General features: G+C 43.4%; 1 protein-coding gene across 1 annotated transcript; it reads right to left on the bottom strand.

Annotated features, from left to right (window-relative positions):
• Positions 1 to 2,914: 2,914 nt before the first annotated feature.
• Positions 2,915 to 49,118, bottom strand: PIWIL4 (piwi like RNA-mediated gene silencing 4; the record flags this gene model as incomplete). The annotated part of the gene is made up of 20 exons (XM_080816369.1): positions 2,915 to 3,460; positions 4,167 to 4,314; positions 4,425 to 4,550; positions 6,104 to 6,257; positions 7,648 to 7,718; positions 10,323 to 10,426; positions 11,405 to 11,605; positions 16,253 to 16,325; positions 18,915 to 19,099; positions 21,795 to 21,906; positions 24,200 to 24,317; positions 27,592 to 27,715; positions 32,212 to 32,323; positions 34,392 to 34,589; positions 35,762 to 35,842; positions 37,426 to 37,547; positions 42,702 to 42,916; positions 44,767 to 44,898; positions 47,742 to 47,820; positions 49,008 to 49,118. 20 exons carry the CDS (start codon positions 49,116 to 49,118, stop codon positions 3,344 to 3,346), a joined length of 2,583 nt encoding a protein of 860 aa, XP_080672495.1. The 3' UTR covers positions 2,915 to 3,343.
• Between the last annotated feature and the right edge of the window lie 11,830 nt (positions 49,119 to 60,948).

The raw sequence follows: 60,948 nt of genomic DNA, 5'->3' as shown, positions 1-60,948 counted from the left end.
TAAAACAGCAAACAAAGGCAAACAAAGAGTCAAACCAAGAAATAAACTCTTAACCATAGAGAACAGATGGTTCCCAAAGGAGAGGTTGGTGGGGGGGAAGGATGAAATAGGTGAAGGAGAGTAAGAGTACACTTGTCAGGATGAGCACTGAGTTAATGCATAGAATTATTGAATCATGACTGAAATCAATATAACACTATGTTAACTAGATTAGAATTAAAAATTTTTTAAAAGACTCATGTTACAAAAATGTTTTAATAAAATATGAAAATACTCATGCCATATCATATGTGAAAGATAAGCATAGAAAACTATTATATTTTTATAATATAATATAAATATATTTACAGTATAATATATAATATATATAATATATAATATAGTAGCATATTAGCATAGTATAAAATAGCACAATATAGTTAAATATGTGGAAGATGAGCATAGAAAACTATTATATTTTTATAATATAAATATATTTTACAGTATAATATATGATATAATATATATAATATATATTAGCATATTATAGTTAAATAGTTAAAGCACTAAATGAAAAGTATATATCAGGGGCGCCTGGGTGGCTCAGTGGTTTAGAGCCTCTGCTTTCGGCTCAGGTCATGATCCCAGGGTCCTGGGATTGAGCCCCACATCAGGCTCTCTGCCCGGCAGGGAGCCTGCTTCCTCCTCTCTCTCTGCCTGCGTCTGTGCCTACTTGTGATCTCCATCAAATAAATAAATAAAATTAAAAAAAAGAAGAAAAGCATATATCAAAGCATTGACAGTATATACTTCTGGGGAGTATTTGTACTGATGTTGTTGGTTTTCTACTTCATTATACTTTTTTGTAACTTCCAAATATTCCATAATATACATCTAGTATTTTTATAATGTTTAAATCAAAGATTAAGAAAGCTTTCTCAATAAATTGGAAGGAACTTCACTCAGCCACAAACTGAATCATAAATCACCCGCAGAAATTTAAAATATTCAGATGGTCAGGCGGCCCATCAGACTGATTAAATCACTATTTCTGGAGATGGGCCTAGACACTTGTATTCTTTAAAAAAGCTTTTACACGTGGGAATTTCTATTGTTTCCAAGGTTGAGCTGCCCTGATTTATTACCAACCCCTTCTCTTATTACAGATTGGGTAACTGAGTCTCAGAGCGGGGAGATTATCAGATTCCAAATTCCACGGCTCAAAGTGTCCAAAACAGAGCACAAATGAAGATTTTCCTAATCCCGTGTTGCCCTCTTGGCCATTACTTGACCATTCTCCCACTTATCCCTGGCACCACGTGGACAAAGGGGCCAGGCTGTGCCCATATGACGGTTCTTGTCTGCCCCCTGGTGGGCTAACACAGTACGCGGAGCCACGGTCTTGGGCAGTACTTCACATGGAAAAGAGGAAGGAGCTCTCCAGGCTTCTGTACTGCTAATCTGAATGCCCCCTGTTGATTTATATAAGCCGGCGGCTAGGTCGATGGCATTTTACAAAATCCCCGCACTCGGAAAGAAGGAAACAACAGCATCAAAACAAAAACACAACCACTCTGGACCAGTACAGTGCCTTGCCTCCAAAGACTTTTATGTAACTCCAACTTGAAATCACATGAGACGCTTCCTCATCCAAGAACTCAGGGAGAAATTTTTAAGTTCTTATAGAATCTGTTATTAAGGCAGTAGGCTGTGGTTCATCTCAGATTTTGGAGTCCAACATACCTGAGGACAAATTCTAGCTCTACAATTTATGGATTTTAAAAGCTTTGGTGAGCCCCATGGTTATCTTCAGTCTTCAGTTTTATCCCCTGTAAAATGGCCTGTTGGATAAACTGTTACGGATAGTAAAGGTCTATGTAAAGCCTTCGGCTCTGGGCCTGCAGTGTCCTAACCTCCACCATCAAGCCCTGCAAAGGGTGAGTACCGCTATCACTGAAACTGACCCATAGTGGGCACCTTTTGACCAGTCCTGGGGAGAACTCCCAAGGAGGAAACAGTGTTCTCAGGGCCATCTCATGGGCTCTCACACCTAAGAGAGAACCTGCCGCCCTCCTCACACCCCTGCATGAAAGTATTGTTTCCAGAGTCCTGTTCTCATACCTGGGACATTCTCATGTATAAAGGACAAGAAGATAAGAAGCCAGCGAAGGAGACAGAGGGAGACTGAGGGACTGACACAGTAGAAGAGAAACTGGGAGAGCATGTCCTCCTAGAGGCCACTGGAGTGTCGAGGGTGGAGGAAATAACCAACCAGGTCAAATGCTGGGATCCCTTAGGAAGGCAAGGCCTGAGAACCGGCAATCTGGTTTGAGAAAGCAGAGGTAAAAGCCTTGTTGCCCTAGTGGGTGTGGTGAATTCTGACTGGAGTAAGGAATTTGGTAGACCAGGCATCGACTACTCTCTGAGAAGTTTTTCTACAAAGAAGAGCAAAGAAATGGGGTGGTCACTGGAGGAGGAAGAAGTTTGGTCTTCAAGATGGGAGGAGTAACAGCATAGGGGCGATGATGCCGGGAGTGATCCAGTGTGAGGGAGGAATGGCTGCCGCAGGAGGGAGAGGGAGAATTCCCAGAGCAGGAGAGGGATTTGGTACCCGCAGGAGCAGTGACAGGGTTCATTTACGATGATGGGGGGGGGTCCACACACAGCTGCCCTGCAGTGGGTGCAGGGGACGGGGCCTGGGCCAGCCCTCTTCTTTTGGAATCCGTTTTCTCAGTGCGGTGGGAGGCAAGGTCATCAATGAGAGCACCTGCTTATAAATGAGATCAAGCACCTTCAGGAGAGCAGGAGGTATTCTCCAGTTCCGAGACATCGCTCAGAGGGTGGTGGTGTGGTTAGTGGGTAAGTCTGTGCTGAAAACCAATCATGGGGTCTGCATGTAACTTCAACTGAAATTCAAACAACAGTAAACACATATGCAATGCTCTGAATTTTATTTTCTAATAACTATTTGAACCACTCTACAAAACGTTCTACAATATTATTTAACAAAACGTGGGCAAAATTTAAGGTGGGAATTAGATCCCATTTCCCTACCATCAAAAACACCTTGCAAGCACTTATTTTCTTAGAGGATGTTCAGTTTGTGGAATTCCTTGCGGATGATGGCACATTTTAATTCCATTTACCAGCACGGGGATTTTCCACGAGCATAAAACTCTTCAAAATAAAACACTACGCATTTCTTTTGAACCACCTCAGATTAAGCTGTGTTGGGTGTTTTTCCAAAAGTTGAAACTTAGCTCAATCTCCTTTCCCCAGCCACAGCCTCGCACCCGCGGCAGGTCTGTACAAAATCTACCCACTCCTCAGATGGTGCATCTTGGGATGCGCATAGTTTCCGTCATCACAGGTAGAAGAGAGAGTTGGCTAATTCCAGACTTGGTTCTTTGTGAATGCTCTGTGCTACCAGAAAGGTCAGCTTGTGCGCGTACTGACAGGGGGCTGGGATGCTGATTAAGCCCTGAGGAGAAAACATATTGACAGCAATTACGAGGTTTGCCTGTTCTTTAGAGTAATCTGTGTTCCTGAGTTTTATCCTCTGCTAATTCCATACACAGCAGAATGCATTCACAAGTAAACCACCTAAACTCAACCAACAAAGGGCAACCGCATCACAGGGAGCACAGACTCACCAGGCGAGATGGGGTTGGGGGCCCGTCTGGCTCCACAGAGCTGGGAGCTGGGAGCCATCACACTTAGCACTCATCTAAGTTTCCTGTGACTTGAGGCTCCAAGGGGCTCAGAGCAAACCTTGGCCTTGGACTTAGACAGCGGCCCTCGGCTTTGTGCACGGAAACACAGAACAGATGCATCCTTACGTTCCCACCACACACGGTGTCTGAGTTGGCTTCAATTTCCTCAACCGCAACTTGGAAATAACACCCTGATTTCCTCCCTAGTGCACTTAAGACAATGCACAGAATAAGGTCCTCCGGGAATGATTAATACTAGTGCTAGAAGTAATAATAATAATGTTAACAGTTATTGCTGCTTCGTTTCTATGACAGACTGGGTTTCTCCTACTGTGGACTCAGGACTCATTCATTCATTCACGCATGCATGCATTCATTCATTCCTCCTTTGGGAAGTCTGGCGTCATGCTGGGTGAGCTGGGTGACGACCCCAGGCGGGAACGCCACGTGTCAGTGTCCCACAGCATCACTCACCGGCCAGTTGTAGTAGAGGTGGCACAGTTTGAAGGTGAGTCTCTGCATGTGGTCGGGCTTCAAGCCGTTGTCGTCATAGATGACATTATAGTGGGTGGGGGTAACCGTTCCCTGGCGGGCTGCCTGACTGATCAGGTAGAAGTCGTACCTGAGCGGAAAACGGGCAGGAGTGTGAGAAAGAGGGCCAACCGAGGAGGCCCAACGTGAAGACCAGGCAGTGAACACTCCGCGGAAAACTGGCTTTCGAACAGCACTTGCCATTCAGGACGTGTGGCCTCAGAGTCCACCACGGTGCCGAGCGGCGGGTTCTGCACCGACCGGTTCATTTCGGTGAAGAATCGGGGCGCGCCCTTCTTCCTGACCACGATCACCGACAGCTTGGCACTTGGAACCAGAAAGGCAGAAAGGGAGATGCAGAGAGCCAAAACCAAGCCCGCAGATTTCTAGTCATCTTTTTTGGTAATTTCTAGATAAATTCATCCATTCATTAGAAAAACACTGCCAAATGAAGAAAGTAAAAATTATCCCCAACATCAACTCCCCCCCAAGATACACAGTTTTCAAAATTAGAGGTTGTTCTTCCTTGTGGCAAGAGTGTGCTATGTCCAGTCACTCGGCTGGTTTCTATCCCTTGAAGGGGACAGGGGGGAATGGTTAGTAAGGCAATGAGCTTCAACTAGTACCTCTAAAGGAAGACTTTCCAGAATTTTCCATGGAGACAAGATTTCCTTTTTCCATTAGCAATAAGCCCCTTATTTCACCTTCACCCTTCCTCTCAATTCCTGAATAGCAAAGAGATCCACAGGTTCCTCTTATTCCTCAAATCATCGTTCCTGAATCCCACAAGACACACACCTGGGGAGGATAGATGGATGGACCGAATGTACATTTGGGCCAGATGTTGAATGACTAGGAATTAAAGTCCAGATTCAGTAAAGTCAAGGCCATATCCAAATACTGGCCATCATTCCCAAAGGAACCACTGGGATGCAAAAATTATGCGGAAATTTCACTTTAATCATTTTATTTGAAAAATATATTGTTTTCAATGTAGAAACTTTTCAGAGTTGATGTCATACTGAAAGAGAATTCCTTAGCATGGTCAACTGCTGAATGTACTCCCACTGGCCCTCAACTGCGGTTGGGAGCAGACACAGTCCCCTGAGGTCAGTGGGGAGGGAGGGACTTGGGCTGTGAGGGTCTGGACGCAGCGGCAGGTGATACTGCCCCCGCCCCAAGCCATTATACGCCCCCACCCCCGGCTGCCCGATCCTGATGCGGCCGGGTCTCAGCTCCTCCAGGGCTGACGCCTGCACCTTTGGTGTTGATGGTGTTCCAGACAGATGAACACAGGGCTCTGCTTGGAGGAAGGTGCTCCCCAAATATTTTAAGAAGCCAATTTGAGATTATCATCCTCCCCTGTTTGTCAGTTCTAATATTTTCCTTGCACCTGCCACTTGACATACTCACTACCACACCCCTGAATCCAGAAGGCTGGCGACGGGGTGAGGCGGCCCATCCGGCTCTGCCCTCCACTGCTGTCCGCACCTCCCACCCACCTTGGCCGCATACCAGGGCCCGCACTTGAAAGGGCCTGAGCCCTGGCTGATTTGGGCCTTGAATTTCAAACCACAGCATGTTTAGTCCCGTGGCTTATCAATATGTGGTGAAGTGTCTTCCCCCGACCTGGCTGGATCCCCGCGTCAGCCGCGCTGAGGACACCTGCCTTCCTCCGGGTGCCCCCACCCCCACTCCACAGAAGAGCATCCCAACAATGCTCCAAGCTGCGGGAGATCTAACCATCGGCTGTACTCACGTGATGCAGGCACAGAGCCAACCTTCACTTCGTGGAAGTAAAGAAGATGCTGGCATCTATGTATTTAACACTTCTAATGTGCTATCACTGCGAGTGTGGGGAAGGCACAGTGATTGCCTACCTGGTATTGGAACTTGCCTCTGTCACACTGCTCAGCAGCTGTGGAACCTCGTATTCAAGCAGGGTCTGAAGCTGGCCGTCCCCCACCCCGTCCCGGTACACGACCACCCGTGCGGGCAGGCCACGGTTGTGCCTGTGCCATCTGTTGAGTGCTCCTGCGGAACGAGTAGTTGGTGAGAAGAGAATGGCTCATCCAGCACCAACAAAGAGTAACATCTCCCTAGAGCTCAGGGTTTTAGAGAAGGGTGTTACTACAGACCACTGTAAAAGAGGGTAATTCCTAGACCTGAGTTGTATCTGCAATAATATAAATAATATAAAAGCGGGTAACTTTAGGGAAACATTCGGCATCTCTGCTCTTGGAGGACTCATAATTGTTTCTATGTCATAACATATTCTTGAACTTAGCGTGCCTCTTTTGTGACATTTTAATATTCAAGCAATAAATGAAGTCATGCAATAAACAAATTCCCAAAACCAAATGAATACTAATTTGGCTTCTTCAAGTCTTTAATTGCTATCGATAGATACAGGCTGGATAACTCCATGTCATTTCCTTCTCCAATGAGTGTAAATATGAAGATATAAGGAAAGGATGTGGCCGCTCCTCTGAGAGCATCTCTTACTGTGGACTCACCCAATTCAATTCTAAGTTGCACTGACAATGTGAACTCTGAGAACATCTCCACTCACTCCAACGAGAAACTGTCCCAAGAGCAGAGACCAGATAGTAAACTTCTATCAACAGAAACTTTTCATAACTACTAAAAAAAAAACAAGTTTTGAAGTGAGGGCAAAGTAACATAATACTTATTTTCATGTATACATTGGGCAATTGCTTCAGAAGAATTTATTTTCCAGGAAATTTCAGTTCAACAGAAGATGATCATATAGGTAAGGCCATAACCAACACATATCACCAAATTCACTTTTTTTAGGAAACACTACAACGTGCCCCCGCCCCCAGAGTTTATGGATGGGAAAAGTACATCAGGAGAGGAAGTGAATTGTACAAGCCACACTGCGTGCGAGGTAGTGCCAAGGCCAGGCACCGACCAGGGCTGGAGAGGAGACGGAAGCCCCAGACACTGTTCCCATCACATCCCACTACACAGAAGGCACCCTTCCCTGCCTGCCCTCTTCCCCATCTTCTCCTGCTATGCCACCCTTCATCTGCCAGCATCCTATTCTATCCCTGCCCCAAAGGCTTCCTTCCTGTTTCTACACCTCACAGCACTCTGTCACAATCCTTGTTTCTCTGGAGTAGGTTCCTTTAGTATTTGCCCTGCTTGCCAGAGCCACCAGCAGCTAAAAACTGCCCTTCCTCTTGGCTTTCTGTTTATCACACACAGAGGACAGGTGCAGCTTCGTTAACATCTGTGAGCATGAGTCAGGACAGAGCACTGGAAATCTCTAACCAGGTGACGGTCTACTTGGGCAGGCTTAGGGCATCTGCTTCCCCCGTCTGGTCTGCTACGGGCACGCGGACTCTGGGTCGGAAAGAACAGTGCTCGGAGCCCACCCACACCGCGATACTTTGAGTACCAGTCATGAAAACTTTCAAGCAATCTGCAACATCCGTCGTCGTTCTCTGGAGGATACAGCGAGAGAACCACCTAAAGTGAGAAGAACACAAAAGTGAAGTTCAGATTCAAAATGTCTGCCCTAGACATGCATTAGGATTAAGTGAAGAAAAGGAAAACAACCAGAGTGTCCGTTGGTGGGAGAACGGATAAAGATGCGCGTGTGAGCCCGCACGCACACGCATACCCAGAACACTATTCAGACACAGCAGAGAGTAAAGTCTTGCCATTTGTGACAACATGGATGGGTCCTGAGGACATTACACGAAGTGAAGTATGTCGGGCAGAGAAAGACAAGGACTGTACGTTCTCACTTATATGTGAAATTAAGAAAAAAAAAAGCTTCTAGATAGTTCGGAGGCAACGGGGGGCTGCCAGACGCAGGGGGTGGAAGTGGGGGCACTGGGTGAAGGAGATCGAAGGATACAAACTTCCTGATACAAAATAAGGAAGTCCTGGGGACGTAATGCGCAGCTTGGTGAGCACAGTTAATAATACTGTTATTACTGTATATTTATTATTTTTTTTTAGATTTTATTTATTTATTTGACAGACAGATCACAAGTAGACAGAGAGGCAGGCAGAGAGAGAGGAGGAAGCAGGCTCCCCGCTGAGCAGAGAGCCCGATTCGGGGCTCGATCCCAGGACGCCGGGATCACGACCTGAGCCGAAGGCAGCGGCTTTAACCCACTGAGCCACCCAGGCGCCCAGGCGCCCCTATTACTGTATATTTAAAAGTTGCTAAAAGAGTAGATCTTGAAAGTCCTCATCACAAGAAAAATGAATGTTATGACTATGTAATGATATTAACCAGACTCACTGTGGTGATCGTTTTGTAATACGTACAAATATCAAATCATTATGCTCAATACTGAAACTGATGTAATGTATGTCATTATGCCTCAATCGAAATAAAAAGAAACAGACATTGTGAGTAAAACTTAATGCTCATGATTTTGTATATACTACACGAGTACAAGTATATTAAGAACCCCCCTTCCCCAAAAGAAATTTGTTGGTAAGAGAAACGGAAGCATGGTACTGGCATCAGATACAGTTGGGTTCAAATCCTGGCTGGCACACTCACCAGCCATATGAACCTAAGCCTCGGTCTCCTCGTCTGTACAAAGGAAACATACAAGGCAGTAAGGTAGTTACTACCTCATAAGGTTGTAAAAATTAACTTAGATAATCTATAAAAAGGACTTAGCACGGTACTTGGCACAAAATAAGCAATAATAAATATAAACCACTACATTATTGTTACAAAGGAATTTATTAGTTTAGCAGATCTACTTTCAAAATACTCAAAGATTTCTCAGGCATAAATGTCAACTCCTATCAATAAGCCTTTTGGACTTGACATCTGAACATGATTAACTTATTTAAATTTCAGAAGAAGTTCTCTTGCTAAAGTTATTAATTAAATAAAAGCACTTGAAAAATGGAAGTCATGGCTTAGTGGTAAGTATGCATTGATATTATTATTATATAACCAATAATGACACAATGAGGAATGAGGCTAACAAATGGGAAATCCTTTATCTGCTTCATTAACGAAGTGACAAACAGGATCTCATACAAGCTGGAAGGAATCTGGAGTCCCACTGCTACTTTTCCTGTTTCTCGCCATCCCAAGTACATACTTGACCACAAATTTAATGGAGTAAACCAAATAGCTTACATCCGGGAATAAAATACGTCACGGTTCCTACAGCCTCAAAACACTCCATTTCGTTGCAAATAGTAAAACGATTCTAAGAACTACAGTTACTTAAGTACCATGACTCAATATTTAATCGTTACCGCCGAACCTGTTTCTGTTTCCAACAGCTGCATGAACAACTACACCAACCGTCCGCAAGTGTCAGTAACAAGCAGCACGTGCTGCGTGTACTGAGCCTGTGGTTTAAGCACTTTATCTCACGTTATTTCCACATACTCCCTATGAAACAGGCATTGCCAACATTCCCACTTTACAGGTGACTACAAGTGAGGCACAGCAAGCTTAAATAGCCAGACGTCAAACACAGAATAAGTACATGGCAGATCAGTATACAAATCCAAACAATGTGAAGCCAGAACTTAGCTGCTTGACGTAATGTACGTGAGGTTTCTAGTACAGGACCTGAAACAGGGCAGATGTACAGATACGTAAGAATTTCCATCATCCTTCACTTTGGGAATATGATAGGTATGTGAGTGACAGCTTGTCCTGATGTTTGCATAAATACGGTTTTTTCATAAGACTACCTATTAATATTATCAAACACATTTTTATCTGTAAGTATAATTTATGACTAAAGTGTTCATATTTTTAAAAATGAGTGAAGAGGCACCTGGTGGCTCAGTGGGTTAAGCCTCTGCCTTCAGCTCGGGTCATGATGCCAGAGTCCTGGGATTGAGCCCTGCATCCAGCTCTCTGCTCGGCAGGGAACCTGCTTCCCCCTCCCTCTCTGCCTTCCTCTCTGCCTACTTGTGATCCCTCTCTCTCTGTCAAATAAATAAGCAAAACCTTTAAAAATAAATAAATAAATAAAATAAAATGAGTGAAGAACACAAACTGTTTCCTGCTCTATGGTTTTTAGCTAAACCAAACAATAATTAGAGAATATGCTGGGGTAATTGTAAAAGCACCTGGTGATTCCGGGGTTAATACTGGCCACAAATCCAACCACCACCATTCCCTTGTTGAACTCATCTTTGCAGACATCAATACCGACCACCATCAGGGACTTTAACTGCAAAAGTAAATTTTCATGATTTAATGGAATGGGGCATTATTTCCCCAAACGATGATTTAATAAGTTTTTTTTTTTAAAACTGTCCCTAGTTATTAAATTATTTAAGTGAAGCTGCATGCCAGCGAGACCAAGGGCCAGAGGAAGCAGCCTATTAAAACAGAAACCAAAGAGACTTAAAGACGGAGGGATGGCTGTGGTATACACTTTGCTTCAGAGTCTCACTGCAGTGGCTACCACCCTTTGGGGAGATGGACAAGTGCCCGTGGTGACCCAAGAGGCTCAAGGTGAGTGGTCCGTCATTTATCCGGGCCTCTGGGCTGCAGGGATCTCAAGAAGTGCATTCCCCATTCTTTAGCTGTCTGGGGGACCCCCCACCTCGCTCCTTGGCTCTGCAGCCCCCAGGAGGCGGCTGGGGCTCTCCGCATACATCCTGCTTGCAGAAACCGGAAGGCAATGGACAACATTCCTTCACTTCTCATCCCCTCCCCTCCTTCCACAGTGGCCAACAGTTAGGGAAAGAGAAGAGGACTTTCTCAGTTCCCACCACAGTCCAAGATCAGAGGTCTGCCGGCCGCCTGAGTCCTGGGGAGCCTCCTCCAGGGTGTGGAGCTCCTCTGATGGCCAGAAGCTGCTGAAAGCTGATAAAAGCAGAGACCCTGGATTACAGATTTCCTGTAGCAGCAGCAGGGCGGCTCAAGATCGAGACCCTCCAAGTCTCTGCCAGCCCAGCTTCTCAGTCATGAGACGTGCTACCAACAGCTCACCCAAAGCTCCCGGACAACAGGAACCGCACCTCACCTTCTAGATGGGGTCCTGAGTCATGCCGGAGCCCAGTGCCCACAGACAGATGACAGACCCAACAACCACAACAAACACTTCTGGGATCATGGGAAAATACCTCCCACTTGATGTCATTGTTAAATTAAGGAAAGCATTGAGGGATTGCTAAAAGGAGAAGAGTGATAGACTGCTCACAGGGATCTCCACAGCCCACAGCTCGCCTCCAAGTTTGCAGGCCATTTGCATCACGATCTTGGTGGCAATGCTCATCACCATTCCCTGTCTGTTCAAGGTCCGCGTGAGGGCGCACTGGCTTGGCACGGGGCAGACGGAGCTCAGGTATTTTTTAATGGAATCATAGTAGCTCTTCTGATTAGAAGGCAGGATACACATTACCTAAAAGACAAAAAAAGGAAGAAAAAGTCACCTTACTTATGTTTAGAAGTAGCTTTACAAAAACTGAGGGGTGGCACGGTGGCTCAGTCAGTTAAGCGTCTGACTCTTGATTTTGGCTCAGGTCATGATCTCAAGGTCATGAGATCGAGCCCCACGTCAGGCTCCCCCGCACTTCGAGCATGTGTGCTCTGATAAACAAACAAACAAACAAAAACGAGCAGGTGGATTCTCCAAATATCTTGCCCTTAAGTTCTGAAGAAGCAAACGCTAACATATCTAAAGTTGTCTCAAATGGCCCTTAACCACTGACAATGGGTCAACGCTGCTTCAAAAGCCCTTTTCATCAGCCACCTGCTCCACAGTCCCGCTCCAAAGCTCCCCATCCCTCTGGGCTTTCACTGCCTCACATCTCTTCAGATTTGATTCTGTTAGGCTCCCCAATTCCCTCCTAACCTAGCTCCTTCTCCAGCTTCCTCCCCCCCCATTGTCGGCCCCTTCCTGTGGTTCTCCAGCTCTCACCCCCTCCCTCTGCTCCCTCAGCCTCACCCACGCATAGGCCAGGCAGAGGATTAGCTTGCACAGTAGTCTTTTCCCCCACTAGGTACTAGACAACCAAAACAAAAGAAACAAACAACAATATTTTGTTGTTGCTGTTGTTTACTGTGACCTGAGAGTAGGGATATGGGGGGAGGGAAAATAAGAAGAAAGAAGCTTCAGGTCCCCAGGTATTTTTAAATGCTGCCATCTCTGTCATTGCCCCTATTTCTTATCAGGTGCTTCTCTCCAAAGGGCCTCTCCTGACGTACCTGCATCTCCCTTCCATCTTGTACTCCTTACCTTCAAAACCGCCATATTATAGAAAACATGGGCACTGTCGTGATTAGCAGAGGCCAAATAAAGTGATTTTTCACCCATAGATCTGTTCAAAATATCATCATGTCAAGGGCTAAAATTATTTACACTTAATTACATAAAATAGGGAAATACATTTGTCAGCACAATCCTCTCAGAGGAGTCTTCCTTCCTTCCATCCTATGAATTTGGGACCAAGCAAGGTAGGGGACAGAACAAGACAGTGGTCCAGCAGGGACGGGGACCAAAAGAAGGTAGGAGACAAGTGAGATTGGCTGCCTACAGAGGATGGAGGCACAAGCGATACTTGAACAGGAGGAGCTGTGCTTCCCCCCAGAGAAGGGAGGTACAAATACGGATGTGGGGGACACACCCTGTGCTGCTGGGTTGGAACTGAAGGTGTGAACACGTGTTTAACATGTACATAGACACACATAGGGGTATGTGTGTATGTATCTACAGTCGACCCTTGAACAACACGGGTTTAAACTGTCCACGTCTGTGTCTATGCAGATTTTTCGATAAGTATAGTCCAGTACCATAAATGTAGCTCCTCTTCCTTACGATTTTAATAACATTTTCTTTTCTCCAGCTTACTTTATTGTAAGAATACAATATGGTATATATAAAATATATGGTATATATACCATTATGGTATATATGGTATATATAAAATATGGTATATATAAAATACAAAATACATGTTAATAGACTATGTTATAAGGCTTCCAGTCAACAGTCAACTAAGGAATTAAATTTGGTGGGAGTCAAGTTGTATGGAGAATTTTGGCTGTGCAGGGATCTGTACCCCTAAGCCTCACACTGTTCAAGGGTCAACTGTATCTGAGTACATATATGTAGACCCATGCTACACATACTCCTAGTTTTACCCACTGAGAAAACTGGGGAGCAGTGACACCCCAGTAACAAATGAGCACATCCAGTTGCTCAGATTTTGATTTCTAAATACTGTTCTCTACCAAAAGGCATCATAGCTCACTGGAGAAATATCTAATTCCACAGCGGGGCAGCAGAATTTCAAGATTAATTTGGAATACCTTATTGTGCTAGACAGTAAGGAAATGTCCCCCAAAAGATGGGGATATGTCAAAAAGACACAGAAGCCAATCTGAATGGGTCTTTCACTAACAAAATCAGGAACGATTTCAGCATCAAAATAGATAACAGTAGTAATAGACTGTAAGCTGGTAATAAAATAGGAAACTATGAATCCATAAGGATTTAAATAAATGAACAAAGAAATGGGGACAAAAGAAAGCTCTTCATTGTAACATAATGCTATCTACTAAATATAGAAGGAAATACAATGCTACATACTAAATGTATAAAATTAGAAAGCCACCATTTGGCAAACACCACAGTAATAATGGGTTCAGATTAAGAATTATCAATGGATTCTGAAACTAGAAGGTAAAAGTTTGATGAGAAACAGGATATTTACATACTCTCAAAGTATCTTGCTGCAAAACAAAAACAAAAGCACCTGATTAATTACAAAGAGAACTGTAGACGTACAAGAGAGAAACCTGGCAGATAGCACCTTAATTAATGGGGTACCTCCCAGTAGGACATATTAAGAAGACAGGATCGTTGCTTGATACTCCTGCCAAAAGTGCATAACCTGAATTGAATTATAAGGAAACATCAGAAAAAAACAAATTGAGGGACATTATATAAAGTAACTGATCTATACTCTTCAAAGTTGGAAGGTCATCAAAACTATGGAACTATTTCATGAAAATAGAGCTACCTTACAACCCAGCAATCGCACTACTGAGTGTTTACCCTAAAGATACGAATGTAGTGATCCAAAGGGGCACGTGAACCTGAATATTTATAGCAGCAATGTCCACAATAGCCAAACTATAGAAAGAACCCAGATGTCCATCAACAGATGAATGGATAAAGAAGATGTGGTATATATATACAATGGAATACTATGCAGCCATCAAAAGAAATGAAATCTTACCATTTGTGATGACATGGATGGAACTAGAGGGTATCATGCTTAGCGAAATAAGTCAATCAGAGAAAGACAATTATCATACGATCTCCCTGATATAAGGAAGTTGAGAGGCAACGTGGGAGGTTTGGGGGGTAGGAAAGGAATAAATGAAACAAGATGGGATCGGGAGGGAGACAAACCGTAAAAGACTCTTAATCTCATAAAACAAAATGAGGGTTGCTGAGGGGAGGGGGGTCGGGAGAGGGTGGTGGGGTTATGGACATTAGGGAGGGTATGTGCTATGATGAGTGCTGTGAAGTGTGTAAACCTGGTGATTCATAGACCTGTACCCCTGGGGCTATAATACATTATATGTTAACAAAAAAAATTTTTTTTAAACTATGGAACTATTTCAGATTGAAGGAGGGTCTAAAGAGACAACACGACCAAGTGCAATGCATCAGATCCTTTTACTAGAGAGGACATATTTTGAGGACAGAAATGCGAATGGAGTCTGTGGATTAGCTGGTCTTACTGTTTCCTCATTTTGATGGTTGTCCTATGGTTCTGTAGGAGAGTGTCCTTGCTTGTAGAGAAGATGCACTGAAGTATTCAAGGGAAATGGGGCATCAAATCTGTAACCTACTCTCAAATGGTTCAGGAAAAAAGAGCACAGACAGATAGATAGATACAGAAAGGAAGGAAACAATAAAACAAATAGGATAAAATGTCAACAATTGGAGGATCTGGGTGACCGGTATATGGCAGTTCTTTGTAGTATTCTTATTATCTGTTTTTATTTTATTTTTAAGGAAAAGAAATGCTCTTAGGGTTAGAATTCCTTTTGTTCACTACATCATCCTTATGGGCCTTTTTTGTGTCTGACTAGAAGAGAAACAGACATGGCCAAGCTGCTCTGTGGGAAATGCAGAGAGGGATGCTGGGAGCCTGGACGCATACATTGAACAGGTAAGACACTGTGGTGCAGTGAGAAGTGGGGCCTGGGAGAAGAGGAAGCATTTCCAAGAAATAGGGATGGCTGAGAGATTTTTCAGAATAAGGATGCCAATTTTAACTTGTCTGCAGTGTTGGGGTATGCTCTAATAATGCCTTGGTCCCAAACCCTCCGCCAAGTCAACTACACCCGTGCACACGCGCAGTGCTCTGGGAAATGAGGCCGCTGTGGGAGCTGACGCAGTGCACGGGGAATGGCGCTCGTGAAAGAGGCGAGAATCCAGCGGCAGCAGCCATAGGTGACATGGGAAAATCTAAGCCCTCCAAGAACCCACTGAAACACTGGGAGCCCCAGCATTTATGGGATACGATGGGAGTCACTTTATCTTAAATCTTAAATAAATATGTAGACATCCAAGAGGATAAGATAGAGGTACAAACAAGTATTTAAAAATTAACATTGGGGCGCCTGGGTGGCTAAGTCGTTGAGCGTCTGTCTTCAGCTCAGGTCATGATCCCAGAGTCCTGGGAACTAAAGGCCCCACATCAGGCTCCCTGCTTGCCGGGAAGCCTGCTTTTCCCTCTCTCACTCCCCCTGCTTGTGTTCCCTCTCTCTGTGTCTCTTCCTGTCAAACAAATAAACAAAATCTTTTAAAAAAATTAAAATTAACATTAACATTAGAAATATGAAAAGGAAATAAAATACTGATTAAAATACTAAGATTAATACTTTCTTGGGTTCTTGGGGAAATGCACAGCCATTTGCAAACATATTATAGGAGAATGTGCTCACATTCCTTCTTCCAAGGAAAGACTATTAGATATAAAGAAAAAATAAAAATTACACATCAAAATAAAAATTATCCTATACTTACCAACTGAACATTAGGATCAACGTGTCTCTGTAGAGCACTAAGGAATGCAGCTGGATTTTCTTGTACTTTGATGCTACATAAAAAGATTAATTTTGAGGATATATAATTCCCTTTTTAGTAACACATAATCATATAGAGTTAAAAGTAATTCAGATTTTTATAATCCCACTACAAGATAACACCAAAACACTTACTAATCATTTTTTATTAGCTTAGAAATAGTCTGGTGGAAACTGCGAATTTCTCAGTTGTATATATCCCTACAATTAATAATTCCATAGTCCAAAATGAGGTTGAACGTGAGGTTTTGAAATCACGAGTCTCAATACTAAGCATATGAAACTGGTTCGAGTTAAACTGGGATTAAGGTTTCTTTAATACTGAATCCCCACAAGAACCTTAAAAGTCTCAAAAATCATCAAATGAATGAGACCAGGCTATTCAGCTTATCCGAATGGTTCCGACTAAAAGATTATTTTTTTCCTCCGTGACCGCTCGTTTGGAGCCTGGACTATTTAGCCTGTACCAGTCAGTCAGCAAGTACGTATCTGTTCTGTGCTCACATTATGTTAGGAGCCAGACGCCGTAGAAGTAATTCCCACACAGAGGACTTCACAGATTCTCTGTGTAGAATCAGCTTCTGAGAGGCGGACAGGCTGGATGGTCCTAATGCCCAGCGGCCTTTTCAGCCTTGCCCAGCAGGTGGCAGGACCCCGGTTCCCTGCTCACTGATTCTAACTGAGCGCGGGGGATGGCCCGCAGCTCTGTTAAAACAACTAAACATTCCTGACTTTTCCAAATCAATCTCTTGCACACGCAGTCTCAGCCTCCATCTACTATCCATTCTTTCCAAACTCATAAGGCAAATGTTTCAGATAGGAGGACCTAGGCATATAAATCCAACAACCAAGGGGCCCCTGGGTGGCTCAGTCATCTAAACACCCAGCTCTTGATTTCCTTTCAGGTCATGACCTCAGAGTCGTGAGATCGAGCCCCACATTGGGCTCCAGGCTAGGCAAGGACCCTACTTAAGAATCTCTCTCTCTCCCTCCCCACTCTCCCTCTCTAAAATAAATAAATAAATAAAAATAAAACACAAATGGGAAAGTTAAAAGAATGAAATAAAATATGGGCTTTCAGGGCCCCTGGGTGGCTCAGTCATTAAGCGTCTATCTTTGGCTCAGGTCGTGATCCCAGGCTCCTGGCATCTAGCCCCACATCCGGCTCACTCCTCGGCGGGAGGCCTGCTTCTCCCTCTCCACTCCCCTTGCGTGTGTTTCCTCTCTCTCTGTGTCTCTCTCTGTCAAATAAATAAATAAAATCTTTTAAAAAATAAAATAAAATTAAATTTTAAAAAGGGCTTTCAAATAAAACAGGCTAAGAAAAGAACACGGCACAAGCTTGTGCATGGAATTCATATAAGAAAGAGCTCGCACCATCACCCCAGGGTCTGTGATTGGGGCTTCTTTAATTCATCTTTTCCTGCTTTTTTAGCTCCTGGGTTAAAAGAAATTAGAGCAGGTGAAACTGAAACCAGACGATTTGTTAACAGATGTGATAAGAGGACCATTCTAACTACAGTGTAAAATGAGACTTTGGGGACATTGATGGTTTTCAACAATGCCTGTACTGCTGATGCAATTAATTAGTAACCACTTGTTTAAAGAATAACTTCCCACCTTGTCAATTAGGACATTTGCCCCTTCACTATTGCAGCAATAAAAAGAAGTATGTATTCCTCTTTATGAAGCATATGAAGCTCAATAAAATGAGGCATGACCAATTCAATTGCTTTCCTAAAAGCAAACAAGATCCAATTCTGAGTAACTGGATATGTAGGGATCCCTTACTAAACTGAGAGCAATTCCTTCATCTTTCTCATCCCCAGCAAATGGCATAGCATCTAGTATTCAGCAGACACTCAATCAATGTTCAAAGAATAATGTCCTTGGTTTTATCAGAGAACTATCTAAATAATCTTGGGCTACAGTAACAGAATCAGAAAAGCCTATTTCAGATCTATTTTTACATTAAATTTTTTTAGGGTGTATTTATTTAAGAGAGAGTGGTTGAGGTAGAAGGGCAGAGGGATAGAGAGAGAAACTCAAGCAGGCTCCATGCCCAGTGCAGAGCCTGATGCAAGGCTAGATCTCATGACCCTGAAATGACGACCTGAGCTGAAAGTCAGATGCTTAATCAACTATACTACCCAGGCGCCCCTCTTTCTTATGTTAAATTTTAAGACATAAAATCAAATAAGTCAGGAAATGCAACTTTTATATCTTTCAATATCCTGTTTCCTCTTAAGTTTTATAAATAACTGATATGAAATAATTAAGGGGGAAAAAAGTTAATGGATTTATTAAGGACTTATGGCCCAACTAGTACTGAAAAGATCTTGGGGGTAATGAGACTATTTCCTAAAGCACTGTGAAAGCAGTTGTATAAAGACCAACATAAAATATGTTTTAACTGTATAAAACTTCAGTCACTACAAAATCTATCTACTCATAACTATTTTGTTAGTACAAGAAAACTATTTTCTTGGTATTAGGAAACTTTACTGAGCTAAAGCTTTTGTAGCTACATCAGCCATCCTTTCTGATCTTTAAACCAAATTAACAGATGAAAACAGCTGGGACAATTTTCCGTGTATTCTCACGTTTTGGGGTAGTCCACATTAAATCCCATGGAACTTCCAACTCTTCTCAAGCAGTGTAGAAAATCCTCGGTCACTTTTTCATCTCTGTTGCTGCATATAATCAACCATTTATTCAAAGACTGTGCACTTAAAATCTTGCAATTTCGCATATCCTTGGACCACTCAGCAGCAGACCCAGGCTGACACTGAGAAAAATAATGATCATGAAAGGTTTGAGCACATTTATTCAGAGAGCAGCTAAACAAAAGTAGTGCAAAGATGGTCCACATTCATCATAAGAGACCTGTTTAGTACAGTTTGCTATTCACAGACTTAAAACACTGATCCAAGCACTGCACATCTGGACAGAGTACATGGGCTTCCTGGAAGGGGAGGCATCTGAGCATCACCGCAGGCCAGCCAGTCCCTGGCTGCAGACAGTTGGGTAAGTCGCTTTACCTCGTGCTGCTGCTGTGTGCAAAGAAAGGTGTCTGGTTCAAAGATCTCCAGGTTCCCTTCCAGCTCTAAGATCGATGGTCTTTAATATGAATGCTGCAGGCCAGTGGGCTGTCTGACTCGGTCTCCTGACGCAGAAAGCTATCTGAAGGGGAAAATGCTGACTACTCATACTCCAGGGCATCCAACTACAGCTCACAAACGCTACGGGGAAGTTAAGAACATGCATCACGCCAGGAGTAGCTACGTCTAGGAGCAAAGATGAGGCCAGGGCACAAGCTCCTTTCTCACTCTTGGACAGTTCCTGCCCCAAGGGACCAGGAAAACTATGCTCCCTGCACTGAAAAGGGGAGACTTTAGACGGGTTACCAGCCTTCTGCTGATATCCACAGACTGGAACTGAACGGAATATCCTTGGTCCCGTGGGCTGGGAAGAGCCACTGTTAGAGTTGAAGAGGACCACACTGTAATGGAGTCCCTGGCGATTCGGCCTGGCTATCTCCCGAGAGCTTGTCAGAAACACTGAGTCCTGGGGCCCATCCCAGCCCCACTGAATCGGAATCTGCATGTTAACATGTTCCCAGTCACTCGTCAGCACATGAGCCCCTAAGGAAGTATTACGATCCCCTTGTTCCACAGACTCCCCAGCTATGGCTGAGAGACATTATGGAGGCAGTTGGTGCCAGTGACAGATTTACACTGGTCTTCCTGAGGCTGCAATCAGGAAGGCTGTACTTCCCACCAAACTCTGAAATCCAACCACAGGCACCCTCATAATGCCCCGCCATTAGGTGGCCAGGCCGGGACTCAGTTCCAGGAGGTGACCTTAGCAAAAGAAGGACAAGGGTAGCCTGCCATCGCTGGTTCTCTCTGGAGTCGCGGTTCATTCTTTCCATTACTACCAGCACGAGGAGAGCCACGGCCCTCTCACCTCACTCCTACTTGTTATGGGCTGGCGGAAGACCCAGGACAACTGCCCCCAAACACTCTGAGGCCTGTGAATCTTTGTCTACTAAGTTCCTAGAACCCAAGTTCAGAAAACCAAGCAGCCCAGGACACCGACAACGCTCACCAGCCAGGACCACCGCTAGGGGGCGCCTTCTCCCATTTCAGTGCCCCTTCTAAGAAAAACCATTTTCCACTCTACAGAAACGCAACAAAAAAGCTCTGAGAAATATGATTTTGCTTACAGAGATGATGAGACAGACCATATTAAATATTTATAACCTGCTTCATATGTGGAACCGAAACTGACCTTCTCTTTACTGACTCCTGACCAAAATCTTTTTTTTTTTTTTTTCCTGACCAAAATCTTAATGGGGACCTACTTTTTGTACTTTACACACTTTGGTTCTGTCTTGTTTTTAAAAGTAGTTTTTCCTCAGCTTCTCAGTGAGGGTTTTGGTAACTTGGATGGATGACAGAAAAGAAATGCTGAAAAATTCCCGTGCCACCAGCACAAAACTTCCATTTCTCAGTTACATTCATTTAGACATGTCACCTGAGAAAGATGAGAAGAGGGCCTTTAAAAATAAAATATGTAACTGGCTTTAAAAATGAGCTAAACTATGGGAAAAGTAGAAAGATAATGCACCAGTTGCATAAAATAGGTTCATTTCTTCAACTGCAGCCTGAAAGAGAAGTGTCTCTTCAGGTTTCAGAAAGCCCCTTTAACTAAGTGCTGTGTGGCTACAGACGGGCTCTGGGCACATTCCTTCATGTTGATGCCAACTGAGCAGCATTTTACTTGGAGGAAAAGAACGAACCCCTGTATCAGAAAACATAGTCTAGGAGCTCCTGGGTGGCTCAGTGGGTTAAGGCCTCTGCCTTCAGCTCAGGTCATGATCTCAGGGTCCTGGGATCGAGCCACGCATGGGCTCTCTGCTCGGCAGGGAGCCTGCTTCCTCCTCTCTCTCTCTCTGCCTACTTGTGATCTCTGTCTGTCAAATAAATAAATAAAAATCTTAAAAAAAAAAAAAAAGAAAACGTAGTCTATTGGAATTACCTCTCACCAGTTAAAACATTTTCTCAGGTACTATGGAGTGAGTGTGTCTGTGTGTGTGTGTGTGTGTGTGTGTGTGTGTGTGTGTGTATGTGTGTGAGAGAGAGAGATACGAGAGTACTGTTAACACCTAATAACAGGTGGGCATATTTTAATAGTCATAGCCTAAAATACACATTTTTCTAATGCATCTTTAAATGAGAAACCAAACCACATTGACCTAAATCACAATCAGTGGGTGCTGATAAGTCCTCGTAAGTATACTCAGATTGAAAAGGAAAACAGAGGGGACTTCAAGGTTTAGGACAAAGGCATGTCCATGTGAACATGGACATAGAGAAACCAAATGACTATTATAAGCCCACTAGTCACCCCTGCATATGATCAAACACATACATATTCAAGTAAATACTTTAAAGTGCAAATAGGATCACAGTACTTACTACATGGTCTTGCATTAATATTTTTTCTGAAGGCAAAACCCGCCCGGTCAGAGACATCTGGCATCCAAAATGCAGCCCCCAGGTCTCCAGCTCAAAACGAGCATCCTTGTTTCTGTTGATAGAGTTGAGTTTTAAATCATTAATAATTTCCTAAAGAATTCTGATCATTAGAGAAATATAACTTACTGAATTGTTCAAAGACTAATTTTTTTTTAGGATTCCTGACTTCTATTTCTACTCACCATTTCCCCCCCCCTCAAACAAATGATGGGGACAACCGAATCCATTTGGGACACGCAGAGATGAAGAAGGTTTCTGGTGTGGCACCCTGGTCAGCAAAATGGGCCTGTGAGCCAGACAGACCCTGGTTTCACTCCTAGTGCTGATATTTCACAATATGTGACCTTGAGTAAGACTCGAATTTTTTAAAGCTACCGTTTCCTTATTGGTAAAATGTAGGGATAATAAGCTTAGCAACTTCCGAGGGTTGATGTTAAAGATCAAGCTGATGTGGAAACCCCTACCACAGAACCTGGCGCATGCTGTGTGCTCAAGAGAGGTGAGTCATCTCTCCCGATAATAAACATGTTGATAAAGAGGCATTATGGAGCCTCTGCATGTGGAGATGTCTTCTGTGAATATCTGAACTGGTTGGCCTAGGAGTGGATGAAAGATGACAAAGGAAGGGAACATACAGACTTGGGCTTTGGAAGGTTCATAGGATAGACGGCAGGAGGAAGATCGTGAGGAGAATATTAATGTCAGCAGTAATCACGGCTTTATATTTGTATGGTGCTTTCAGAATAACTAGTAAACCTTAATCGTAGTTGATGTGTGATCTCCTTGGATTATGATACATGGTCATCTCTAGCAAGCGCTAAGTTCCTTCAGGAGAGCAAGCATGCCGACTTTGCCTCCAGGCCTTCGACATGGCAGCCGGCACAAGGGGAGCCAGGCCCTCACTAGAGAGACGGATGAGACTCATGCTTTACCTCGCAAAGCTTCCCCTCTCTCTCTAGGGGAGCTCAAACCTCCTTACACGGGCTCTCTGCAACAGCTCATTATTTCCATCTAGTAATGCTCTGTCTGGTCTGGTCACATGGAATACTTTGAATTAATTATTTGGCTTCAGATACTATCTGCTCAATGGGTGAAGTAATCGCCAGTCAAGAAACTGGCTCCTGAAGCCGATGGGATTTCTGAAAGATGGCAAGGAGAGGCATCCGGGAGAGTAATCCACAGCCCAGAATAAGGGGAGAGAAGCATCTCCAGGAGGTGTAAGGCTGAGGGATATCCAGGATAAATGACGTGAAGTGTAGCCATAAAATGGAAAACTATGAGACCACGAGCGTAACAGAAACACACATTTACCCTACAGAAATGTTCAAGAAAAAGCACATTATAAAACACGATGTACAGTACTTTGCCATTTTCCTAAAAAGAACATGATTATATGCATTTGAAAATATCAGAGACAATATACACCATTCAGTTATGATTCATTCATGCATGAGATAAATGTTTACTGAGTGTGCACACACATGCATTCTTTTTTGTTTGCAGAAATTTCCAAGTTCATCCTCCAAATTTTTTATCTTTAAAGAAAAAAAGACCATTCTACAATGTTGTCCAGCAGAAATATAAAGCCATCCACATACATAATTTTTAAGTTTTCTAATAGCCGCATTAAAAAAAGTAAAAACCACCAAGTAAAACTATTTTGAAAATATATGTCCTCTAGCCCAATAAATTCAAAATGTGATCATTCCAAGATGTGGCAGTAACCGCATTCCATATGCCCTGCAGTGTCATGAGGTTACAGCACTGGACAGCAACGTTTTCGTAGGTCAGAAGGGAGAAACGGGAGCCGCTTGTTACTGGCATTCCAGGTGACAGCAAACTGTCAGAATGAGGACAGGAATGCAGCGTGAGGGTAGACGGGCTAAACCAAAGGGCACAAAGGTATTCCTAAGTTTAAAGATTGCACAGTAGAATCTTTCTAACGATCAATGTGCTGAGGCCACCATATGAAGATCTGAACATTCTCAATCTCGAATATGGGGGGGTCTGCTGTGGTTCTGTTTTCTGTTTTTATAATCTCCAACCCTTTCCTTCATTCAAATGTTTATCCAACAGAGGAGGGTCATCTGGTTGAAGCTGGATGGTACTTCGGCCCGCGTGGGCTCCAACCTCCTCCCCTCCAGCCCCGTCCAACCTCCTCCCCCCCGACCCCGTCTGTGATCCCTGAGGCATCAGGGATGAACGTCTGGCTCTGGACCTCACAACCCAAAGGTGCCTTGCCCTGAGTCAACAGCAAAGAGACATTCCGTCAAGGAATGAGACATTCTGTAGACCATCCAATTCCGTAAACCAAGCCTGAGGCAGGATACACTCTGGCCCAGTACCTCTGAATGTCGTCAGCGAGCCTGGCCAGTCGCTGCTGCCTTCCCATAGGGCTGAGACGCGTTTCTCCAGCCATGGCCTTCATCAGCTGGAAATCAGAGGTTGCCTGGCGGGTCAGCCCTATTAATGGAAGTGAAAACGAAGCGAAAATGAACAGCATGCAATGTAACCCAGCCCAGCTCTGCCAGATTTTAAGCTTTGCACCTAAATTGACTCGGATCTAGCCTACGGATAGCATTGTCCCCCCAAAATGCAAGCTCCTCATGTCATTCTAAATTTTCTAGCAACCATGTTTTGAAAAGCCAAAAACAGGGGCACCTGGGTGGCTCAGTCGGTTAAGCATCCGACTCCTGCTTTCAGCTCAGGTCATGATCCCAGGGTCGTGAGACGGAGCCCCGGCTCAGCTCTCTGAGAGTCTGCTTGAGACTCCCTTCCTCTCCCTTTGCCCCTCCCCCTGCTTGCTCTCTCTCTCTAAAATAAGTTGATCTGTTTTTCAAAAAGCCAAAAAAAAAAATGAATTCGAATAGTATATATTACTTAATTCAATATATCCAAAATGTTATCAATTCAACATGTGATCAATATTTAAAAAATTAATAAGTGATTTTCCCTATTTTCTCACATTAAGTCTTAAAAATCCAGTGTGTATTTTATACTCACAGCCTGTCTCTAGCTGGCCCTTCAGTTGCACTGGCCACATATCCAGGGCTCAGTAACCCTATATGGTCAGTGGCTATCAAATGGGACTGTGCAGATCCAGATTATCAGAACGCCATTAAGAATGAGCAGCATCCCTCCCTTCGAGAATTACATCCTTACTGATTTTTCTAATTGTGAAATAAATATATACCCATTGTAACTGATAACAAAATGTAAAAGGTGGAAAGTCCTCCTTGCTTGGTCCCGCCCTATTAATCAAATGAACATGATCAAAAGTGCTCGTATTCTACTGTAGGGTGAGAATTACCTTCTAGAACTCACGCAGAAGGAAAACAAGGATCCTTTTGGCACCACACGAACAATGTACCTGAGGAAAATCAAAGTCCTATTGCTTCCCACACTAATGAAGCTCAAAAATGCTGGAGAGAAGCTGGGATTCAGCAATTTCACTACTAGGTATTTACACCCCCCAAAAATGAAAACACTAATTCAAAAAGATATATGCACCCCTATGTTTACTGCAGTATTCTTTACAATAGCCAAGATATGGAAGCAGCCCAAGTGTCCATCAATAGATGAATGGATAAAGATGATGTGGGGTGTAGAGATATATATATATACATATATGTATATATGTGTGTGTGTATATATATACACACACACACGCATACACATATATATACATGCGTACACACACACACACAAACATACATACATACACAAATGGAATATTATCAGCCATAAAAAAGAATGAAATATTGCCATCTGTAACAACACGGATGGATCTAGACAGTAGAACGTCAAATGAATTCAGTCAGAATGAGAAAAACAACTAACATATGATTTCGCTCATATGTAGAATTTAAGAAATAAAACAAACAAAGAAAAAAAGAGACAAACAGAAGTACAGACTCCTAAATTAAAAAACAAACTGGTGGATGCCAGAGGGGAGTTGCGGGGGTGGGGGGTGAGCGAGGTGAAGGGGACTAAGAGCCCACCCATCGGATGAGCACTGAGGAATGTACAGAATCATTGAACCACCATATTGTACACCTGAAACTAATTTATGTACAGTACTGTACATAACTGTACTGGAATTAAAAAGATAAATGAATTTTAAGAAAGAATATTCAGGCACAAGGGACAGCTAACGCAAAGGCAGTGAGGTAAGAGTACACGTGGTGTTACCATTGGTAAACTAGTCCTGGATTAGAAAACTTTGACCGTGAGAGTTTATCTCTTATTAAGTTACTAGCAGCTCTAGAGTCTCTCCCAAATAAAGTAATTCGGACTGGTTCTTTGACTACTCCTTTTTAGCTCACTCTAATTAGATAACACCACTGTAAAGGTTTCTGGTTCTGGTTTCAATTAACTCCCTTGAATCCTCTCGCTCATTCTGGGATGAGAAGGATCATAAAAAAGAAATTAAGATCTGAAGTTGAACAGGTAAAAGTTTAAATCCTAAATTCTGAGGTGCCTGGGTGGCTTAGGCTGTTACCGTCTGCCTTCAGCTCAGGTCATGATCCGGCAGTCCAGGGTTCATGCCCCATATCAGGCTCCCTGCTCAGCGTGGAATCGGTTTCTCCCTCTCCCTCTGCCCCTCCTGCCATTCAGGTCTCTCTCTCCTGCTCACTCTCCCTCTCTTTTTGCCTCTCCACCTGCTCCTTCTCTCTCTCCCACTCACCCTTTCTTTCAAATAAATAAATAAATAAAATCTTATTAAAAATCCTAAATTCTGCCCATTAAAAGACATGGGACTAAGAGCAAGCTGCCAGCTTCGGCTCCCTTGACTATTAAATGGGGGCAATAAGAATTATACCTAAATCACAGGGGTTTTCATAAAGATTACGTGGAAGTTAAACAGAATAGTGTGTCTCAAAGTAATAATAATTGGGGAAGTAAAAACTTTGGGACCTGAAGGATAGATCTATGACCTTGATGGTGATGATGGTTTTTTAAGTGTACAGTTACCTCAAACTCGTCCAGTTGTATTCATTAAATATGTACAGCTTTTACTAGATTCTTTTCTTTTTCTAAGTAGGCTCCACACACAGTGTGGAGCCCAACATGGGGCTCAAACTCACAACCCCGAGAACATGACCTGAGCCAATATCAAGTCGCTTCCCCCTGAATGAGCCACCCATGCGCCCCTAAATATGTACAGCTTTCGTCATGTCAATCATTACCTCAACTAAGTGGTCTAAAATATATAAACAAAAGAGTAAAGACTGCACATAAAAAAAGAGAGGCTGGGGCCTGGGTGGCTCAGGGGGTTAAAACCTCTGCCTTCCGCTCAGGTCATGATCCCAGAGTCCTGAGATCGAGCCTCGCATTGGGCTCTCTGCTCTGCGGGGAGCCTGCTTCCTCCTCTCTCTCTGCCTGCCTCTCTGCCTACTTGTGATCTCTCTGTCAAATAAATAAATAAAATCTTAAAAAAAAAAAAAAAAGAGAGAGGCTTAGTTTCAGGAAAATCTCTGGGGGCCTATTTTATGTCGAAGTAACAAAGGGAATACATGAGCTAAAGAAAACATACAACTCTTCCTATGCCAAGCAATTCCCAAAGTGCTCTCTATCTTCCCACTTTGTCCAATACACATGGCTTCACGGGCCCCCCTGAGCGGGTCAGATGAACTCTCCCGTCCCCGAGAGCTGGGGGAGGTCCCGCCCTCCGCTGAGTATGTCCGGAGCCTGGGATCATGAGCCTGACTGACCGACAGTAAAGCGTAAACATTACCTGTTAGAAAGCAGAGCTCGGGGATCAGGTGGGCCACCTGGGCCTCAGCGCTGTCATTTCTCTTGCTTTTCAGCAGACTCACAAGCACTGGCTGGTTTAGGTCGGATAAAGTAATATCATATTGCTACAGAGTGCGAGATGAAGGAGGGAAAGTTACTTTGAAACACTGGAAAATAAGCATCCTCACTTACAACCAACAAGCTCATCCCAAAATGAACAGATGAGCAAATCTTTTTAATAAAGAAATCAAAAAATCCCTACCAATCCTTATGGTTCCCCCACTCATTTCTATTTCCTGCCGAGGACTCATCTTTCCTTTCTCAGGGTCTGTTTTATGATTTTAATTATTAGCCTTTATAATGCAACACTTTTTAAAAAGAAAAAAAAAAAAGATTTGTTCATTGCTTCATCCAGAGTCCTAATTGCCTCCAGCCACCTGCGCCCATTAAAGGCCCCCCTGGAGCTGAGTCAGTGTCAGTATTTCCACCACTGATGACCAACGTGGCTGCTCCGTGCATAACCAGCGCGCTCATTCGGAAAATATCTACACACAGATTGGAGGCGACAGTTACATTAAGTCACACTCCAGAGTTCTCCAAAGAGCAGGACCGTCCCTGATTTCCAGGACTGCCTGACGTTACTAGGGAAGCAGCTCTAAAGTCTGACGAATGGAAATCTGATCCCTGGCTCGTCGTCTTCATTGAACTGGGACACTGAGGAAGTTCTTACCTTTCCTCAGGTACGAAATGAGGGGGACGGTCGCTCAGAGGCATCTGCCGTAAACCACCAGCACGCTGTCTGGTTTATGAGTCCTCCGCAACGGTCCATTCCTATCCCTCCCCCTTTCCCTGCCTAAGCTGGAATTTCAGACATTCTCACCTTGCCAAAAGTTCATTTCCTTTCCAACGGCAAAGGTCCCAATTAACATTCGTTTTCAGTATAGCTCACTCAACGCTAATGACAGAACAACTGGAATTATAATTTACAAAATGTCTGGGCACTGTGTGATGCTGACATCAATAATTATAATTAAGGAAGCGAGAAACGAGAGTTTCTCTATTCAATAAGGACTTCTAGTCATTAAAATGAAAAACAATTTGGGAAATTGCAATTTGAAGGGCTGATTATCACTAATGCTCCAGCTAAAAAGCTTGAGGAAGTCTTCGTAGAAGGAGAATTTTTATATGTGATGTCATTAATTCAGTACACAGCTCATGTTTGTGATGTGCCAGGAGCTGCCGTGGACACAAGGATGAGAGGCACAGCCCCTACCTCACACCCAACTACACATCTACAAAGCAAAGAAGATGAGAAGCACCAATAAGGATATGCTAAGCACTTGCATTTTTCCTCATTTAATCTTAACGACACACCTAGGAGTCAAGACACTATCACCATCCCCTCCACAGATGAGGAAACCTACAAGAAATTAAACAATTTTCCCAAGGTCCCATAACTAGAAATTAGCACAGTCAGCATTTATCCCATAAGATTTGGGAATCTCTGCGTGTTACACCATTTAGTACTGGGTGCCTGGGGAGGAAGGTGTGGGTGGGGTATGGTGGTGGCAGTGAAACAATTTAAGGATAAGGCTTCATAAAGGAGGCAGAATCCAAAAGAACACCTTGAAGAAAATACAGTAGTATAAGGAGTCCCAGGTAGCAAAGCTGGGACATGTTCCAGGAAGAGGGTATTGTATTTATCTGTGACATGGCCAAGAATTCTGCCCCCCAAGCTGTGGCACAGAGTAAACTTTACTCTCTCCCTTGCCCTAATTGTCTTAGCATTTGAAAATGCTTTTCACGAGATAAAACAGGGAAATATAAAGGCTAATATCAAGAAGACCACCGTGAGAGCTGGTTACATAGTAATTTAGTGTTCCTTCCCTGAGACAGAGAGGAAAACATTCTAGAATTGGCACAGTTCCTATCTTTTTCTCCCTAATTACAATAAATATGCAGTAAACCACAACTCATTACAAAGAAAGTGAGTGGGATTTTACCACGATTCCCTTCTCAGAATGTCACAGATCCTAAAAATACCTCTGTTCAAGGAACACATTTACTCAGGCAAGAAAAAACCCAAATGTTCAACAAACTTGGTGTTTAATAAACAAACACTTATGGAGCATGTCATGCACAAGACGCTTTGGTAAGCACTATTCATCTCGGGTTAGTCAAACGCCATCCCTGTTCTACAAGGAAGACATTCTAGAAGCAATGTGTGTTGCTTGGAACAAATGCTCAGAGAACGGCTAGCTCTTTTTTTTTTTTTTTTTTTAAGATTTATTTATTTTGACAGAGATCACAAGTAGGAAGAGAGGCAGGCAGAGAGAGAGGAGGAAGCAGGCTCCCCGAGGAGCAGAGAGCCCGATATGGGGCTGGATCCCAGGACCCTGGGATCATGACCTGAGCCGAAGGCAGAGGCTTTAACCCACTGAGCCACCCAGGTGCCCCACGGCTAGCTCTTTTGTGACTGTGACAGGAAGCGGGGTCAGAGAGGACTTCACTGATGAGGTGACAGTTGATTTCAAAGCTAGGGTTTTAGCTGGTGTTGAAGGGGAAAAGCGCAGCGTGGATTTGTGTGGACATCTAGCAAACATGAGCAAAGGCTGAGAAATGCTTAGCAGCAGCGAGTGGATGAGGGGACGGCAGCATGGGGTGCATGGTGGCAAGGTGGGGAGATGTGAAGCTGAAAGATGAGAGGAGATGAAAGGGCGTGATGCTAGACAGGAAGAAGGGGAGGCTGGGAAAAGAGGGGCAGAGTCTCCTCCATGTGTCCGGAGCTCGCCACCTGCAGGTACCGGGCTGAGAGGTCTGTAGACACGCTCACCTCACTCAGTGCTCATGCCGCACCACGAAGGCAGATCAATGGCTCCCCTTTACATAGGACACTCCAAGTTCAGTGTTTTGCTCAAGGTCACAGGGCAAAGCCAGGACTACCTCACTCCACAGTTAAAGCTCTTAACCACCTTCCTGGGCAGTATTTCAGGAGGATCTCTCTGGTGGCAGTAAGGATGGTGGGTCACAGTGAAGATTGCTGGGGTGAGGACACCATAAAGGGGTGACCCAAATCCCCCAGATGGGAATCTGTGAGGTGAGGTGTCCTGCATTCCTGCAGGGGTAACAGGGCTGGGGTCGGGGGCTGGGTTCCAGGGAGAATCCAAGTGCAGAGGGGGAAGGGTTCATGTTGGTGACGAGTGAATGAGCAGGTGAGGGTAAGAAGAGGAAGGCAGCAAGAGCCTGAATTCCCAAGGAGAAATGGGAGTGGGAAAGACAACGAATTCAGCATGCACGATGCTATTCTGAGATCCCTGTGGGTCATCCATGCAAATGTGGTCTGAAATGGAGATGAGTCTGTAATTTAAGAATGAGGGCAAGGAAAAAGTAGTCCCTTTGTAAGGTCTCAAGATAAGAAGATCAGATCCCTCAGGAGGGAGCTATGGTGAGTAACAGCATTTAACATGAGGGGAAAAGGAAGGGGAAACAGCTAAGGAGGCTGAGACAAGAACAAAATCTGGTGGAGAACCACCAGGGGTGAGCCCCCCAGTCAAGGAAGGGAGCAGCTCCAGCCAGAGGGGAGGGCTCGCTGGTGTCAAGGGCCACCAAAAGCCCTTCAGAATAAGAACGGCAGCTGAATTTGACCTTCAAAGAGCTACTTCCATAGCAGCAGAGCAGATGCCAGACTACCAGGTTTCAGGGAGGAAGAACAGCAGCGGTGCTTGCAGGGAGTGAAGATGACCTTCCAAAGAAATCAGCTAAAGAGGAAAAAAAAACCTTTTCTTAAAGGTATAGAAAGGAAGAGTTCTTGCTATGTGTTTGTTCTTGTTTCCGAAAACATCTGTGAGATTTTGGAGACTGAAATATGATTATACGTCAAAGAGAAGGAGCCTCTGGAAGGAACTGTGGATGGATGGTGGGGCAGAGGTCATGGAGCTGCCGCTGAATCCAGCTCCCGAGGGAGTCGACTCCATCAGCAAATGTCAGCGTACCTGCTCCGTGCAAGGTGCTGGGCTAGCCCTGGGTATCCGGGAATAAAGAGCTCCAAGTTCAGGAGGGAAAAGAGACCCCTCACACCCTGCCCGTGACAATGTGATGCAGCCAAATGCAGGAAGGGGCCCCTGGGGAGAGCGCCGGGAGGTCCCCTAAGAGCGGACAGCTGAGCGGAGGAGGGAAGGGTGGTCAGTGATTGGCTGGCTGTGAAGGGAGTAACCGATGGAAGGAACCTCAAACAAATGGGAAACACAGCGGAACATACAAAGGAAGGGAAGTGGTAAGAGAGGAGGCTCAGGAAAGGGAGCGGCCAGATCATAAGGGGTACTGCTGGGTGGCGCCTGAGGCACTAGAGAGCCACAGAAATATTTTAAGCAGGGAATTAATATTATCGATATGCTGTGAAGGGAAATGCCCCAGACTACAGGAGGAAGGGCAACAGGAGACAGGAGGAGGGTCTGAGCCAAGCCAGGGAAGGTGGGGACGGAGGGGAAGGGACAAGTCGAAGAACGGTGTCAGAAACAGACTCAGCCTGAAGGTTCAGGAGACTTGTTTGATTTGGAAAGGACTAGGGAGACTTCTCTGAGCTAAGAGGAAGGGAGATGAGGGTAGAGTAAAAAAGTCCAACCTGTTTATAGTAATCCACGTAGGTGACCTCAGTGCCGTCCTTCTTCCGAAAAGTGTGTGTGGGCTTCACCGACCAGTCAATGTCATCGATGCGATACGTTTTGTTATTGTATCTGGGAAATGCAAGGAATCTTTCAATGTTTTCCCCAAATCATACAAGACAAAGTGGCTATTTCACTACAGTTATAATTCAAAGTATTAGACTCCTAACTTTCAGGAATTAAATAGTAATACACGAATCGTCTTTTTTTCCCCCCTAATGATCAGCTCTTATCTGAGAAGAGCATTCATTAACTCTTCAGAATACAGGAAAACCTCCACATTTCAACAAAACTGGTGAGAAAGTCATTAGACCACAGTCTTTCTCACTGAGAGACACTCTAACTTCACTATAAATTATTCTTATAAGTTCAAAGGCTGAAGCATTGCTCGAAACTTTCCCATCAGCTTCTGGTGTCATTCAGTTTTTTAGCTCCCAGATAGCTGTTCTGATAAAAAGCACCCAAACAGGGGGCAGGTTGGGTGGCTCAATCGGATAAGGGTCCACCTCTTTTTTTTTTTTTTTTTTTAAGGGTCCACCTCTTGATCTCGGCTCAGGTCATGATCTCAGGGTCGGGATCAGGCCCCGCATCAGGATCTGCGCTCAGTGGAGAGTCTGCTTGGGGATTCTCTCTCTCCATCTCCCTTTCCCCCACCCTGCCCCACTTCAGCTCTTTCTCTCTTAAATGAATAAATCAATCTAGAAAGGAAAAAAGAAAAGAAAAGGAATGAAAAGAAAAAAAAGAAAGAAAGAAAAGAAAGACACCCCAAAAGGGCTGATGAACCATGCAATCCAAGTACCCCACTTAATCTCCCATCTAGGGCTGGCCCTTAGTGGGACTGCCAAGGAGATTGGTTAAAATCCTTCTAAGCTCTCTCTCCCCTGCAGCTCTGTGTGGCATGTGGTGTCTTCATATGTTGCCCCAGCCCTGGGGCAGAAACCTCCTTGTCAGGTTTCTCTTGGGGTCTTGGTACTTTGCAAGGCTACTTTGGAACAGTGTGATACACTAATTCGCGATGATCATGACAGGAGGCTAGGAGGACAGGAGGCTAATTCAACCAGTCCCACCTCCCAGCTGTATAACCCAGAAAAACAACATTAAGTGGCAATTCCAAGCCAGATTAGGAGAAAGCTAGCATGTCCTCTTAAAAGAATGATCTTCAGACTAGCAGCAGTACACGGTGACTTTCTGGTACTCAGGAAGTAACCTAATTTGTGTTTAATTCAGTTCAATTTGCACTGTGGGCAAATTATATATAGAAGAGTCTAGGGACTGGAAAGGTCTCAGCCTTAAAGATCTCATACTCTTCCATTCTGTGAAATGTGTAAACCTGGCAATTCACAGACCTGTACCCCTGGGGATAAAAATACATTACATGTTTATTTAAAAATTGAAAAAGTAGGGGCGCCTGGGTGGCTCAGCGGGTTAAAGCCTCTGCCTTCGGCTCAGGTCATGATCCCAGGGTCCTGGGATCGAGCCCCGCATCGGGCTCTCTGCTTAGCAGGGAGCCTGCTTCCTCCTCTCTCTCTGCCTGCCTCTCTGCCTACTTGTGATTTCTGTCTGTCAAATAAATTAAAAAAAAAAAAAAAAAAAAAAAATTGAAAAAGTAAATTTAAAAAAAGTGTTAAAAAAAAAAAAAAAAAGATCTCATACTCTTCCAGATAAGAGGGGCCGTGGACCTAATGTCTTCTCCTGTGATGTGATAAAACAAAATAAAATGGCTACGAAGAGCCAGCTGTGAGCAGTGTGCCACCGGAACCGCACAGGGGAGGGAAGGGAGTATTTTAACTGAGTGGTCGGATGAAGGCTGCAGAAAAGCAGTACTGTTGGAGCTGCGTTTTGTCAGAGAAAGTCAAAATTCGGGGTTGAAAATCCAGGTAGAGCTACGGAAGCAGCCAAATGCAAACTACTCAGGGTGGGGGAGGGGTGCAGCCAGCGGTAACGCAGGACCCTGTCCTATGGTGGAGGCTCCCCAAGGCCACTCCAGTAAGTCTGCACCCCAGTCAACCCAGCAGGGCCACATCTAAACAGGTGGGTAAACTCGTCAGATCTCAGGACGCCGCGCTGATGCTATTCCTGTTCCCAGAAGGCAGAAAGAATGCATTCCCTGGGGAAAAGCTTTTTAAATGCAGGCTTTTACCTGGTGAGGACAATGAGCCCAAGCAGCTGTTTTTCACACATCTGGGTAAAGCAGGACATACCAGTTTCCTGGCAGATACCAGTCATGAATTCTAGAACAGTCTCATTCCGGAGTACTTTATAACTCACATCAGCAGTAAACAGGAGCCTGCTTTCAAACTGTGACACAGAAACAGCAAACCCAGGCCAAAGGGACAACCTTCAAATAAATAAATATTGAAAAATACGTATCTGAAATGTCATATCATGAAACAATCACCATTTTTAAGTGCTGATTTTACATTCCGACTTTCTAGATTTTACGAAACTACTTTTCTTCAGTCTGATTCTGTTCTATCCCAGCATGAAAACCTCTGGGTTCAGAAAAGCGCACAGACTCGATGGCGTAGACAGTGTCGAGACCTCATGAGAGTAAGCAATCATCTACATGGTATCATGTACAAGGACACAAGGGACACTGTATCAGAGGCTACGGCTCCCGTCCACATTTAGGGCTATCACGGACCGAAGTCCTGCCTAAGGAAAACTTAACAGAAATGACATGAAAGAAAGAGCAAATATTTTTTTAAGAACTGTTTCAGTTTATTTTGTGGACTTCCTTCACGGTGCTCCTGAGCCCGCCTTCAGGACAAACATATGCCCTGTGCCAACTCCAGCTCACAAGAGCTTCTTGTCCACTGCAGGGGACGAGTGACAAGGACGGACAGGATGCTTTACAAAGACCGCTGTGCCACACTGATTTGCCATACAGAAACCCCACCATGTCCCCCCTACCTGGCACAAGGCGAAACAGCCTGCCCCCTCGTTTTCTACCTTTCGCACTCCTTCCTGCGTTTACATATCTGTCTTTGGGCTACCAACTGCCTCTCTGTCTTTAGCTTGACCGCATATCTGGGAGAGCTAACAACCGGTTTTAGACACAGCTGATGACCTAACCTGAAACACCTACTTCCCATTTAGAGCGGAAATTCCAGTTTCATGTAGCTGACTTGTTTGTCTGACCTCAGCTTACCCAATGTCAACCACCCTGGCTGTGCTAACTTCCTGTCGGCAAGAAAATGGCTTCAACTACATGGTGTGACACCATCCTGCTTACTCTGCCTTCATGATTACTTGTCACACGCAGAAAACGCAGTTTCTGAATTCCTTCTAGGATTTATGATGATGACCTAGCATGCTAATAGAAGAAAGCAGGCTGCTAGCTTCAGACTGACGCTCTCCATTCTATAAAAAACTTGAAAATTTTAAAAATCTTTATTTTTCATAACACAGAGTCTCTCGCAGGAGGGCATAATGTGTAATATTGCATTGTAAATTACGTTCTTCACATTATAACAATTTCAGGGTAACAGAAAATATAAATAAACCTACTTGTGCTGGGGAATTTCCACGGGCTCAGAAGGCTTATAGAAGTTCCGTCCAATTTGGTACATGGCCAACTTTTTTAAGATCCTGCAAGTATACATTTTTTTTTTTTAAATCTCTGGTCAACATCAGTTAGTAATAGTACAATTCTAAGTTTGTCCCCACGCTGAATATATGATAAAAATATGTCAGAACTATAGAACTTTCATTCTTCTTGCACTGGAGGGTTTAGATGCTAAATATACCTGTGAGTGTATATATAAGAACTATGACTTCTTTCTATTTGAGAATGATAACTGAAATTCTTTTTATCTGTTTGCACTTAACTGCAATGATAAATATGTGGTCACAATATGACTGTGGTTTTAACATTCCGGTTAGCATGGAGGGGGTAAGGCAAGCCATGTTTGAAGGTTTTCTGGCCTCTTCCCTGCTTTGAGATGGGAGGCTGTTTCTTTTCTTTCTTCCTTTTTTTTTTTTTAAGATTTTATTTATTTATTTGACAGAGAGAGATCACAAGCAGGCAGAGAAAGGAGGGGAAGCAGGCTCCCTGCTGAGCAGAGAGCCCGATTCGGGGCTCGATCCCAGGACCCTGAGATCATGACCTGAGCCAGAGGCAGAGGCTTAACCCACTGAGCCACGCAGGCACCCATGGGAGGCTGTTTCTAATGAGGCTACATAGCATTGCTGCCTCTCCAGCAACTAAGCCTGGCCCCCTCTGGAACAGGACACGTCACCGATCCGAGGCTGCCCATTGCATGAGGGAAGTGTAAGTGTTTCAAGTTAGGAAACACAGGTTACAACTGCAGGATTTGGGCTATGAAATGTCATTGAGCCTCAGCCTCCAACACTGAATACCATTTAAAGCTATTTAGCAAGATGTCTGAATAGAATTAAGAAATAACATATCTGGGGGTGGGGATGGATTCCTTTTGTGTATCCCACCCAGCAAAACCCAAACTCCTCTGTCCAGAGGCCGTTATTAAGCAAAGCACTGACGCCAAAGCTTTTTGAACATATCATCTTCCTGGTCCAACCAGGAACGTGGAAAATACTGGTTTACAAGTCTCTGTGTTCCCACTTGTCATCCAGGAAATGTGCTAAAAATGAGAATTTCAGGCCCCACTCTTGAAATTCTCTTTACCAGGTCGAGTGAGGGGCCAAGAAATCCACATTTCATGGAGATCCACCCAACAACCCCCGAGATGACCCCCAAGAGGCAAGTGATCCTCACATCACTTAGAAGGATACTGGACAGTGATGTCACAACCCTCCTTCTGCCCCAGGGGTTCACATGGCAGGGGGCTGAAGCAGAAGGGAGAGCAGAGAGCAGCGGATGATGTTGGAGAAAAACAAATCTTTCATGACAAACCCAGACATCCCTGATTTTTCAGCCTGGGTGGGAGGGCAGGAGAGGGTACAGAAAAGGAAGGGAGAGAAAAGGCAGCCCCACCCCACCCTACCGCACTCCAGCCCTGCCACCACTGAGACCCCACAACCCTTGAGCTCTTTGTCCCAACTCAGAGAGTGCTGGATGACGGACGAGGCAGGAGCCAGTGAGAGGCTGTGAGGGACTGCGGGGCCCATCACCTCACAGCTACAGGAAAGAACGAGACTTGTACCGAACGGCATCGCTAGCCTCAACTAAAGTGCTGTGGGAGGCGCCTCACTTTCTGAAGATGATGCTGAAGACCTGGGTGCACACGGGGGAACTTGCTGGCAGCTCCCCTGTCAGAGTGATAGTCATCTTTACAGTGTTGCCTCTCGAAGTTTCACTGGACAGTTCGGTGACCTGGGAAAAGATGTACTTAATATGCACGCTAGATCATCCTCAAGTGTGAAGAATCAGAGACAACACAGCCGTCACAATTTAATATGTATTAACAAACAGAACTGCAGGTGTTAGCATGCAATAATCTAATCACACTGCACTTGCAGGGTTTTCCTATCTTGCTAATCCTAGAAAAGCAATGCTTCTCTCTCCTTTCTTTCTTTTTTTTTTTTTTTAAGGATTTTGTTTATTAATTTGAGAGAGCAAGCACAAGCAGGGGGAATGGCAGGCAGAGGCAGAGGGAGAAGCAGGTTCCCTACTGAGCATGGAGCCCCACCCAGGGCTGGATTCAAGAACTCCGGGATCATGACCTGAGCCGAAGGCAGTCGCTTGCTTAATCGACTGAGCCACCCAGGCATCCCTCTCCTAACTTCTCTCTCTCTCTCTCTCTTTTTTTTAAGATTTTATTTATTTATTTGACAGAGAGATCACAAGTAGGCAGAGAGGCAGGCAGAGAGAGGGGGAAGCAGGCTCCCCACTGAGCAGAGAGCCCCATGCAGGGCTTGATCCCAGGACCCTGACATCATAACCTGAGCCGAAGGCAGAGGCTTAACCCACTGAGCCACCCAGGCGCCCCACCTCTCTAACTTCTTAATGGAGAATCAAAATCAGACTTAGGATACAAAGACTTGATCCAAAGATAAAGTGTTTCTTGACCTTATTTAGCTGAGGTTGGGGAGCAGGTCACAAGTTACTTTGAGAGTCTGATAAAAGTTACAGGCATTGTCCCATGAAAACTGCATGTATGTATATACCACACGCTGTACCCAATTTCAGGTGGTTCACTGACACCCAAAAGCCTATTAGTGGACTGTCCAGCCCATCCTGGGTTCATGGATTCCAGAGGCCTCTCAAAAGTTTATTCATAAACAAAAAAGCAAAGGGGCACCCAGGTGGCTCAGTTGGTTCAGGATCTGACTCTTGATTTTGACCCAGGTCAGGATCCCAGGGTCCTGGGAAGGAGCCCCGATAGGACTCCATGCTCAGTGGGGAGTCCGCTTGAGGAATCTTTCACCTCTCCCTCTGCCCTTCCCCCCCACTTGCACATGGGGGCACGCTCTCTCTCTCTGTGTCAAGTAAATAAAATAAATCCTTTTTAAAAAAACAGAAAAGCAGAAAAGAAAGGTAAGGAGAGGGAATTTGTAAGAGGGCAAGTAAAGATGGGGAAGAAATCAGCAGACATTAAAACATACAGGGAATCTATTAACTTTTGAAAGGTCTAGAGAAATTTGTACGTTTCGTATAACCTTAAACGATGTTCTAACAATAGAATAATTGCATGAACCGGTTTCTATACCAGCTACCCAATGAAATATGAAGTTTGCCAGACCAGACAGGACTTGGTACAGGCTTTTGGAATAAAAGAGTGATCAAATCAGACAATAAAAATCAATGACTGGGGCGCCTGGGTGGCTCAGTGGGTTAAGCCTCTGTCTTCGGCTCGGGTCATGATCCCAGGGTCCTGGGATCGAGTCCCGCATCAGGCTCTCTGCTCCGAAGGGAGCCTTTCTCTCTGCCTGCCTCTCTGCCTACTTGTGATCTCTTTCTGTCAAATAAATAAATAAAAATCTTAAAAAAAAAAAAATCAATGACCAAGGACTTTTCAGGAAGGTAAGGAATCAGAAGAGGCCAGTTCATGAGCCAGTATTTTATCCCTACTTTCTGTAGCTACAGTATACTTGTAATCACTTTCAGGCTGAACCAGAAATGTAGGGCAGGAATGGCTCATTGGACACAGACAGACGGGTCCTTCCACGGGGGGGTGAAGTATTCCACTAAGGTGATTTCTTATTCAACCTGTGAGAAGTCAGAGGTGGAGAGCTGTAGGAAGAGCTCATCAACACCTGGGAGAAGTCTAGCCGGCAAAAGAGGTGAGATGCTTTCAAACCGCTGTGGGGATTTCAGGACAAAGGCTTCAGACAACAAAGGACACTGGGCTGAGGGGCTGGCGGGCAGGTGGCAGCAGAGGTCCCCCCTCACACTGCCATCCAGGAACTGCATTCCTAAGAGCCATCTAAGCAAACTCTCTGTGCTCCCTGCACCTCCCCCGCCAGACGCCAACTCCTCGTGGGTTCCTGTGTTTGTTCTTGTCCCACCCCGCCAGGCTTCCCATCCCAGGCTGCATCAGAGTGTGCTTTCACTTCTCAAGCCAGCAGCCACCTCATGGTCGTCTGGTTAGCAGGACTTAGCACTTCTACACCAACAAAGTCTTTCATCTGTTTCTGCTGCTCCAGTTACTTAACACAGGGCTTAGGAGGACATGACTGGGAATTGGACAAACCCACGTCCTCCGCCTCTTGCAGCCCGTGTGATACAGAGCAAGCCACTTCAATTCCTTAAGACCTTTCCCCATCTCTAAAATAGGAGAAGTCTCGCCTAAGTCCCAGTGTTGTGAAGATCAAATGGGATAATTCACGGATCTCGTCTTTATCCCACAGCACAGGCACGCAGGAAGGTTAAATAAATTGCAGGGCTTTGTCCCTTGGTTCAAGCCCCTTTGACTCCTGCCAAGATGACTCCAGTGGCTCTTTATTAATCTTTCCATTTTCTCCTGTCAACCGTCCAGCAGGATGTGATCAGAGTAAATGTAATCTAGCGGAGATCTCATGGAAGCTCTCTCTCAGAGGCTTCAGTGCTCCATGGAGGACGGTCCCTATCCCCCAGCAGGACATTGAAGATTCTCCCTACATTTGGAGCCACAACTTCATTCCTTCCTAGCTAAACCTGAACAATCAGAAGTTTCTAAAATATGCCCCCCACCCAGCCTCCTATCACTGCACCTTTGCTCCTCCCCATCCTCTTGTCTGGGGATCCCTCCTCTCCCCATCATCCCCTTCACTGACCCAAATCCCACCCGAGGAGCCAGTATCAGCTCCCACTGAAGTATCCTGCTGGTCAGGATCTTGCCTTTGGTCAAGCTCTGGATGAAGACCTTGGACGAGATACTTAACCTCTGAGCGAGGCTGGAGGGGTGTTGAGAGGATTAAGTGAGAGCGCACAGATAAAGAGCCTGGAAGAGCAGGTAATCTTGTACCGTATTCATTTGTAAATAACCGCGCACTGTATTTGGTCAGGAGTAACTTTCCTACTGAGTGGAAATGATTTGACACAAGCTGTGTTTTATCTGTCGTTGTTCCCTCAATGATGCCAACACCTTGAAATCACACCTCAGGCTCTCTGTAAAGGCAGAATGAATGCTAGGAGTGGCATCTAGATGTGACCAGTGAGAGCAGGCCACATGGTGGCCACAGATACACAGATGGGGTCTGCGAGACAGTGGAAGGCCAGGAAGCAGCCAACTTGGACTTCTAGAACTGCACTCTGGGGGGCTGTGATGAATGCATGAGTGCAGGGTCTCTCTCAACAAAAACAGGGATCCTACAAAGTGTGCAGAGGATGGACGGGAGTGCAGGATTAAGCCTGAGTCACTGTGAAGACCAGAATAAAAAGGTGAGCACAGTAACATGTTTGTTGTGACACTATTTCTACTATTTTTATCTCACCATCACTGGGTAGGCAGGCCATAGGGTGATAAGATATAAGACAATACTTTTTTATTGAAACCTGGGAAATAAAGTCAACAACCCTGATTTGTCTCACTACTTTTTTTTTTTTATGGTTTATTTATTTATTTGAGAGAGAGAGAATGCACAGAAAAAGAGGCAGGTTCTCGATCCCCGCACTCCGGGATCATGACCTGAGCCAAAGGCAGACTCTTAACTCACTGAGCCATCCAAGTGACCCACGATCTAACCATCTTTTTACACTCTCTTTACTCACCTGCTTCTTCATTAGATATCATCCCTAAGGTGCATACTACATGCTCATTTTGAATGAGAAACAAATAATATGTTTATTCTGAGCGTCTGTAGAGTAAAATTTCTCCATTTTGGTTAGGTACAATCGAAGAAAGCTGGACCACTCATGGTGTGTGTGGAGGGGGTATAATATTAACATATTTAATTCACTGTTACTGCAAATGTATCAACAAGAATAAGATAATCCTTAATGATAACAATACACTCGAAATACAGCATTTAAGTATGAGAGGCATCATATTAGCATGCTATCAATGTCTGGTCATAGGACAAAACCCTGAAGGATCAATAAGGACTTACGACGAATTAAAATGTTTCTAAATTTACAGATCCAGATTTTTCAAGCCTCTAAATTTTAAGCCTATGGTATGATTTTTTAATTCCATATCCAGAGAAAATAATCACTCAAGCAGCCCGTATAAATCTTAGACTCTCATAAAAAGATAAAGGCCCCAAGAGTGCTCAGAAATGCATTTCTTGAGGAAATTCACAGAGATTTATATGGAGTCTAGAAATTTAAATTTATGCCTTGGTACCATCCTGTCCAAAATGTTGAACTAAAGGATTAAGGTTTCTCAGGGATAGAAACATAAAGTTTTAATTCGATGCTCTACTTTAATTTTTTATAAAGACACTGGTTCTTTTTCCCTTGTAGTAATTTAAAACTGTCTTAGAACATATATGATAAAAGCATCAAAAACAGTATATTTTAGGACTGAAAATGCTGAACGTACAAAAACATGGATAAAGAAATATGAATCATGCGACCGCCATATCCAGTGATCACACCACTAAAAAAATCCTTAGAATTGATATCAATAACTCATATTTCATATGATGGAAGAAATGACAGCTTTCAAATTAGAGACTGATATAAAGTTATTTAGACACACAGGTACAACTGTGCAGGAGCAAAAGAACAAATTTAAGGCTCTGAAGCCATAGGCTAAATGGTGTTTGTTGAAGTCTTGCCTATTTTGGGAAAAGTTTAAAAAGGAGGCCTATTTCAAGGACACTTTGCAAAAAAAAAAAAAAAATTCATAGTAGTTAAAAAGGCAGTGTTTGTAATACAGCTCTTATTTTTTAAATACCACATCATCAGCTTCTTAATTAAGAAATCAATTACTGATGAGATCTTAATTAGGAAGTCTTTTTGCTCTCAGGCATGGGAACAGAACAGAGTAAAGGAGTGAGACACTTATTCCAACTGTAATGACAATCGACTAACCTCTTAACTATACTCGGGCGAGTGTAAGTATATACATGTGTGTAGGTGTAAAAAGTAACCATACTGTACCTTTGCTTCCAGCTTTTGTGAGAGGAAAAGGATGACACCATCAAATGCTTTTGCTCTGTTGGAAAGTGCCTTATGACTGTAAAGCAAAGCAATTCTCAGCCTTCTAGATTCTATATCTGGAACATAGGACACATGATACTGGTAGAGCTGCCAGTCCGGGGGCAGATCTAAACTAAAGAGATTTGTGACCAGTTTCACAGGTACTCCACTGGAACCTGAGAAGACAAATAAAAAACATTTTTTTCACCAAAATAAAATCACACCTTGTTAATATTAATCACACCATTTAAGATTTTTACTTGCCTGTGCATCGCTGTTGCTGTAAAGCAAGGATTCTGGTTCAGTGACACAAGACAAGCTTTCACAACCTACAGCCCAGTAACCTTATGGAATCCTACACACACACATTCAGGAATTAAAAAGGGATCGTGTGATCATGTGTAAAGCAGGCCTCGTAAGAACCTAAGAGAAGATACTGACATTCTTGTCATAGGATTTCTTCCAGAGCCTACCTTCCAGCGCTGCGTCTGTGCAACGCAAATTGGCTCAAGCCGTATTTTCAGATGCTGCTCTGAAATTACGCTGCTCTTAGATTATAAAGTCACTGTCCAGTTCTTACCATGAGCACAAACCCCAACCCCTTGGAAATCGAGACAATCAAAAATTACCCATCCTTCTGAAAATTTTGAAATAGTTCAATCAGGGAAAAGTGGAAGGCCCTCAGAGATTAAGGAGAGAACGGGGGAAGGAAAGAAATTACACATCTTTTATGCATGAAAACAGACAAGGCCTCTGGGCTTCTTTTCTGCAGACTTGGGTAAGCTTCCAGAAATTCCATCCCCTACAGAATTTTTTATTCACCTCTTCAAAGTGTATCAGACAAATTCAGAGATGGCCTCATTATAGTTGTTGTTCCGTGCTCAAGATGGCATCAGCTCCCTCTAGGACGGAATCTAGGAGGGCACAAAGGAGGTACTTCTGACTTCTCCTTGTAGGGAATCATCCAGTGTTTGTCTTATAGAAAGGAATTCTATTAGATGGGCACTATTTTGCTTCCTTTCATGAAGGAAGTGGAAACATGAGCCCCCAAGGTGGTAAAGAAAAAGAGCATCGTGTGTGTTGGTATTTCCTCAGTTTCTATGTATGGTAGATATCTGTTAGGAGCAAGTGATTCTTGTGCTATTTTAATTAAAGAAAAGCTTTCTTTTGTTCTCCTGTACCCTGGGAAAAGGTAGTATATTTTAGCTACTCATATTCATGGACAAAGAGGAGTCATCCTAGAATGTCAGATCTGGCAAGACCCTTGGATATTACCTATACCAGTGTTTGTACACTGTAATTATGACCCATTAGAGCTGAAGTTATGACAACATATGACATGACCCAACACATTTTATGAAATGACTAGAATGCAACAGAATTGACCAGAGTGCCTTGTGCATAGTAAGAGAAGCATTCTTTCATGAAACTTGGCTCCCATTTTTGGTGGTAGTGTGTGTATGCTAGATAACAATGTATCTACTCCTTAATTTTTTGCATGGCTGTAAAAAAGCTTGAAGAAAACTGATCTGCATCAGGGAGTCTTTCCCAACTTTTGGGAGGGTGTCACAAAGCCTTTCAAGAATCTAATGAAAACACCTAACTTCCTGAAAATGCATAGGCCCATAATTCTGGGTGTAATTTCAGGGGTGACTTTGAAAAATGGTTAAAAATTCCAAAAACTGACTAGATCTTTCTTTTTACAACTGAAGTCCAGAGACATTATTGTTTCCCATAGGAAAACTGTTGGAAAAGAAACAGAGCCTATCCTCCAACCCTTACCCCAAATGTAAGAAGAAAATCTTTTCAAAAAGTGACATGTTTAGGGGAAATATTCTTACTTCTATTAATAAAGGAGAGAATTAAGGCTAAAACAACTAGTGTCTAAATAATGTTTTAAATATAACAAGACACTCAGTAAATGTCTTTTCAGTCAATATATAGACTTGTTTATTTTAGATCTAGAAATCAAAATTCCTTAAGCAAGATTTGGTAACATTTAAAAAGTAACACGATTACTCCGTACCTCTTTTGCAATCTCTCACATGGGCCAATTTCTCTCTGGTACAGACACTCAGATCCTTGAAGTCCCGTCTGATTTTCCCACCTCTTTCAGTGAAAGTACATCCAGCATCACCAGAAGATACAACGTCTTGACCTAAAATGTGAAGAGAATGCCATGACATCTCATGTTACTTTCTAGTAATGCTGTTTACAACTACCATGTCGAAACTGAGTCTCTAACCGAAGCTCAGACTTTGGTGGCTTTAATGAAAACCGACCCACACTGCTGAAAATAATATAAAAAAAATAATAATATTTTTCTTCTATGTAGAAGTCTTCAGCCTAAACCTGAAAACCTTAAAGGAAGCGTGATATGTGTTGTTAGAAAGAACATACCACAAGTTAATTCTATCTCATAATGTTTAGGTCTAGTCTGATTCTCCTCTTTGTTAAGGAGAAAAAGGCCCATCCCCTCTGCCATCCTCCACACACAGGTATGGAGGGCAGCTGTCCCCCCTTCAGCTCTTGCATATCCCCCTGAACACTCACAGACAAAGACTGTCCACACCAACTTCTTTACAGATTGGGGCTGAATCTGCTACGTCTCTCAGTCATGAGAAGAGAACTCCGAGAACACTGCTGTCAGTTTTTATGCTAGTTCATTCCTTCGAAAATGAAAGCCAGCATTTCACCTTGGGGCATGTTACTTACTGTTAGGTTCTGGCAAATGTGAAAGGAAAATCTGTTTCCAAATGAACATTTTCTCTTTAAACAAGTATAGAGATGTTTTTTGTTGGGGTATGACGTGGCACTTTGAAGATAATGTGAAAATAGGAAAGTACAGAGGATTACTACAATGCAAGCGTAGTAGTAGTATTACTATGAAGTAATAGTATGACCAATCTCTAGGACTCTGACTACCCTTTGATACAGCCACCACAACCCCCTCAAATGACACTATCCCTGGCTCAAAACCGCTGCTCATACCCTTTCTGTGGAGTCTGAGTCACCCAGGAAAATCACATTTATTTAATTTTTAAAAAGGTTTAAAAATTATTCGTACTAGATTATCCATATCATTCACTGCTCTTGATTTCAAAATGTTAGGTGGTTTATAAAAAATCAATCTACCATAAGATGGTAGTTACCAGAGGGTGCCTGGTGGCTCAGTTATTAAGCGTCTGCTTCCGGCTCAGGTCATGATCCCAGGGTCCTGGGATCGAGCCCCACATCGGGCTCCCTGCTCAGTGGAGAGCATGCTTCTCCCTATCCCTCTGCCCCTCCCACTGCTCGTGCTCTCTAGCTAGCTGGCTCTTAAACAAATAAATAAAATCTTAAAAAGAGAGAGAGAGAGAGATAGTAGCTGCCAGGGGTTTGAGGGAGGACAGAATGGGGAGTTAATTTTTAATGAGTACCGGGTTTCAGTTTTATAAGATAAAAAAGTCCTAGAGATGATGGTGGTGATGGCTGCACAATGATGTGAGTGTCCTTAATGCCAAAGGAGTATGCAACCGACAATGGCTAAAATGCAAAATTTTACATTATGTATATTTTGCCACGATTTTTTTAAAGTTTTTTTTTTAAGATTTTATTTATTTATTTGATAGAGAGAGATCAGTAGGCAGAGGGGCAGGCAGAGAGAGATGGAGAAGCAGGCTCCTTGCTTGCGGAGCAGAGAGCCCGATGCGGGGCTTGATCCCAGGACCCTGAGATCATGACCTGAGCCGAAGGCAGAGGCTTAACCCACTGAGCCACCCAGGTGCCCCTTTGCCACGATTTTTAAAAATAATCAAATAAAAAATTCTATGTCTGAGCCTTGCTAGTCACAAGAACGTGCATCAGGCATGGAAAGGAAGTCCCAAGAGCAGCTGGGCAGTGGATGGCATGACCTGATGCCCCCCAGGGCAGGTGTTCTGTGCGACCAAGTACACTTCCTCGAGCTCAGAGCACAGAGGCTACTTGTGGGAGCTAGAAAATCCCTGGTGGAGAAGAGACAGCCAAGCAGATGATGGTGGAGGGACTGATGATCCACACGGTCTGGGAGACCCTAAGTACTTAGAGCTAACATCACTTAACTTCATAGTCCGAGCAAGGGAGACAGCTAACAGGTTTCCGCTGTGGCTACTGGGTGAATTATGTTTCCCCCAAATTTATGTGTTGAAGATCTAAACCCTCATATCTCAGAATGTGACTTTATTTGAGACAGAGTCTTTAATAAGGTAATTAAACCAAAATAATGTCATTAGCATGAGCCCTAATGCAATATGACCGTGTCCTTATAAGAAGAGATAAAGTCACAGACCAATACAGGGGGAAGACCATGTGAAGACACAGGGAGAAGACAGCCCTCTATGAGCCCTGGAGCGAGGCCTCAGAAGAAACCAACTCTGTGGACACCTTGATCTTGGACTTCCAGCCTTCAGAATCATGAAACACCACACTTCTATCATTTAAGCCCCCAAGTCTACAGCACTTTGTCATGGCAGCCCTAGCAAACCAGGGTACGGGGCATGCCAACCCACACCGTGATAGCGGCAACTTGCGGTAGCCCGTGGACAAGCACCCTGAGTCCCAGTCTGGATTTGCAGTGAAGACAGCTACCATCAAATGGTGGGAAAAAAGAAGAGAGCATAGCAGCTGGGGTGGTAGGTTTCTACCATCCCTTCAGGATGGGGCACGGACACTTCTATGTCGTAAAGAACTTCTGAACATTTTTCAGAATTATTCAGTGAACAGAAAAAACCAGAAGACTGGATTCCTGGCACCTGTGGATGCCCAAGTGCCAAGGAGTATCAGGAAATTCAGTGGCAGACTGTGTTTTGGGGTCCCAAAGAAACCGAACACACACAGGGGATCCTCAGAGAAGAGGTAAATGGGATGTCAGAGAAGTGAGCCTGCTGCTGTAAAGCCTAGCAGTCACTCCGGTTCCATTCAGAAGGGATGGGATGGGATGGGATGGGATGGGATGCAGGGGAGAGCAGATCAAGCTGCACTTACAACTCTGGGACATCCCGCTTGTTCCCACGAAGCTACTGGTAGAAGATGCTTCATTGTTGCCAGTATTGACAGATGTAGGCTAAAATGGGGGGGGGGGGGAGAAAAGCTTAGTTAGATTTAAGATGTTAAGTCATAAACCAAAAGGTTATCACAAAATAAGAAGTGTATCATGTCCTAAGTCTTCAATAACTAATGTTAACAAATGTCAGCTAATGTTAACTAATGTCCCTAAAATGCTAGAGATGATGAGAAGAGACTGTTCATTCTAGAAAAAAAGGATAAGGACCAGCTATAGTTTTCCCCATTTATCAAACTTTAGTTTTGACTGTGAGCCAGATAGGAGGTATAAGGGGGCAGAGCTGTGATTCTCATGCCCAGGGAGCTCATCAGAGGGAAGGTGGCGGAGATGAACACTGACCTCATGCTTCCACTGCCTCCAGGCATGGGGCCTCCAATGTAAACACATTTATAGCAAGAAAACAAACTAAGCCCAAACTGAGGACCTGGGTCACCAGCTCAGGTGATGACTCTTTGGAATAAATGGGTCCCAAATTAGTTTATGAAATAGGCCAAGGGAACCATTGATATTTCCTCTTTTCACGGTAACTACTTCTGTTCGCTCAAGAAGTATATGTTGGCCTGTGAAGAAATGTATGAAGTCAAGGGAAAACAATGACATGAAAGTAAAGGCACAACAAGCACACTTGAGAACTTCTGGTCTAAGAGACTGCTCCAAATACTGACAGGTCGGCGTAACATGCCTCAAAAGTTGCTGATTCACCGGCCAATTTAATCTAATCTTGCCTAAATGTAACCAAGAGCCCTACCCACGCCGGTTGGTCAAGAAACAGCGACTGAATCTAAACCACATCTGTGTCTGAGATTACTTATGCGGGCATAGGAATTAGTGAGACAAATCATATTAGCTCATGTGCCCTACAATGGTACAACAGTTTTTACCAAGAGACTTAAAACCGAGTTAAGTAATTAAACTCTCAGGAAGCAGAAGGAACGCGGCACTTGCCTCCAATCTTCAGTACTCTTCACCCGCCAAAAATATCTACATGACTATCTTATCCAGAGAAGCACCCCACCCCCCGGGAAGGGAAAAATATGAGAAACCCTGGAAAGACCCTAAGTCCAGCGGGAAGAAGATACCCCACTCCTTCCCAGCAGAGCTGAGGAGGTAAAAGCAGAGGAAGGCTGTGTGCATGAAGGCCACCGAGGAGAAGAGAGCGAGGCCCTGTCGGCCACGAGTCTACACACCGATGGTGATGGCAACCGTGACCGTGATGGCGCGGCACAGGTGCGACCCGCTTCCGCGGCGCTGGGGCTGCGGGCCATGCCTCTGGCCCTCACGCGGGCGCGGCCACTCATGTTCCCGACGAGCGCAGGGGGGACTCTCCAGGCAGCAAGGTCTCAAGAAGAGTATTTTCCCCTCGGAGTCCAGAGGGCGAGGCTGTGACTGGAGGTGGTGGTCGCGGCGAGTCTCCGACTCCGGGGGGCTGGAGACACTGCGGCGGCCCACGCGTGGGTGGAGGGGCGCGCACTGTCCGCCGGGATCCCGCCCGCTCCGGGGAGCACGTGACCGGGGGTGGGGCCCCGACTTCCCCTGACTCGCCGTCCCCCGCCCCCTCCAAATTAGGCATCCTCCAACACACTGGGTTTTGCCCATGTTATGCCTGTAAGGTTGCATCAGACTCGCTTTTCTCCTTTGGTCTTCTCTGCTCACTAGCGTGGCCAAGCACCCCTTCTGTGCGTAATAGCTACAGAGCTTTCCATTCTCTGAACTGTTACTTCTGTTGCCATTTTAAGAATTGGGTTTCTCATGTTTTTCTTTTGATTTGGAAGAAATTTTATCCTTTTTTTTTTTTAACGTCGTAAATATCTACTCCCAATCTATCCCCTGTTATTTTTTAACTAGGCAGTCTTTTATCTAACCCAAATCCTTAAATTTGGTGTAGTCAAACCTACCTTGTACTTTGGGGGTCTTTTCAAAAGAACATTTACCCGGCCCTAAGTTGACAAGGACATTGTATGATATTTTATTTTATTGACTTTATAAATTTACTGTTCACATATTATCTTTTATCCTTCAGGAGTTTATATATATATATATATATATATATATATATATATACTCGAGTTTAGAATATGTTTTCCTTTTCTCAGACAAGAAAAGATAGTTATGACCCCTGGTAACTGTGTCCACCCATGAAAAGGGCCACTGGTAAGAACAGTGTGTTGACTGAGGCATTCAAATCATATTAGCACCTTCACAGGTATGGGCAAGGGCGAGGAATTCACTTCACAAGCCCCTACAGAGTGAGGCTCTTTAAAGATTGTATTTATTTATTTTATTTTAAAGACAGAGAGAGCAGGGGAAGGACGGAAGGAGGAGGGAGAAAATTTCAAGCTGGCGCCACAATGAGTGCAGAGCCTGACTCTGGGTTCAATCTCATAATCCTGAGATCATGACCTGAGCTGAAACTAAGAGTTGGTCACTTAACTGAGCCACCCAGGTACCCCCAGAGTGAGGGTCTTTAAACCCTGTAGCAGTTTTTCAATAATTGTACAGATGCTCTGATTCTCTTCCTCTCAAAAGGCCAAGCCTAATTCCCTCCCATTAAGCATGGGCTTCTCTTAGTGACTTTCTTCTAACAAATAGAATGTGACAGAGATGATGGTTATGTCTTCTGTGAGTAGGTCATGGAAGCTTCCTCCTTGCTCTCTCTTAAATCACTTGCTCTGGGGGCTGTCAGCAGCCATAGCATGAGGACACTCAAGCAACCTTAGAAGGAGATTTATAGAGTGAGAAACGGAGGCCTCATGTCAGCAACCAGCACAACTTGCCAGAAAAATGAGTCTCATCAAACTTCTTGTCAGAAACCAGGCAAGCTAGAAGACAAAAGAGTCACGTTTCTGAAGTGTTCAAAGAAGAAAAACGTCAACTCAGAATTCTAAAGCCAGCAAATATATCTTCAAAATGAGGGTGAAATAAAGGCTTTCTCAGAGAAAGAGAATTCAGAGTCAGCAGATCTATACTGTAAAAAATGTAAAAGGAAATTCTTTAAGCTAAAGAAATATGAGAGTGTAGAGAAACTTGGATCTATATAAAGACATGAAGAGTGCAGCAATAAATAAATGTAAAATAAAATATCTTTTTTTGAATTTTTACTTTCTCTAAAAGATAACAATCCAAAGCCAAAAATAGTAGCAATGTGTTGTTAAATATATATATACATATATATATATAGTTACATATAGCATGTGTAAAAATAAAATGTATGCCAATAGCTAAGGATGGGAGGACTTAGGAATACATTATTATCAGGTAACACTATTCAGGAAGCACTATAACAGTATTTGAAGGTAGACTCTAATTAGTTATTGATATATTAGTAAGCCTTAGGGTATTCAATAAAGAATTATAAGGACAATTATAAATACATAATAAGTCAATTATGGAGATAAAATAGGATCATAAAAAATGTTCAATTAACCTGAGAAGGCAAAAAAAAAAAAAAAGATGGAATAGAAAACACCGAGCCAGGTGGTAGATTTTGATCCAACCGTATCAATAATTATACTAAATATAAGTGGTCTAAATGTGACAATTAAAAGACAAGCTATGCAGCATCCCTTCCTGATTAAAACTCTTCAAAGTGTGGGGATAGAAGGCACATACCTCAATATTATCAAGGCCATCTATGAAAAACCCACCGCAAATATCATTCTCAATGGAGAAAAACTGAAAGCTTTTCCGCGAAAGTCAGGAACACGGCAGGGATGTCCGTTATCACCACTGCTGTTCAACATAGTACTAGAAGTCCTAGCCTCAGTAATCAGACAACAAAAAGAAATTAAAGGCATCCAAATTGGCAAAGAAGAAGTCAAACTATCACTCTTTGCAGATGATATGATACTATATGTGGAAAACCCAAAAGGCTCCACTCCAAAACTGCTAGAACTTATACAGGAATTCAGTACAGTGTCAGGATATAAAGTCAATGCACAGAAATCACTCGCATTTCTTTACACTAACAACAAGACAGAAGAAAGAGAAATTGAGAAGTCAGTCCCATTTACAATCACACCCAAAACCATAAGATACCTAGGAATAAATCTAACCAAAGAGGCAAAGAATCTATACTCAGAAAACTATAAAGTACTCATGAAAGAAATTGAGGAAGACACAAAGAAATGGAAAAATATTCCATGCTCATGGATTGGAAGAACAAATATTGTGAAAATGTCTACCTAAAGCAATCTACACATTTAATGCAATCCCTATCAAAATCCCATCCATTTTTTTAAAGAAATAGAACAAATAATCCTAAAATTTATATGGAACCAGAAAAAACCTCGAATAGCCAAAGGAATATTGAAAAAGAAAGCCAAAGTCGGTGGCATCACAATTCCAGACTTCAAGCTCTATTACAAAGCTGTCATCATCAAGACAGTATGGTACTGGCACAAAAACAGACATATAGACCAATGGAACAGAATAGAGAGCCCAGAAATAGACCCTCAACTCTATGGTCAACTAATCTTCAACAAAGCAGGAAAGAATATCCAATGGAAAAAAGACAGCCTCTTCAACAAATGGTGCTGGGAAAATTGGACAGCCACATGCAGAAAAATGAAATTGGACTATTTCCTTACACCACACACGAAAATAGACTCAAAATGGATGAAGGACCTCAATCTGAGAAAGGAATCCATCAGAATCCTTGAGGAGAATGCAGGCAGCAACCTCTTTGACCTCAAGCGCAGCAACTTCTTCCTAGGAACATTGCCAAAGGCAACAGAAGCAAGGGCAAAAATGAACTATTGGGATTTCATCAAGATCAAAAGCTTTTGCACAGCAAAGGAAACGGTGAACAAAACCAAAAGACAACTGACAGAATGGGAGAAGATATTTGCAAACGACCTATCAGATAAAGGGCTAGTATCCAAAATCTATAAAGAGCTTATCAAACTCAATACCCAAAGAACAAATAATCCAGTCAAGAAATGGGCAGACATGAACAGACATTTCTGCAAAGAAGACATCCAGATGGCCAACAGACACATGAAAAAATGTTCCACATCACTCGGCATCAGGGAAATACAAATCAAAACCACAATGAGATACCACCTCACACCAGTCAGAATGGCTAAAATTAACAAGTCAAGAAATGACAGATGCTGGCGAGGATGCGGAGAGAGGGGAACCCTCCTACACTGCTGGTGGGAATGCAAGCTGGTGCAACCACTCTGGGAAACAATGTGGCGGTTCCTCAAAAAACTGAAAATAGAGCTACCCTACGACCCAGCAATTGCACTACTGGGTATATATCCTAAAGATACAAACGTGGTGCTCCGAAGGGGCACGTGCACCCGAATGTTTATAGCAGCAATGTCCACAATAGCCAAACTGTGGAAAGAGCCTAGATGTCCATCAACAGATGAATGGATAAAGAAGAGGTGGTATATATACACAATGGAATACTATGCAACCATCAAAAGACATGAAATCTTGCCATTTGCGACGACGTGGATGGAACTAGAGGGTATCATGCTTAGCGAAATAAGTCAATCGGAGAAAGACAACTATCATATGATCTCTTTGATATGAGGAAGTGGAGATGCAAGGCGGGGGGAGTTGGGGGGTGGTAGGAAAAGAAAAAATGAAAAGATGGGATTGGGAGGGAGACAAACCATAAAAGACTCAATCTCAAAAAACAGACTGAGGGTTGCTGGGGGGAGGGGGGACGGGAAAGGGTGGTGGGGAAATGGACATTGGGGAGGGTATGTGCTATGATGAGTGCTGTGAAATGTGTAAACCTGGCGATTCACAGACCTGTACCCATGGGGATAAAAATACATTATATGTTTATTAAAATAAAAAAATTTAAAAAAAATAAAAATAAAAGACAAGCTATATGATGTCTACAAAAAAACCTGTTTTAAATATCACATATAGATAGGTTAAAAGAATGGAAAAAATATATGCCATGTAAATCCTAACTAAAAGAAAAATAGAGTAACTGTGCTACTATCTGTTATGGGTGAATCAAGTCCCCCATATTCATACGTTGACATCCTAGTCCTAAGTACCTTAGAATGTGATCTGATTTAAAGATTAGTTCTTTATGGAGGTAATCATGATAAAGCAAAGTCATTGTGGTAGGGCCTACTCCAGTATGACTGGGGTCCTTGTAAAAAGGGAAAACTTACACAGAGACACGTAAAGAGAAAGATGATGTGGAGAGACAGAAGGAGAAGGTGGGTATCTACAAGCCAATGAGAGATCCTGGACTGGATCCTTCCCTCACAACCCTTAGAAGGAACCAACCTCAGCCCACACCTTGACTTTGGACTTCTATCCTCCAGAGCTGTGGTACTTCATTACAGTACCCCTAGCAAACTTGTATACTGTTAGACACAGTAGACTTTAAACAAAGAATATTATCAGGGATGAGAAGGGAAAACTTAAAATGACATTAAGAACATTCAACAACAGCAGAATATAGTTCTTTTCAAGTGTATCTGGGACATTAACCAAGAGGATCATATGCTGAGCTATAAAACAAACTTTAAAGGATTAAAAAAATAGAAATCATACAACATATATTCTGTGACCAATGTAAGACTCAATTAGAAAATGAAAACTGAATTATTTCCCAACGATTCCATATATTTAGAAATTTTATACACACTTATAAATAATCCCTGGGTCAAAGAGGAAGTTTCAAAAAAAATCTCTTTTTAATGATCTTATTTATTTATTTGAGAGAGAGTGCACAAGTCAGGGGGAGGGCAGAAGCAGACTTCCCACTGAGCAGGGAGCCTGATGTGGGGCTCCATCTCAGGACCCTGAGATCATGACCTGAGCCGAAAGCAGACGCTTAATCGAATGAGCCACCCAGATGCCTCAAGAATTTTTTAATTAGGACCAATTTAGACATATGCAAAATTGGGGGATATAGCTAAAGGAGTACTTAGAGAAAAATTCATAGCATTAAACACTTTTTTAAAAGATAAAGTTATCAAATCAGTAGTCTAAAAACTTCCATCTTAGGAATCTAGAAAAAGAACAAAGTACACTCAAAGCAAGAAGAAAGGTAGTAATGAGGATGAAAGCAGAAATAGACACACACAAATACAATAAATGGATATTTGTCAAATGTTAAAGGCAACTCAATGAAGAAAGCATCATTTTTTTCAACAAATGGTGCTGGAATGATTTGTTATTTGCAAACAAGGGAAAATCTACCCATACCTGACACTTTGTATAAAAATTAATTCAAAATGAATGTTGACTTAAATGTAAAATGTGCAACTATGAAAGTGCCAGAAATTAGGTATAGAAGAAAATATTTGTGATCTTTGATTAGACAAAGTTTTTATATGCACTACAAAAAGTACAATCTATGAAAGAACAAAATGATTTATTTGACTTTAAGAAAACTATACACTTGCTCTGTGTAAGGTGCTATAAGGACAATGAAAAGGCAAGCGAGAAACTGAGAGGAAATACTTGCAAATCACATTTTGATAAGGACCTTTTCCCAGAATATATATAAAATTCTCAAAATTGAACAGTAAGAAAAACAAATTTTAAAATGGGCTAGGGATGCTTGGGTGGCTCAGTGGGTTAAGCATCTGCCTTCAGCTCAAGTCTTGATACCAGCGTCCTGGGATCGAGTCTCACATCGGGGTCTTTGCTCAGGGAAGAGCCTGCTTCTCCCTCTGCCCCTGTTCCCCACTCATGCGCTCTCTCTGACAAATAAATAACCTTTAAATTATTTAATTAACTAATTAAATAGGCAATAAATTAATTAGTTAATTTCGTTAAATAACAATTAAAATGGGCAAAAGACCTGAATAGACGCTTCACCAAAGAGGTAAAAACAGCACCAAAAAATATGTGGGAGGCAACACATCGTACGAACAATACTCAATGTCCTTAGCCATAAGGGAAGTGCAAATTAAAACCATGGTGTGATCCTTTTACACACCTAGTAGAATATCTAAAACAAAACAAAACAAAACAAAAAAACCCCAAAGCCGACAGTGCCAAATGCTGGCAATAACATGGAGCAACCAGAACTCTCATGTGTGTTGGTGTGAGTGTAAAATGATACAACCACTTCGGAAAACAGTTCGGCAGTGTCACATAAATTTAAACGTGTACTTACACTATAACCTAGCAACCCCACTCTTACTGATCTAAGAGAATTGAACACTTACATTCACGTAAGTCGCTGTTCTTGTAGCTGTATTAGTTATTATCAACAACTGGGAGTGGTCCAGATGTCCTTCAACAGGCGAATGGATAAGCAAACTGTGTTACATCTATTACTCAGCAGTGAAAGGAATGAAATACTGATTGTCACAACAACATGAATGAATCTCAAATACATGTTGCTAAGTGGAAGTAGCCAAACTCAAAGGGTGACACTTTGCAGATTCTACTTCCATGACATTTTAGAAAAGACAAACGAGAGGGATGGAGAACAGATCATTGCCAAGTTTGGGTATAACATGGTGAAATTTATGGGAGATGGAACTCTGCCATGTGATGACTATGGTAATGGACATACACTCTAGAATTTGCGAAAACTCATTGAGTATATATCATGAAGATTAATTTTTTCCTCTATGTAAATAAAGAAGAGAGTAAGTAAGCTAAATATACCAGTTTAATGACAAAGATGGTCTGGCCAGATAAAGAAAAAAAACCAGTACAAGCTCTTTAAAGGATACATTTTAAATACTCAGATGCAGTAGGTTGAAAAGAAGAGGGGGTTACAAAGGTACCATGAAAAGCGAACCAGAAAAGAGCTGGAGAAGCTCTCTTACTGTCTGAGAAGGTAGACTTAAGGCAAGAAGAATTATACCATATTATAATACATTACTGGCCACATAATAAGGACAATGTCAGTTTAATAGAAAGATACGACTCCTTAATGCTCATCCAATAATTAAGCCTCTAAATATAGAAACAGAGAAATCCATTCTAATGGGCATGAAAGATCAAACATGAAGTTTGAATTTGTGTCTGGGGTTTAACCTGCATCTATAAAAGGGTTTGCCATGTGATGTGCCATTCAGAATTCAGTATTCAGGAGCCCAGTGGCCTGACTATTCAGCGGTGAAGGCCCACAAGTCTATGTGTGTCAGTACATGTCAGCTTGTGTGCTCCGTGGCCAGTCAGGTAGCTGCACAGAGTCTCCAATGCCGTGGGCCGTCAGCCCTCACCTTCCAACCGTGGACGGCTGCAGCGTTCCACTAGAGGTGCCACAATGGAACGGGCTTCTTTCTCAGGTGGCACGTCTGTTGTCAAGTCCCTCGGTGGCCAGGGATTTGGGAAAGTAGTGATGGGCACGTGGGTTGCCCATCATCCCTTGGTGCAGATTGCTAAGTCCTCTGCATCCAAGCTTGGCCTTCAGGTAGACGTGCCATTTCCATTTCATGTGGGAGCTTTTGTACCTTTTGCGACTTTAGTTCAGAGAAGACCCCAAGTGGGATGAGACGTCGTAACTTTTCCTTGGGCGTCGTCATTGTTATTCACTGGGATTTGATTACACCAATGCAGTTATGTCTCAAGGGGCTTACACTCCTCGGAGGTAGAGTATAAGATCCCACAAAATAGCCGGGGCCTGTCACTGACAAAGGCTACAAATAGCCATCAGTTTGATGAGAGATGCCCGTAACTTCACAGTCCTGAGGAGGACGGAGGACAAAGGCAGAACCTGCTTCAGATTTAACTGAACTACTTCTACGTCTGCCTTTCAGATTTAGCTGCATTTTTGGTGAATTCATTCAGAAAATGTGTGAAAATTCTCAGGTATGTAATTTGTGGTCTCCAACACTAGGGAAGCAATGACATGGGGGTTTCCTTTGTCATTGTGGGTGGCATGAAGTCAGGGATTCCTCTGGGGAGTTTGTGTGCCCAGACTCCAGGCCTCATTTATTTCCATTAGAGAAAACTGAATAGTGCCTACCTAGATCCATTTTAGTCTCTGGAAATCAAAAGATGGCCTAGGGCCTTCTCTCCCCAAAACCCTCTTGCAAGGTGGGCCTTCTGATAAGGGCAGTACGAAGAGGCAGGCAAATCTTCCCACAGAAGACAATTATGAAAACTGGACACAAATATTCAAAACAAATATTTGAAGTCACTGAAAAAGAAACACAGGTGGGTCAAAACACAAGAAGCACTTTGATCTTGAATTACTTGAATCTTGAACAAAATGGGTAGGAGCTGCAAGTTGTCGCCTTCTTACCTACGGGCATGTTCTCCTAACTCTTTTGCTCTCTTTTCTTGTCTCGTTCTCTCCTTCTCTTTGACTATTGATAACTGCAGCCCCCATGGCTCAAGAAGGCAGGTGATGGCATTCACGGTGCAGAGTAATTGGAAGTTTAGAGGGAAAAATATGAAAGCGAGAGAGCAGCAGAAGTCTTAAGATCCCAAATACAGGCTGCAACAAAATCTCTGGTTGACACTGAACTGTGCACGTAGTTGTGGCACCCTCAAGAGAAACTGCTGAAAACGCAGTGAGAACCAGACAGTTCCTGGTGAATTCTGCAAGTCCACACTTTGACTGATGAATTCTTCAGTTACCACAAAACTTAGACAGCAGAAAGCAAAAACCTTACTGTTTTGAGGTTTCTAAGGTCAGAATGTGTGGTTGGGGTCCATCTGGAAATTCAGGGGAAATACCAAGAACAAGGTGACCACAGAGGCAGTGAGGCCAAAATGGGAGTAGAAACTGTTGAAATCCTTGGTTGGCCACTAAATTACACAGATGCAGGGATAGATCCTTGCTCAAGATTCAGGATAAAAATGTAGCAACTGGATACTCGAAAATGGAGTTGACCCACCAACCATCACACATGGCCGGGGTTCCCATTTCACAGTGTGGTCCAGGCAGGTTGACCACTTTCTAGGAAAAGAAATAAAGCAATCCTCAGAGAAATAAAATAGGTTCCAGATTTGCTAAAACGTATCTCTGATGCCCACTTTTAAATTAAATATTATCAGACATGCAAAGAAAGAGAAATATGTGACCATAATGAGAAAGTCAACAGAAATGTATTCCCAGCATATCCCAATATTGGATTCAGCATTCAAAGACTCCCACGTAGATCTAAGAAATTCAAAGAATTGAATGAAAACATGTTGAAGGAATTAAAGGAAATCTTGGTATTAAAGAGTGAACAGGCAGGAAATCTGAATGAAGAAATGAAAAGTATAAAAAGGACCAAATAAAAATTCTCAAACTGAAATAAAAATTCAGTGGACGAGCTCAAAAGAAGATCTTGGGAAAGCAGTGAGGTTGAATAGAAGTCCATAGAAATTACCCAATCCAAAACAAAACACACACACACACACACACACACACACACACACACACCAGAGAGAAAAAGGGAATGAAAAATGAATAAATCATTAGAAACCCATGGAAGAATATGTAAAAGGCAATAATAGGCAATAGATAATCAATCAGAGTTCAAAAATAAGGAGGAAGGAAAAGAGCAGAAAAAAAGTTAGAAGAAATCCCATTTAGAAGGCCCCAACTTTAACACACAGATCCAAGATGCTCAATACACCAAAAGAGACCACCAAGAAGACCACCCAGGCACATCTCTCTTCAACTGATGGAAACCAAAGATAGGGAAAAAAAATCTGGAAAGCAGCAGGAGATAATTATACCTTATGTATAGGGTGTGGTGGTTTGAAAATGTTTGCAAACTCTAATTTTCCTCCTCTCCAGGGGTCCAACTACTTCCTTTCCTCTTGGGTGTGGACTGGACTCAGTGACTCACTTCTAACGAATAAAGTGGATGCCATGTTGCATGACTTTAGAGATTAGGTCATAAAAGGGTCTGTGGTCTTTTGCACTCTTGCTCTCTCCTTTTTGCTCCTGTGTTTTTGAAGAAGCCCTGTGCCATGTCATAAAGATGTAGTCAAGGCCAGGGCTTCCAGCTAGGAGGCTTGAGCACACATCCGGTAGCCCTGGTCAAGCCCCCTCATCACTGCAATTCCAGCCAACCTGTTGATAGTAACCCAATGAGAAACCTCTAGCCAGAAATACCCAGCTAGGCTGTTTTTAGAATTCAGACCCTCAGAAATGGATTGAGACAATAAATGTTCACTGTTTCAAGTTGTCTCCTTTTTTAAAAATAATTTGTTACACCGTAGTAGGTAACTATTACAGGATTTGGTGTCTGGGAACGGGGTGCTGTTACAAAAAAAATTAAATGAGGTCATAGCTTTGGAATCAGGCAGTACTTTGACTTCAAAGTCAGAGGCTGGACTTTGAAGAGAGTTTTTAGGAGAGCTAGATTTACATAAATACCCCAAGTTTTCAGTAAAAGGTGAAAAGATAGTATAAATGAAAGGAGTCCCAGAGAGCCCGAAAATTCTTCTGTGACTGAAGACTCGGGGCAGGACTGGGAAACACAAATACAGCTATGGGACGGGTGTAGGATAACCATTAGAGAAGCTTCGAAGAGAAAGCAGGCTGAGACACTTGTGCGGCTGGTAACATACACCATCCTTCATGGAACAAAATGGATCCCTAAACATGCAAAACTAAGATCCTAAGTGTGCCAAGAGCCTCTGGTCCAGGGCTGGGGGATGTCTAGGCTCTCATTGTCCAGTCTTCTCCCTGGGCTCTCACATGATGTTTTCTTCCCACAGGAAAAAAGGAAGGGGGCTGATGCTCAGCTGCAAGTGAGTTTGGGTCAGGAGGTTGATCCCTGAGACCCTTACGCCCATGGTCAGGGTAAGTGGGGGAGGCTCGCCCACCCCATGGTTCCTCCTTTAGTTACCGCTCTGAGCTTGGACCACATCCCATTATTGTTCTAATCCAGGCAGTGACAGTGCCTAGGGCTCTGATGTGTCTCTAGGGTTCCTAAAAGTGAGACCCTGGAGGGCCCGGGGTATGGAAGGGGTTGGGACAGAGGGGACACAACGGGGTCATGGAGATTCTTTGAGTGGGACATTTTGGGCATTTAATGGACTGCTAAGAATGTCAACACTTGTGCGACCGGGATGCCTGGGTAGCTCAGTCAGTTAAGCATCTGCCTTCAGGTCAGGTCATGATCCCAGAGTCCTGGGATCGAGCGCAGCATCGGGCTGGGCTCTCTGCTCAATGCTTCTCCCTCTGCTCTCCCTGCTCGGGTGCATTAGCATGTTCTCTCTTCCTCTCTC

Source organism: Martes martes (assembly GCF_963455335.1).
Source record: "Martes martes genome assembly, chromosome: 10".
In the NCBI taxonomy this organism is placed as follows: Eukaryota; Metazoa; Chordata; class Mammalia; order Carnivora; family Mustelidae; genus Martes; species Martes martes.
This window is presented reverse-complemented; position numbering and strand designations above follow the sequence as displayed.